This window comes from Cucumis sativus, chromosome 3 (genome assembly GCF_000004075.3).
Source record: "Cucumis sativus cultivar 9930 chromosome 3, Cucumber_9930_V3, whole genome shotgun sequence".
NCBI classification, from domain to species: Eukaryota; Viridiplantae; Streptophyta; class Magnoliopsida; order Cucurbitales; family Cucurbitaceae; genus Cucumis; species Cucumis sativus.
In genome coordinates this window covers 21362486-21417153 of record NC_026657.2, presented here as the reverse complement: position 1 = coordinate 21417153, position 54668 = coordinate 21362486, and the positions used below count along the sequence as shown (strand labels likewise).

Sequence of the window (54668 nt, the reverse complement as noted above, 5' to 3'; positions counted from 1 at the left end):
GGAGAATTGGAGTAGGACGAGCTATGTTTTTCTTTGATTATTTTGAGAACTTTGAAGACCAAAGAGTAAAAGGAAAAAAATAATAATAATAATTAATTAATTAATTAATTAAATAATAAATTCAAATACAATAAATCAACACAAAATATAAACTTGGCAAAAAAAAAATGATAATAACAATAATAATGAAATGCAATAACAACAACTTTGTTCATAATAGCAAAATAAGCAGCTTAATAAAAACGACCAAAATGTCCAAGTTCTCTACATATCATCTTTAAGAATCTATTAAGATCATCTGAATGTGGTCGTATTGAGAAAAAATTAATCCTTAAATCAGCCGCCCATTCCGCAAAACCATTTGCTCTTCTAGACACTATTCTGAGAAATCCAATTGTTTGATCTACACGTTCAACTAACGTTTGAAAATCTCTCCTTTGCAAGTCATAATCAACCTTCATTTGCATGTAATCTGTCTTCAATAATTTGTATTCTTGCACTATTCTCTCACTTGAATTTTGAAATGCAGTAAGTTGATGGTGTAAGGAATCAGCATAATTTTTCAGTATCTTATAATCTTCAGAGTGCTCGACCATATTTACATGTAGGCTATCGACAGTTTGGCGTAGAGAACAATTGTGTACTTCCAAATCTACTATTTGTGCTTCCCGTTTACCAATTGACGATTTCTAATCATTGACAAGCTCGAGAGAATATTCCTTCATGCTTTCTAAGTCTTTAATATATTCATCTTGTGATTCTACTATTGCCTATAATATTGTCTTTTCATTTTTCAAACTTCTATTCGACTTATTCATTCGCCTCATCTCTTCATCTAACACCTCAAGATTCTTTTCTAATTTATCTTGGTTTTTTAAGAAACTCTTGGTCTTTTCAAGCTCTTTCTGCAAAAAAAGTCGCATGATCTATCCATTGGCTCGTCTCTTTTTGAAGTTTCTCATTCTCTTGCTCTAACAGTCGATTTTTCTCCTCTAATTTAGTGATCTTCTCAACCCACTGGTCTGGTTGTTCAGAGCTTGTCTCCTCTACCCTTTCAACTACCTCCCTTAAGGTATATATTACATTCTTCCTTCTATTTGTCTGCCACGCCTCATATCCACTAGTAACCCCTTCATAGTGTCCTTTTTGTTGTTTGCTTAGGGTTAAAGAAATAAACAATTTCCCTTTCCTTTCCAGGCATGCTAAGCATAGCTTGATATTCTTCTATGGTTGGCAGTAAATCACATGACCCAAGTGTAAAACAATTATATGCTGGATCCCAAAAATTAATTATGGCTCTTAAAGCAAAATGATTCACCGGTATGTACATCAACTCTGCTATATGTCCATATTTCTTCGAAAAAATGAATCTCCGTTGAGGTGTCAATGCCTCCCAAATCATTTTTAGTTTTGCTAAATCATTTTGTGTAAAAGAGAGCTGACACTTGGATAGTACTGATATTTGAGAAGAATTATTTATGTTATCCCCAAATTTTTGTTGTGTCTTTTCAGCCCATTTAAGAACATCACTTGGCTCATTTTTAACAACTGTTTATTTTTTTACACAATTATAACAAAAAGATACAGTCAAATCACTTTGCACAATAAATAATAACAAAGTAACAAAACATGAGAAAGAAAGAAAAAAAAGAATAAAAAAAGTAAAATTAAAAATTTAAAAAAATTAAAAATTTAAAAAATATTAAAAAAAATAATTAATAATAGAAAATTAAAAAAATGTAAAAAAAATGTAGAATAATAATGAATAAATAATAATAAATAAATAAAAAATAATTAATAACAGAAATTAAAAAAATGTAAAAGATGTAAAAATAATAATAATAATTAAATAAGGTTTTCATGCACTTGTAAGCATTACTTTCCTTATGGTTGAAATCAAAGACCAAATTTAAAGAAAGAAAGAAAAAAAACAAAATCAAAAATTCGTTTTTTTTAATATACATACATTGTAGAAAGTACTATGATTAAACCCCATTTTAAAAATAAATAAATAAATAAAAAGGAAATATGTCAAATTTTATAAAAATGTGAAACTTTGTTTTCTTTTTTTAAAATAATAATAATAATAATAAGACTTTGGATAAAATAAGCTAGATAGAAAAATGACATGGTGTTGGTATCAAAACTCTTAAAAGAAAAAAGGCCCTCAAATTTATTATAATGTTATTTAACTAATAACAGAAGAATTAATCTGAGCGAGGATTTTTCATGTGCCTGCACGGGAGTCGAAACCCTCGAAAGTCAACACTACTTCGTCCTCAATTCTAGTCCTATAAGGTTGTAGCCCAGGTAGAGGGCTTGTGAGTGTGTGTAAATGCATGATGACATAAAAATAAAAAATAAAAAAAATAAAAAAATAATACCAATAACATAGTACAAAATATTACATCTGAATCAAATAAAAACAAATAATTAAGTGAACCAACATATTATAATATAATAATAATAAAAGATAAAATATATGGCTCGACTCTCCAAAATCCCCAGTGGAGTCACCAAGCTGTCGCGACGTGATCGCTACGCGGAGCGTCCGACCTCCCCGTTTATTTTATTTTAATAAATAATTTTGGAGTCGCTACCAATCATATTAAGGTGTGATTGGTCACCAAAAAAAAAAAAAGGTCTACGTAAATTCAGAGATTTAAATTCGGGAGTCAGTTGTGTGTAGGGAAGGTGTTAGCACCCTACAACACCCACAAAATGGTTACCCAATTTTATCTTTTAAATTAAATATAGGGGTTCACATAACAAAGTTTTTATTTAGGTTTTGTTTAAATGTCTCATGTTTATCAATTCATATCGAAGAAAGTAAAATCTAAGCATGAATTGATAATTATGGGTGGCACAGGAGCCATTAGAAAAATGAAGTTTACTTTTGTTTTAAAATATTTTTATTCACCTTAAGAATATTAAGATACCAAAACTTGATATTTTAATCTCTATTATAGGTGTTTAATGAAAAATTTCATATATCTAGAATTAATAAATTAATAGAAAATACTACTCAGTTTCATTTAAAATATGAAATGTGTTAATTTAAAAAACAATCTATTAATTAAATTTCAAGCGGAAAAATTTCATGTATTCATGGATTTTAAATTATAAAATCCATAAAAAAACAATACTTTTTCTCCAATTTACATTATTATATTTAAATAAAAAAATGAATAATAACAATGACAAAACATTATGAAATTTGAAAAATACTTAAGTGTAATATGCTGAGATAAAATAAATACATTGATAATATATGCAAAATGTAAAAGATATTAATGTAGGATGCAAGATAATTAATTAATACAACACATGCAAGATAATTAATTAATGCATAATTAAACGAGGGCCAAATGGATATCAAATAATAATTAACAGTTGAATGCCAAAGTAGGTTTGACCCGATATGCAAATAAATAGTATTGCAAATAAATAATCACACCAAAATGAATATCAAATAATTATAGTCAGATGCATCTGATTAATTAATACATCATGCAAATAATTAGAATGAGTGAGTGAAAATGTCACATACAAGTTGCTAATTAATTAATAGGCCAAATGAAAAATGGGTGTTGCCAAATATTAATTATATCATGGATAATTATTAACATGGATAATATATGGATAGCAGTAATTATTAACGCAGTAAAGTAATTAACAAAGACTGTAAAATGAATGTCAATGAAGAATGAGTATTACCAAATACAAGATGCTAATTGATTAATTATGCATAATTATTAAGGCATGTTGTCATATGGATATAAGTAATTAACTGTAAAATGGGTGCCAATGAAGAATGAGTATTACCAAATACAGGATGCTAAATTATGCATAATTATTAAGGCAGTTCATATGAATATAAGTAATTAACTGTAAAATGGGTGTCAATGAAGAATGAGTATCCAAATACAAATACATTATGCTAATTAATTAAAAAGAAATTAACACAGAATGGATGCCCAATAATAAAAGGAAATCAGCACAGAATGGATGCCCAATAAATAAAAGGAAATCACCACAGAATGGATGCCCAATAAATAAAAGGAAATTAACACAGAGTGGATGCCCAATAATAAAAGTAAATTAACAAAGAATGGATGCCCAATAATAAAAGGAAATTAACACAATGGATACTCAACAATTAAAAAGAAATTAACACAAAACAGAATGCTCAATATTTAAAAAAATAATAATAATAATAAAAAATTTAATATAGAATGGAAGGTAGAATGCTCAGTATTAAAAAAATACAAATAATTAAATTAACATGTCAAATGACGGTAAAATGATGAACACGATAGTTCATAATTAAAAGCAGTATCATCAAACAAGAATAAAAAGAGGAAAAAAAAAAAAAAAAACTTACCAGGAGGTCTGCCCTTAAATGCCAAAGGTTATTCCTTTTGATCTTCTTTCACTCTTCACCTCTTTCTAAATCCTCCAATAATTCCCCCCTATTTCTTTTTTCCTCTTTCCTTTTTATAGGGCAAGGTCCATTGTTTTTTTAGATCATGAGATGGAGTGCATACTACAGAGAAATAGGAAGAAAGTGGGAGAGTGATGACGAAGAAAAAGGGATGGTTGAGAAAAAATAGGAAAGAAACAAACCTTTTATTTTTATTTTTATTATTTATTTTTAAATGTATTTATTATTATTATTATTGTTTTTAAAATATAAATGTAAGATTCAAATTCAAATTCAAATTTAATTTCTTTTCCTTTTCCTTTTTCTTTTATAATAAATAAATATAGGACAAAATACGGTATCTACAACTCTGTTTCAATATTCTGTTTGTAATCATATTCTGTTTCAATAAAGTTGTTATTGAGAAATTAAATATTATAATCCTAAATCCAATAAATCAAGTTCCAAGGCTATTTTTTTGAATAAACTTGAACTTTATGTGTAAACATAAACGTGGATCAAGTTCGAGTATATATAGCCTAAATAGTCTATAGTATATGAATAAAGGTTGAGCGTCTTATTTAGAGAAACTATGGATGCGGCCCACTTTGTAGTACAAACGAGGTGATCCTGGATCGTTCATGTAGAGACATGAAAGTGGTGGCATCCTATGTAAAGTGTTTACATAAGACTGAACCATGAATTAGTCTTTTTTACGTTATAACACCGTTTACTGTTTAAAACTGACTATCTCGATTATTGATGACCTAGGTAACTTAATCTTAATCCTGAGTTAACTATAAACTCCTGTTCACACGAGATTATCCTTAGATCTGCATAGGTGAGGGCAGCTCATCAGCGTTGACCCAGTAAGTCTCCCATTTCAGGGGTAAGATCGGGTGGATAGCTGAGAACATAGGGTACAAGATGGAATTCGCTCCTACCCGCTTTAGGGTTAGTAGATAGGTTGTTCTCTTAAGCACTGAATCCAAGTCTTGAACAAGGGGCCCCACCCTCTCATTGGCCCGAGAGGGATTAAGTTTATAGGTTGAACCTTAAACCAATTGTTCAATAGTGGATTAGTGGAACTTAAGGAGCAAGATGTAATCTTGGGGGTAAAACGGTATTTTGACCCAGCCAAGGTTACGAGCAACCTGTGAAGGATTAACTTACTGATTATGGTTTTATCAAATGGACACAAATATATCTATAGTAAGGGGAGTGCAACTACGGGACTTTAGTGGAATGACCCGTTAGTTAACTATTGTTGATTAACTCGGTCTAAAAGAGTTTAGCTAGTTAATCTTGAATCGTTGGAGCCCATGATCTATAGGTCCATTAGGTTCCCCTGCTAGCTCATATGGATTAAACTTAGAACAGTGTGATGAAATAAGTCGAATTGTTCGAATTGGGAGAAGAAAGAGAAACCTACAAATATAGTGATATAGTCGTCGGTCTTCTAATTAGAAATAGAGTTTTGTTTTACATACTATAAGTATGAATGCGGATTCATACTAAAAAGCTCGGAATTGATGGAATTGGTCAAAAATAGTAAAAAGTCCAAAATGTTGACTTTTGACTTTGAAAAGTCAAACTTTGGCCAGCCTTATATTCAAATGTGATTTGAATTTTGGAAAAATGAATGCGGATTCATGCTCGGGAGGTTGGAATTAGTCAAGATGGACAAAATGGTAAAAAGTCAAAATATTGACTTTTGACTAAGAAAAGTCAAAGTTTGACTTTTGACTTGAAATATTTAATGACCATTTTACCCTTGGACTAAGTTAGTGGAAAAATCCAACGTTTTGTTGGATAATCCCACTAACTCTTAGTGGGATATGTGGCTATATGAGATATAGACACCTAGCCCACTAAGTTCCACTAATTGTTAGTGGAACATTAGGTGTTGAGATTTGACAAATTAATTACATGCATTTTTGTATGTAATTAGGTTATAAATAGGGGAGTTTTCAAATGATTGAAGACTTTTGCATTTTTTAATTATCCTCCAACATCTCGACAAAAGAAAAAATTTCTACCTTCCACTCCCATTTTATCTCCATTTCTTTCTACACCAAATTGGGTCCCACAGCCCGGTTCTTTGTCCAAGAGGATAGTAGTTGAGTACTAGTGGTGGCATCGGTTTGAATTGACAAGAAGGTATCAAAGTTTTTTGAAAGCTTCAAAGGTAATATTTCCTAAAACCCTAACTTGATTAGTTTAGGGTTACATGTTAATTGTAGCAATTAGGGTAGAAATTCGATTCTTTTTTCCATTGTGCATGTCTTAGTTCTATCATACACGACATATATCTTCTAAATCACAATCTGCCTGAATGAGTTGCATTTGTCTTCTTGTCTGCTATTCTTTTTATTCTTTTCACCAAAATTGTTTAGACAAAAATAAGCACAAATAAAAAAAAATCGCTTATATAAGAAAGAAAGGAAGACAGGAGAACTGTGTGCTATAAATTTGGTAGGACTAGAGTGTTTCTACTTCACACCTTGGCTTGTACAGCTTTTAAGCCCATCAAACATGCAGTAATATGTAATTTCCCACATTTTCCAAAATATTCCCAAAAAAGAATGAATAGTTAGTTATAAAGAAAGCTAAAATTTAGACAAAAGAAGTGTCGTGTTTTTAACATTTTTAATACATAACACATATATATACATATATTGATCTAACTTTTGAATTAGAAAAGTATACATATAACAAGATCAAAATAAATTAGGATTTGAAGTATCACACCCTATATGTACAAAATAATCAAACAACAACAATATTGTAATTATAATCATATATTATATTATGATCACTATCAACTCAAATGATTTAGCATCTAAATTTGTTTATAACATAAAATGAGTTTCACAATAGAGGGGAATTAACAATTATTTACTCACATGTGAAGAACAAATGACTGTTAAAAAGGTCAAAATGTCCAATTATACGTCCTTAAATCTTGTTCGATTAATCTAATTAAATTTAATTTACAAGCATATATACATATATATTAGGGAGAAATTCAAAGTTTGAAACATAAATTTAATTAATTAAAACAAGTTTTTCAAAAGAGTTTACAACAAACTTTACCTTTAAAAGGAGTTTGATAAAGGACTTCAAGCGTGAAAGTCCAAAATCACAAACCTAAGTAAAATACCACCAGATATGTACCACATTAATTGATCAAAGCAAACACACACACTAGAGAGAAGGAGTAGGGAAATGGGAAGGAACTGGCACCATCACTAAGAACATGATTTAAGTATCAACAAAAAGTCAATATTCTCCAAGCAAAAATATGATAACTAATCATAAAGAATTAGGATTATGTTTTAACTAATCAAAATTTTATTCAAATGGTCTTATCCCCTACCTCAAAAGAAAGTTAACTAATAAAATTAGAACTATTAAAATAAAATCTAGTTCACCAGGATTCCCCTATAATAACATTCTAAAATGATTTCCTCCTATGTACATTCAATAATCAAGATTTCCTCCTATGGGCATTTCATCAAACAATTGGTGGGCAACACAAAAGAAAGAATATTCATTTACTTAGTGGCAGCCAGAAATCTAGAAAAATTAAGAAATAAATACAAAAATTTGTGAAGAACATATCTTAGATGCAATGTTGAGAATTGAGTTTCAAGTTTAATTGAAAAAATCGACAGGAGCAAGAACTCGATTCTTCTTAAATTTCGACCATGGGATTTTGTATCCAGAAACCACTTTGCAATCTAGCAAATAGCCTAAAGCTTTATTCAAATGCTATAAAAGTATCTTTTTTAGGATGACTTACTCAAATAAAAGTACAGAGAGTAACGACTCAAAACCTTTCAACCCTTTCTCTTAGAGACCTAAACTAACATTCATCCTTAATTGGAAACTAAACAAAGAACAACAGGAGAGGTAAAAAAAAACAATAGTAATAATAAGGGATGAAGAAATTACAATTGCCTTTTGGAAATGAGGATAAGAGGTGGAACGAATCTGAGAAAGGCGAGATTTGGAGGCTTCAATGGTAGACTCCAAAGAGTGGTCGTAGCCCGTTCGTTGTGTAGTAGAAGAGGTACAGGCGGCGTTGGAGTGGGGAGATGGCCACGAGGGGGCAGTGCCGATGATGGACCTCGTTGTCATCTGGAGAAGAGAGTTCAAGGAGTTCGGAGATTGGGAGGCGAAAGGGGAGAAAGGTGAAAGGGGAGGCGAAAGGGGAGAAAGCTGAAAGGAGAGGCAAAATGAGAGAAAGACGAAAGAAATGGGAGAAGGGAATAGGTTAAAAATCCCTAAAACAGTTATTATTTTTCATATATTAAATATATTATTTTATTTCTATTTTATGACATCAAATAACTGTCGTGAAAAATATTTTTCGAAAATTTCCGTCTTTTTTCGCCAAAAACGCGTTTTTTTCCTTTTCGTGACATTTTTTTTTCCTCCCTCTATTTTGTGATATAAATAAATGTCATAGTAGAGGGTTTTTCTTGTAGTGATTTATTGATTAATCAGTCACCATTCATCTATGATGTGTTAGAAAAATCCATGTCATATTGATTTTTTAATATTGTAAGTTGAATAATAATATTTTATGTTTTGATGAGAGAAATCGTAGGAGGTGATATTTTATGTTTGTTTAAAATTCGATAGCAATATATATATGTATTACATATTATGAAAAATTAGGGACTAAAACTATTTTTAATCTATAACCTATAGCAAAGATTATGTGACATTATTAAAAAAACTAAGAGAAAAATATCATTTTGGTTCCTAGCTCAAAATCTAACACTTTGTTCCTATTAGTTTGCTCCATTTTATTCATAACAAAATCATTGATGACATAAAAAAATAATACTTAGATGATGAATAAACCGTTTTTATTTTTAACAATTTATTCTTTTGAACTTATTCTTTACTTTCATTCGATTGTGTGATTAACTCTCACATTAGCTTCTCTACTATTCTGGCTTCTTCCTATTTTCATTTATCTTTTATAAAATAGAACTTTTTGTCCTATCACATACCTAAAATAGTCACATTATTTTAAATTAGTTTGATCATCATCATTTCCAGTCCTCTATTTAATTCGAACTCACTAAGGTGTTATGTTTTTAAGAATTAAAATTGAGCGCATTCTTAGTAAGAATAAAGTTTTTAGATTTTGAAACATAGTAAGGAGGAAGAAAAAGTGAATGTGCAACCACACAATCCCCAAAGTAAGTATATATATATAATTTTAATTTGTTTGAGAAATGAACAAAATGTAGGCAAATAAGTCTAAGAAATTACAATAGTTAGCATACCTACTCGGAAAGAAATAGTCCAAACATATGAAGGGTGATTTATGAAGGGCGATTATTGGTGGTGTATGATGATGATGTGAAAAGAATATAATCAAAGTCAATATTGAGTTAGGTAATTTAATATACGTACATAAGAGATAAGAAGAAAAAAGAAAGTCTTAACATTGATTTTTAAAATAATGGGATAACAGAACTTTGAAATACGACCAAATTGAACACATATCTTAATATGTTGGACATAGGCATTATTAGGTTATTAAAAAGAACTAATGTCTAAACCTTTGGTTTTCACCTATTTCTAATTTGACCTCCTATACACAAACAATTAATTGGAAAAAGTATAATTATGCATTTTTTATTTGCTCTTTATTTTCTCCTTCTTTTACCTCTCATTCTTAACAAATCAACAACCTAACTTCCTGAAAAAGAAAAATAAAACGTTTTTTTTTTAATTTTATAAATTTCTCTTACTATAGGATAAATAAAATGCTAATCAAGTTTACATGGGTTAGGTTTAATTTGATCTACTCATGTTTGGAGAAAAAGAAAATTTTGGAGGAAAAAAACTAAGGAAAGTGGAATTATGAAAAGGAAAACATTATTAATAATCGTGGGATGGAATAAGTTAGTTAGAAAGATTACGAGAATTATTTATAATACTTGTTTGGAAGAGAAGTTATATATTTGGAAGAGAAGTTATATAGGAAGAGTTATGAGGTGATTCTAATAAAATGTGTTTCGGGAAAGGGTTATGTATTATGAAGGGTCATGTAGGTAGTGTTATGAAATTTATTGTTTCATATTTTTTTTTTCTAAAATTCGTATTCTAAATCCAACACAAATTTCATATATTTAATTTACCAAATTATCCTATTTTCGTAAAATAATTTTCAGTAATTTCTTTAAATGTGACGTCTATTTCCAACATTTTTTACGTAATTGTTACGGGTAAATAATTTATTAATTTTTTAAAGAAATTTGTATTCTAAATCAAATACACAAATTTCGTATAACTAATTTTTTGAAATGTGCTATTTTCGTAAAACATTTTTCAGTCATTTTTAAAATACAATGTCAATTTTTAACTTTTTGACGTAATTATTTCGTGCAAATAAATTATTAATTTTTTCCAAAAAAATTCATATTCTAACTTCAATTCACAATTTTTGTATATTTAATTTCTTTAAATACGACATGAAATTTTCAACATTTTTTTGAGTTTCCTTACGGTTGAATAAATCACTGTTTTTCCTTTTAAAGATAAAACAATCACATTTTTTTCTTACCTATACATTATATTTTTTTTTCTCTTTTTAAATGGCTCAATATTTAGTTTATTCATGGAGCAACAAAAATGATAAAAAAATATAATAAATCAACTAAAGATATAAAAATAAAGAAGAAGAAAGGAAAATAAAGTACATTTTGAAAAGTATGAGCATAATTTGATTAAATATTTAGATTCAAAGTTTAATTCAAACCAATCTTAAATCAAATTTGGACAATAAATTGTTTTTTTTTTAATTTCTTATATAATTAAAGTTTAAATACTTTTAAAAAAACAAAATTTTGTTATACATTTAGTAGGTTATTTAAAAATTTAAAAATTATTTAATTTAATATTAAATCGTACGATTTGATATTGTTTTGACTTTTTTTTATAAATTTAATAAAAATCATTTTTTTTAGAAATTGATCGGAAATAGCATAGATAAAATATTTGAAAAGTGAAAAACAAATCAAAGAAGAAAAATAAATAAAAAACATGAAATAATAAAATTAAAAAAGAGATTTAAATATGAGGGCTAAATACGTAAACTAATCATAATTAGTATTTAATTAAAATTAATTTTGTAAATAAAATAAAATTTAAAATTATATTATTTTAAAATTATTAAATTAATTAAAAAAATATTTCATAAATAAAATAGTAATTTTTTTAATAAAAATGAAATAATAAAACCGTGGAAAGTTGAAAATGGATTGAGAAAGAAGAGAGAGATTGGAGATGGGTTATGATAAACTTAAAACAAGGTTATGATAACCCTTTTCCAAACAAGGGTTGGGTTACCATAACTCTAATTTAATAGTGATAATCCTTAAACCAAACGATTTCTTGTCGTTGTTAATGAGTTTATTTGAAAGTCCAAGAACTGGGTTTTTATAAGAGAATAACCTTATAATTAATAGGCTTAAATTAAAACAGCCTAACAAGGTTCTGAAAATAACAAATTTCAAAATTAGTATGAACTAATTTTGGTCCATTCACCTAGGACTGGCTGGAAAGTGATATAGTTAAGATCACTTTTTTTAAATACAGGTTTTTTAATTTCTCAAAACTAATTTAATGATATGAAAATTGTATATAGAATGAGTAAACGTGATTGAAATTAAAGGCGTATTCAATAGCAAATGATTTTTTTAAAAAAATGATAAAAGAAAACACATCTTAAAAAACAAACCATTATTTTTGGGAGATCACTTTCCAATAGTAATTTAGTGGATCTAAAATATTTTTCTAAACCAAGCATTCATCAATTTTAAGTGGTGTAAATTACGATTACTTTTTCTAAACCTGGACTTTCAATTTAAGTACTTGAACACGATCCAAGTATTGTATTATATATATATATATAGTCCAAGTATTAATGAAAATATTGTAACTATGTAAATAACTTTTGATATTATTATTTTTAAAATCTATTTCATTTTATTTTTTAGAAAGATGTAAAAGTATTCCCTCCAAACTTTCAATTTCATTAAATTAGATATTGTATTTTGATCGAAAAACTAGTCCAACCTATATCATACATTTAAATAAGTATCATAATTTTACTCTATCATAAATTTTAGAAGATCAATTGTGTGCATGTTTTTCTTTTCTTTTTTTTTTTCTTTTTTTTGCATGTACATAAATTTGATGAATGTAAAACATATTTGTAAGAAACTAACAAACTTAAAAGAAAAAAAAGCACTAAAACTGGACTTTTGACTTTTGTTGAAATTTGTGAATTTTCAAATATTTATTTAATCCATTATTTGTGAATTAATCAAGCTTATGCTTAATGGATAAACAAAGTTAAAACTAACAATAAAATTACCATTTGTTAAAGGTAGTGATGTCAAAAATCGAGGTAAAAAGCTAAGTGCATGAAATTAATAATTTATAGTGAAAAAACTCATGCGAATTTTACCCCTTCCTTTCAATACGAATGTAATATTTATGAAAAAGAAATACTTCAATAACTATATATCAAAACATATTCAATCATCTAAAACAAGAAAAAAAATTTGGTGAAACTCTGTCTTTGTTTCAATTTATGAGTTAATTTAAGTACATACCTATCAGTAACATTATCGATTGGATATATATCCAATCAGATTGAAAAAAATTGATATTAGTGATATTTTTTACTAATAAACCATAAAATGATTTCCATATTTATTTATTTTTCTAAAAACAATAATGCACTCTGAGGTGTATTAATCTCAAATTTAATGTTTATATTAACTTAAATCCTAAACTGTTGAAGAAGTAAATTAATTTAAACACTTAAAATAGTTTATAACTTTCCATTGATTTCATTTAGAATCAACATGTAATCACTGGAAGAAAAAAAAAAACTATTAGTTTTAAGTTTTTAAGTGATATATGTTTGAAGTTTATAAATATAGATAGATATTATTAATTTTTAGAGGAATTTAAAAAAAAATAGAAAAAATTGATAAACTATTTACCTTTCTAAACCACAGAAATATAAAATTTAATTTGAAGGGTAAATATTTTATCAAATATTATATTTTTTTTATAAACTTTTAAAAAATAACAAACTATTTACACTCCATCAAAAATCACTAAAAAAGTAAATATTTTATCAAATTTATTTTGTTATGAATTAAGATATTTATTATGAGAAGAAAGAGGATAATTTGAAATTTAAAATGACTTTCAAATCAGGTTCAACAGATGGAACTTTAGAAGGAATAATTGTTTATTTATTCTTGTAGTGTTCTAATTTTCAATTAAAACTTGTAGTAATAAATTCTCTAACTTTCCTTTTTTTTCGTTACTGTTTTATTGATACACAAAACTTTATATACATTCAATTTAAATCTTCACCATTCTAAACAAAGTAAAAAAAAAAAAAAAATCATTCTCAAATTTCAAATAAAAAAGTTAAAAGGAAGAGTAGTGTATAGAAACTCTACCAAACTATAATAAATAAAAAAATAGAAAGCTTATTAATTAAATGAAGAAAGAAAAAACTTTGTTAAATGAAATAAAAAGCATTGAATTGGTACCTGTTGTAATGTGGAAACGAGGATGGAGAGAGGAGCATGGAATTGAGAGAAGAAGAGGAAGCAGTATTCCACATATGACATAACATGAAATTAAATGCACTTTGCATAATTGGGAATATAAAGACATTTATGTATATGAACAAAGTTTCAAATCCGAAAGTCATAACGAATCTTCCTACTTTTCCATTTGCATTCACTTGGTCAACGTTTATATATAAATATAAACAATCTTATTATCCAAAAAAACAAAACAAAAAAAAGTACTTCTTTAATTTGTTAATTTGTTAACTTAACCAACCTAAATCTCTATTAAATTTTAGGACCTCTAGAGAAGAAGAAACATTTTCACTATTAGAGTTGGTAGATGATGTCACATAATTAATGTTTAATTATCTAGGTTAACTTAATTAGTTAGATGACTAAATTAACTTTATTTAGACCTAATTTTTCTATAAATATTTAGAATAATGGTTTTAAGTGAAAAAAAAAACTATTAAACAAATATTTATAAGTGTAGCAAAATTTTATGGTTGGTCATAGATAATGGTATTTTATTATATTTATAAATATTTTGTAACATAATTTATTTTACCTATTTTAAAAAAATCTATATTAAAATTAGTGGAGGGTCATTCAAATTTGAAATTGAGTTAACTTGGATTGGACTCAGAATTTCCAATTACTTTGATCCCAATAATCCAAATTATTGTTAAAGTAGCACACTCCAATAGATTTGAAAGAAAACAAAAAGATTATTAAAGGGTTCCCAATTGCTCAATTAAAACAACAAAAAGAAAAGATGAATAATTTAAAAATGAAAATAGGACCCATTAAGAAAAGAAGAAGAGTCTACCTCAATTGACTGTCCATTCCATGCATTTCCCCCTATTATATTATTCTGTCTCCATTGGATGGCTTTGACCTTCACCAACCATTTTCTTTTTTTCTTTTTCTTTTTTTCTAATATGACGATTTTTAATAAATATGGAAAAGAAAAAGAAAAAATAAAGTAAAACGTGATACAAATCCCTACGTTTTCTTATTATTTATTAGTAGATTAAATTAGTACTTTTATTTGGATTGATTAGTTGGTTTAGCCGCCAATAATGCGTTTCATAATTGAGGGATTTTTTTTACTATTATCCATGATTAAAAATTATGTCCAATTTGACTAGTGGATCCAATAATTCCAAGAACAACCTATATTATACAAAATCCAAGAAAATGCTTTCTTTCTTTATGAACATTTATTATCTTAATGAACACAATTTGTTATCTTTTCGGATATTAATAAATGTGGTGGGGGGGCTATATCACTCTCATAAACATATATATATATATATATATAATATGATTACTAATTGTAAGTGTTTGAATGAAAAGCTAAAAATAAAATTTTCAATACTTTAAAAACAAAAATTCTACATAAACACATAAAAGCTTTTCGTAAGAAACATATAATTAATTTTTTCATCCCAAAAAAAAAAAAAATACATATATGAAAGGCATATTACTCTTAATTACTTTTATCAAATTTACACACACACACGCACACACACATATATATATATATTTTTTGTTTAGGGTTTTCTATAATCCATAAACCTTGTTATATATCTATGATATTGTCCTTATTTTTACTTATTTTAAAATATCACATTATAAATTATAAATGATGTTTTTTCAAAATCAATTTCAATTTTATAAAAAACCGTATTTAAAAGTTAAAACCAAACATGACAATTCTAATAAATCACCCATTAACATAAATCATTTTACTAAAAATCATTCTCTAAACTACAAATAAAAACCTATCTGTTAAATGTGCATATGAGATTTGATAAGTTTGTCCTTCCCCCAAGTAAGCCAGCCAAGTTTAATTAATATGAGACTTTTAGAAAGATATTTATTTATTTATTTATATACATAATATAATAGACATGATAATAATGAATAAATAAAGTGAACAGCAGCATCCATCCAAAATTTATGGAATCAAATGTACATCAAAGTCTCAACTACCAAAGACTTTGGTTTGAAATCTGTATGGTTCTGTAGCTTTTACTGTTCGAATTTCTAATATTTTTAACCATACATTTATCTGCACATATATTATAAAGACTTTTATTGACAAAATTAAATTCTATGGATTTTTTTTTTTTTTTGATTGCCTATATTTGGAGTGCATCTTCATGTGTAAAAAACTGTATATAGTGACAAAATTTTGAGATCAAAATATCATTTTAAGCCTTTAAAAAAAAAAAGTCTGATTCAAACCTACCATTTCGATTTATTAGCTTATTTATAAATAAGTTATAAACTTTTGTTAGATTATATTTTACATTTTCATTATAAATAGTTTTGTTATGGCCAGATTTATAGAATTAATTAATATATCTCACCACTCTATTATTATGATTAAATCAAATGATAACACATCCATGACATGCCATTTTTTTATTCCATGCATCAGTCTAAATTGATCAAAATCAGTTAAGTTAATAATCAATAAAATTTTAACACATACAAATCCATAATATTTGAAGTATAGAGACGTACAGAAGACAGTATATGAATTCTTTTTAATGGAAAATAATGTAACCAAAATTTCTCTGTTCTTACTACATTAACCATGGAATGGAGATTGGAATTATGACATCTAGAGATAGAAGCCATGTCAAAATTAGTGAGTCAAGCTAGATGACTTTAACCATTTTATCTAACAATTTGCAATAACTTTAAAACAAAATAAAATACGAACATGATCAAGTAATTAATCATATTCACGTACATTCATAGAACTTTCAAATTTTAGGTGTTATAAATGTTTACCCTTTTTCAATTAATTAAGAGAGTCTCTAACTTATTTACCCTTTTTCTTATTTAATCAAGAGAGTTAACTTTTTAAGTGTTTTAATTTTATGAATATGTGGTTTTAGAAAAACTTAATAGAAGTGTTTGAGGCAAGAAATTATATATTATAATAGATTATAATAGGGTTTTTTTGTTGTATAGATTCAATTTTTTTTTAGTTTTTGGTTATAAAAATATATACTTAAGGAGTAAAATCTTTTAGTTTGAGAAACAAAATAGTAAATCCAATGACAAAGAATAAAAGATGATTATGCATAATAATGTAAAAACATCGGTTGAACCCGTTGTTGCAATTGTTTGTAATGACTATTATTGATAAATATATGTTTAACATGAAAAAAAAAAGAAAGTATATAGCTGGTTTGGAGTATTGAATACCATATTTATATAAAAAGAATAATATAAGTGTTCTTTCACATTGACATATAGTTCAAAAAAGTTTGAAAATATCACAAAGGCAAGTCTTGCTTTAGGAAACCTTTAAGGTCCAGAAGAAAAGGAATTTGAATTAAGGACCAAAAGTTTCTTATTAATTTAACTTAATTAATCTTTGCATTAGAGAATGATTTGACAAAACTTTCTACACAAATTCAAACTATTTGAAATATATAAGTTGGAACAATATTATTCTATTTTATGTATATAGTTTCACATTTAATTCTCTTCTACCATAATATACCCAACAAAACCCTAATGACTTTGAGGATATTTGTTTTGAAACCATGCCCATATTCTAGATGAGTTTTCTTTTTAAAAAAACAACTTAACATAGAAAATCAAATTTATAATAAATTATTGGTTAACAACCAATGCTACATAAACTACAACTATTTTCATTTAATTTGTTGTACAACTTTATGACCTTTTTTTTAATCCAAGTGTTTTAAAAACCATTTTTTTCCAACACTAGATTCTATCACAACTCTTGGATTAAACATATTTGAATGAGAATAGTATCAAATTAGATGAACCATTGGAAAAATAATCCGTCCCCAATAAAAGTTTCCTTTTAACCTATTGATTTAAGTTTGAAAGCTTTTTTCACGAAAGAGAAATTAGATTGGACATTGATGTTTTTTAACTTTACAGTCGACATTCTTAATTGGCTAAAAAATTTCATATCCCCAAATATCTTACCCCATTCAATATATATTCTCATGTTATTTTCTACCTATTCATATTCTTTATATATATATATATAAATCAATCTTTAACATATGTATTTACTATGTAATTAAATTGTTTTAACTAACTAATTTTAGTCCCGATTGTAATTATGTCGTTGTTTTGTTTTTTAGTTTTGAAAATCAATTAAAAAATGTTTACTAACTAAAAACAAAAAATTCTGTATATATAAGTTTAATTTTGAGAAAACTAAAAATAAAAAATTAAACACTCTTTACTAACAACCTTAAATCCACTAATCAATTTAATTAAATCCTTATACATATTTTATTTAAATATATACTTTACCAAAGTTTAGGTTCTAAATTGATAAACTTATAATTAATTGATATTAGCAATCTTTTATAGCAATTTTTTTGGATTAAAAACTTGAGGGTAGATTTTTGTAATAATTAGGTAGGGTAATGTATTTGAAATTTAAATATATATGATTAAATATTCAAGATCATCCTTCAAAGTGGACCCCTTTTGCCTAATTTGGATGAGTTATTGGAGATTATTATTGTTGTTGTTGTTTTCAACAACTCTGCACTTTCTATATTGCATTTTTTTTTTTCATTTCATGTTAGGTTTGTGGGTGACTGGTCTTTCTAACTATATGTATTTTATATATAATTTAATTGAGTAGAGAATTGCTTTTCAATAATTTTCCACTCATCTCAATTGGTCACTTAGTGGTATAACTACTTAGTTTAGATTTTTCAAATCATCTTTCATTTTGTGTTAAAGTAATATTATTAATCACTATGTAGTTCATTTATACAAAACATAATCATTTTATTCATAACGTGGCAATAAAAAGAAAATTGTATACTATTATTCTTTTTTTTTTTCTCAAGCTATTATCATTTATGTATGTATAGTTACCATCTAAACTGAAATATTTAATGTAGCTTAGGATAATTAAAATAACTAGAATATGCATAATTAATTTTTTATTTTAAAATAGAATACTAATTTTGGTATGTTTGAGAGTGATTTTCACCAAAATCATTTTTTTTTCTCTTATCAAAATCACTTTCCCCTAAAATAATAGTGTTTTTGACATGAGCTTTTAAAATCATTTAGAATTGATTTTGGAAGAATCAGTTCATATAGGGGTGATCTTGTTTAAGTAATTAGTTGGGAATCAATCCCAAAAATGACATATCTAATTTAGTTTTTATTAAAACAATATTTGTTAGATTATCTGTGAAATTATTATTTTTTAATTCTCTTTACTTAAAACACTGATAGATAATATTTTTCATTAAACTGTTAATAAAATGAACTCTCTTCATTTTGAGATTTATTATAAAAATTGATCGATAGAATAAACAGAAATAGATATTTATCATAATAATCGATTAAATGATAATTTAGCAAATAAAAAAAAATATAATTTTTGAGTAATTAGGTAACTCTAAATGGATGTTTGAAATCCAACATTGTGATCCAAAATCAATCCAAAATATACGAAAATCACTTCTAATTAAGAGCTTGATATCAAACATTATGCGATAGTATCGGAATTAATTTCATAAGATCAATTATAGGTAGATATCTTTTTCTAAAATTATTACTTTAATCATCCATCTCAAACACATTCTTAATTGTTTTTCATATAGCACTTGAAATAATATGTACAAGCAAAATAGAAATAGAAAGAGTAGTTGTATTGTGGCTTATGCAAATTACTTGGACTAATTTTTTAGTTATTATATGTCTCTCAATGACATTAGGGGAGAAAGAAGACAAGTAGTATATAAATGCTGATTTATTTTACAATACAAAAGAAAAATGCAATTTATTTTGCTCACCAACCCCACATTCATATGAATCACTCACCAACCTTCTCTCTTGACTAACTTTAAATGAAAATCAATTTGTTCTTATAAAACATTTCCTCCTTTTGATTTTTTGGATTTTTGTTATATCTCCACACTTAGTCCTAAATTCATGTTGAATATAATTTCAAAAGCTTATGTATGAATTTTTTTAAAAAATAAAATTTAGCGATAAACGTGTATATATAGTTTATATATTTATTAAAATAATGTTAGTTTCGTAGTTCTTTTTCACAAATAATGGCCTAATATTTTTTTTTATTAAATACAATAATTATCTACGAGATACCAAAACATTGAGTTTTAACTTTTAACTAGGTTGTTTTATACGTAACACATGAATGTTTTTAAGTATTATGGCAGAGGTAAAAACAAACACGATGAAAGAAGCTTCTTTGTCGAATGTAGGTTGTTTGAGATGTATTCACATGATGAGACCAAATGTTTTACTTAATTCAAGTAGAAATCAAGAGTCAAAACTGTTTGGATATTTTGTCAAATAAATTATTCTTTTTATGAAGTAATATTTTTATACCAACATTTTCTAATATCTAGGAATCCTGGTATAAGTTTGTTTCCTTTTTGGATGGAAAAGGTGATCTGTATAACAGACTGTAGGAGAAGTTATATATGTGAATGTTGATGAATATATGATTTTTTGACAAAGAAATTAACCGTTAGTAGATTCGAACATGCTCGTCGAGAGAAGTCAGTCAAGGTGAACGTTTAATGAGTATATTATTTTGAGTTTAATATTGAAGACTTCTTGTTGTGTAATATTCTTAAGAAGATAAGAAATATAATTGAATTGAGGGATCAATTCACAGAGTACTCATGGGGGCCTAGACACATCCTAGAAGAGATTCTAATTATCTTTAGGGGGAGCTTGAGTTTATTTTAGTTATGGTGATAACTTGTTAATGTAACACTTGTAATAAGTTACAAGTGATGAATCTCAATAATATTTCTTATCTGAGCAAAGAAGCTCCCCAGATGTAGGCCGTTGTTACCGAACTGAGTTACCAAATTGCACTGTGTTCTGTCTTCCATGTACTCTAGTTATTCCTATAGTTAAATGCTTGTGATATAGCTAAAGGTCATTTAACCTTCGTCATATTAGCTATTTCTAAAGTTAATCACTTTAATCATAGTTGAAGAATATTGTTTATCATCTCACCTGTTTTTTCAATTGGTATCAGAGCGGGTTCGATATAAATGGAAACGCCAAGAGAAGTTGCTGTTGCTACAAGACCACCTATATTGGATGGAAAAAAGTATTCTTATTGAAAAACTCGTATGACGTCATATCTGAAGTCTCTGGATCAAAGGTTTGGAAAGCTGTTAAAATTGGGCAGAATCCACCTATGATTACTGTTGATGGTAAGTTTGTGCCAAAACCAGAGGATGATTGGACGAATGAAGAGGAGCAGGAATCCCTGAGAAATTCTCGAGCTCTCAATGTCATATTTAATGTAGTTGACCTGAACATGTTTAAATTAATTAACTCATGTGTCACAGCAAAAGACACATGGAAAAAGCTTGAAGTAGCCTTTGAGGGAACATCTAAAGTAAAAACATCTCACCTACTGCTGCTGACGTCTAAGTTTGAGGCATTAAGAATGATGGAAGAAGAGACCATAACTGAGTACAATGTATGAGTTCTTGAGATTGTCAATGATTCTTTCAATCTTGGTGAAGGAATTTCAGAAGCAAGGTTGGTTAGGAAAGTGCTACGATCACTTCCCATGAGATTTGATATGAAGGTCATTGCTATTGAAGAAGCACATGATGTCACTACTCTCTCTCTTGATGAGTTATTTGGTTCGTTACTCACATTTGAAATCTTGTTAGCAGATAAAGTAGAAAGTAAAGGCAAAGGTGTTGCTTTCCAATCCATTCAGAAAGATGATTCTCTTGAGAAAGGAAAAGCCCCTTGTGACCAAGTGAATGAATCAATTGCTATGCTAACAAAGCAATTTTGTAATCAAGAAAATCAACAGTTCCAACAGCTAAGGATCACATAATCGATTTGAAATAATTTTAGGAGAAGAGAGTCATATAGATCAAATGTCAGAGAGTCAGATCGACCAAATGTCAGAGAATCAGATCGACCAAATACCAGAGACAATATATCATTCAAATGCAGGGAATGTGAAGGTCATGATCATTATCAAGCCGAATGCCCAACCTATTTGAGAAGGCAAAAGAAAAGTTTTGGGGCTACCTTATATGATGAAGAATCTGATGACATAGCAGAAGAGGAAGAGTTTGTAAATGCGTTTATCAGTATTTCCTCAAATAATGAAGAAGGTTCAAGTTATCAGTCTAATGGAGAGTTAAATTGTCAGGCCAGTACTAACTTGTCTTATAGTAAAATGGTGCTACAATGGAAAGAAGAAACGACAACCCGTGCAATTCAGAAGGAGAAGATTCAAAGTTTAATGGAAGAAAAATCAAGTTTAATGGAAGAAAATCAAAGACTTCTAATGATCATTTCCTCTCTAAAACTCAATTTGAAAGAAGTTCAGATGGAACATGAGCAACTTGAGAAATCTGTAAAAATATTAAATTCAAGTACTGGATGTCTGGATTGAATTTTGTTCATGGGAAGATGTGGTAGTTCTAAGCAAGGTCTTTCTATCTTAATCTTAATTTTAGAATATCAATAGTACAATAATTGCAATATGAAATATAGTGGTTGTTGATCGAAGTAATTTAACTTTATTTGTGATTTTGTTTTTTTTTTACTTTTTTCGATGTGTATTTTGAGGTAAATCTGATTCCAAATGATTTTATTTTATTTTATTTTTTTACATTAAATTTGTTTTGGTTTTAATTTGTTTCAGTTTTGTATATCACAACACTAATATACTTATATTATTTGTATTAGTTGGTTAATATACTTACTACGTGATTTTTTCGATTTTTCAAATTTTATGCAGTTCATTAGAGTATTATTAAGTATATGAATGATGTAACTCAATGTATCATTATCAAGTATATAAACAATATATTGTTACAGCATATCAATAAAGTGAATCATTATCAAGTATATGAATCAAGTTTACAAATGTATATCAATAGTATATCAAGTGTATAAGTAGGATTTCAAGCATATCAAGTGCATTTAATCAATCAATTGTATAAGTGAAGAATACTAAATGTACAAGTAGTGCATCAGGTGTATCAAACGTATCATGTACATCAAACGTATCAAATTTGTTGAGTGTTCTAATGAAGCATAACAAGTTTATTAGTGATGTATCAAACTTATAAGTGAAGTCTTTAAGTGTATCAAACTATCAAGGCCTAAGGGGTATCAAGTGTATAAAAAAGAATCAAGTGTAATGAGGAGTATTATAATGCGTATCAAGATGTTTCAAGTATGTATCAAAATATATCGAGTGTATCAAAGAGTATTAGGTGCACCAAGTGTATCAATCACGAGTGTATCAAGAAGTATCAGATGTATCAAGGGGTATTGAGTGTATCAGACGTGTATAATGTGTATCAATCGTATATTAGTAATGAGAACATTTGTGACATTTTACCTTTTGATGTGTGAGTTGAGTTTCGTTTTTGCCATTTTTGCAAATAATAAAGTGTGTACGCTATAAATTTAATTATTATAACTTATTTTGCCATTTTTATAAGTGCCCCTTCCCAAAATTTGATTTTTTGTTAAAAAAATATATTCCATTAGTTTTTGTAAATACAATGTCAATTTTGAACTCAAGCTTTCTGTGCCAATAAATTTATTGATGCGTTACATGAAAAATTTTATTATATCTATTTTTTGTAAGTGCAGTATGAAAAATTGTGTATCGTTAACAATCAATTTAAACAAATGACGAAGAACATAATAGCATTGAAGCGAAATGAAATATGAAAAAAAAATCATTCGAAATGCAGTTAAATGGTGAACGTCAATTATATAGTACATCAGAATAACGCAAAATAATAATTCAAAAAACAATTAAAACCAAAACAAAGACGAGTCATGTTGATCAACCGGATAGACTATCAACCATGTTTGATTTAGAATTTATGATTTTATTAAATTATAATCAATTAAATGTTTGGGTTGAATATTTAATTAATTATTAGATTGAATTTTTAGTTCAATTAAATTAGATATTTTTAGGGGTTTATTTAATTAAATTGAAAAGTAAAATTTGGTTAGAAATTTGATAATTTATGTATATGTAGAAAATTTTCGTGAAAAATAAAAATATAATTATATTTGTTAAAATATAATTATTAAAAGTATATTTATAAATTAAAAAAAAAAATTGATGTGATTGGAAAAATATTTATGGAAGAAAGAAAGGATTGAGAGGAGAAAAGAGGGAAATTAGAGGAAGAAAGAGGATTAGGAAGGAATTTTGAAATATACTTAATCATTTTTCCACTTAATCTTTACCACAAACGTGAAAATAACTATCTTACTCATTTTTTCTCCCTCCCCAAACAACCTTATTAAAAGAGTTGGTTAATCAAATAATAAAAAATGAACTGCAAAATTAAAAATTTAAAAATAGGTAACTACTTATACTATACAATATAATGTTCCCTATTATTTAATTGTATAATTAAACAAACAACATATAAATCGAAACTAACACTATATATATATTTTAATTAAGATATACTTTTATGTCAAATAATCAAAACAAGTTTGATCACATTAGTAATATGCAATTTATTCACATAGATAAACACATAAGTACAGATTTTGAAATAGTACTTCTTACTATGTTTAACCACCATAACATGTACTAAAACAATTTATCGAGTATGTATAAAATCAATCAATGATTTTATTTATGTAAAATAAAAATACATTTTAAATCCAATTGTCATTAGAAACTCCAAACATTTCAAAGATTAGAAATTTTAACATAAAATGTAAATTAAAATGAAAAATGGAATATGGAATCTTTCCCTTTCTCACTAATCATGTGGAATAAAGAGAGAAAACAAAAATATAAGTCCACACCTTTCCCCCCTTGGACATGCGCGCGAACGTTATAAGTCTCTTCTTAACTTATCCACTACATTACTCAATATCATATTAACTCTAAAATAAAATCAAAATCAAAATTAAAAATACTTTAAATACTATTTTATTTTAGATTATATATTCTCTAAACTTTCATGTTTTTGTTAAACTTTTTAAAGTATTCAATACACTTTTTAAGTTTTTTAATTGTGACGTTACTCATAAATTTTAAATGTATAAAAACTACTAAATTAGAAAGTAGAAACTACATTTGTATATTATTTTAGGTAATTTTGGTTTCTTTTTTAAATTGCGTCTATACTTCCAAAAAAGAATGTCTACCCTTTCTACTGTTATATATATTTGAAACTTAATACTTATACTTTTGGTGTAGGTTTAGGTCCTTGTATCTCTTAAGAATAGTGATTTTAGTGAATTGACTTTCATTTTCAAGAACATCAACTAACACTATATTCAACAAAACTTTTCAAATATAGTCATAACTATATTTTAAAATTTTAAATATATAATTTATTCTAGAATTTTGTAACATAAGATTGTAGGAGTATAAAAGAAATTACACTGAATTCAAACATATTGAAATAAATAAAGTGAATTCAAAACGTATTGAAATGATTCCTTTTAAAACAAACAGTTTTATAAGTAGAAAAGATAAGAGTTGAAACAACTGAAGCAAAAACAAAGACCCACATCAAAAATAGGTTTAGGCAAATCAGTAAAGCATGCAAAAACCATCACACAATTAATGAACCAAACTTTCCAAACTCAAATGAAGGAGCAGGACAGTGGATAGCACCATTTAGCTGACCGCGGACACCGAACAACTCACCCAACACAGGAGAAGGACCAAAAGAGTTAAAATAAAGAAAAAGGTCAAACAACAATACCAATTAATATTAAACAGTAAATATCACCAAAAAATTGGACTGACTCCTCAACTCCATAATAATAATAATAAAAATATTGGGGGAGGGAGGGGAAGGTGGGTATCAGCTGCCCATGTTTGAATAATTTTCAACCCAAATACCAAATCTATTTTTATTTTTATTTTTATTTTTTAAAATAATAATAATAATTCTTCAAATTTGACATTTCTTTATTTTTCTAAAAATTTGGATGCCTCTTTCCCCTTCCCTTCCCTTCCCCCTTCCACTTTCCTCTTTATAAAATCCCTCCTTCCTTTTCTCTCCCAAAATTAACCACTCTCTCTTTTTCTTCTCTTTCACAAGAGACTGGGAAACACAGAGAGGGAGAGAGGTGTGACTAAATTTCACCTAACCCAAAAAGATCCCATTTCCCTTTCCCTTTCCCTCTTCCTCATTCATTCTTTATTATTTCCATTCATTATTTCCCCTCCATAATCCACCAAGTATCTCCAATTTCATCTGTTAGGATTAATTTTTTTAAAAAATGGAGCGGCGGACTAGCCGGAATTTCAGCCGGAGTATTAGCCGGAGTTTCAGTCGGGCAAGCTGGAGCATGGAAGATGTGTTCGCTAATGGGAACCCTTCTCGCAGAAGTAGTCGAGTCGATGAAGATGAAGAGGCTCTGCGTTGGGCCGCCATTGAAAAACTTCCCACTTACGACCGTCTTAGAACTAGCATCTTGCAGTCCGTTAATGAACCCGACCCTCGCATCGCTGGAAACTTGCCACTTCATAAGGAAGTTGACGTTCGGAAACTCGGCGTTAGTGATCGCCAGGATTTTATTGATCGGATTTTTAAAGTTGCAGAGGAAGATAATGAGAAGTTCTTGAGGAAACAGAAGAACAGAATTGACCGGTAACTTCTGCCCCCACTTGTTTGTTTCGTATAAGTTTCCATTTTACCCTCAACTCCAACCAATCAAAACCGAAACGGAAATATATCGATACTTTTGGAACGAAGAGAGAGTAATAAATATATGAGTATTACTTAAGTGCAGTAAGTGCAGGTTTGGATTGACATACCATGGATTTAGAAAAATGTTTATAAGTGAAAAAAAAAGGTTCATAAATACTTGAAAAAAAAATCCGTCGAAACGTATCCTAAGTTGGACGATGTTAAACCATAAAAGAAATACAATTCCTTCAGCATTCTATTGTTTTTCTAAATGTTGAACTAACTTGATTATATTGTCATAACTTTACAGAGTTGGAATCAGACTTCCAACGGTAGAAGTGAGATTCGAACATCTAACCATCGAAGCAGATTGTCATGTCGGGAACAGAGCTTTACCAACGCTGCCGAACGTGGCGAGGAACATGGCGGAATCTGCCATTAGTTTGGTTGGAGTAAAATTGGCTAAGCAAACTAAACTCACCATTCTTAAAGACGCGTCTGGCATTGTCAAACCATCAAGGTAAAAAAGAAGGTTTAGTAATGACAACCCCTTGTCTACAATAATTGAAAATGTAAAATTAACTTCTTTTATTTATTTATATTTTTTCCAATTTGGTGTATACTATTTCAGGATGACACTTCTGCTGGGGCCCCCATCTTCAGGCAAAACAACTCTATTGCTTGCTTTGGCAGGAAAATTAGACCCAAGTTTAAAGGTAAAACAAACCTACCATATCCTCTTATTAAAAATATTTTTAATTATTTTATTTTATTTTAAACTTAATTTAATTATTTGGTTGAATAGGTGAAGGGAGAAGTGAGCTACAATGGGCACAAATTGAAAGAATTTGTTCCACAAAAAACGTCTGCTTATATTAGCCAAAATGATGTTCACATGGGAATTATGACGGTCAAAGAAACCCTTGATTTCTCTGCTCGATGTCAAGGAGTTGGGACTCGTTATGGTAATTTCTTTTTTATTTAACTAAATAAATAACCATTAATGACCCAAATTTTCATTTAAATTAAAATAATTTGCTTTTGCTTTCTTGTAAAGAACTCTTGAGTGAGTTAGCAAGAAGAGAAAAGGATGCAGGGATAAAACCAGAGGCAGAAGTGGACCTTTTCATGAAGGTTAATTAACTTCAATCATTTACATAATTACCCAGACTTGTTTATTTTTAAATATATATATTAAAGAAAATTGGGAATTACAGGCAACCGCCATGGAAGGAGTGGAGAGCAGCCTGATTACTGACTACACTCTCAAAGTAAGTTTACCGGTTCTCCATGTAAAAAGGTCAAATACCATATATTATTTATTAACAAATCAATCAATTTGACCAATTGACATAATAATTAAGTTAGAGATATATAATTTATTATTAGAATCAACCCAAATGGTATGGTTGGTGAATGAAGTTTTTGTTTTTTGTTTTTTTCATGACTTTTTTAGCACAAATTCCTATCTTTAACAACTCAACCAAAGCACACAGCCTCCTTTTCTGATTTCTTCCATCTCACCTACTCTTTCTTCTTATCTAATTTATCAACCTTCAATTTATCTCATTTTATGCTTTGTTATTATTATATAAATTTAAAAACTAAAATTTGTTGGGTCTGGAAATATTTTGAACAGATTCTTGGGCTTGACATATGCAAAGACACTATTGTGGGAGATGAAATGATAAGGGGTATATCGGGTGGACAAAGGAAAAGAGTCACAACAGGTTATTATTGTTAATATTTTCTTTACCCATCACAAGCAGTTGCAAATATAATAACAACCAACAGTCAATAGAATGTTAAAATTTTGCAAATGTATAATAGAATTTGAATCCAAGTGTGTAGAATTTATACGTAAGGGATAAATTTCTTTTAAAAAAACAATTTGGTGTTCACAAACTTTTCAGGAGAGATGATTGTCGGGCCCACAAAAACGTTATTTATGGATGAAATATCAACGGGTCTTGATAGTTCAACAACATATCAAATAGTGAAATGCCTACAACAAATTGTACACTTAACGGAGGGTACTATCTTAATGTCCCTACTCCAACCTGCTCCTGAGACGTTCGATCTTTTTGATGACATCATCCTAGTATCCGAAGGTCAGATAGTTTATCAGGGCCCACGTGATCACGTCGTTGAATTCTTCGAATCATGCGGCTTCAAATGCCCTGAAAGAAAAGGAACTGCTGATTTCTTACAAGAGGTAAAAGAACATCAACAACCATCTATCTTCACCCTATTTCTTTTTACTCTACTTGCGTCACACATTATTCTTATTAATATACTATATTATTCAGGTTACTTCACGAAAAGACCAAGAGCAATATTGGGCTGATCGAAGAAAACCGTACCGGTACGTTCCGGTTTCGGAATTCGCCAGCCGATTCAAGCGCTTCCATGTTGGATTAAGGTTAGAGAACGAGCTCTCTATCTCTTACGATAAGTCTCGTGGTCATAAAGCTGCTTTGGTTTTCTCTGAGAATGTCGTCCCCAAAATGGAGCTTCTCAAAGCTTGTTTCGATAAAGAATGGTTGTTGATGAAGCGAAACTCCTTTGTTTACATCTTCAAAACTGTTCAAATCATTATCGTCGCCATTATTGCTTCCACCGTGTTCTTAAGGACCAGAATGCACACCAGAGATCAATCGGATGGGGCTGTCTTTATTGGAGCTCTTCTCTTTTCTCTCATTAGTAATATGTTTAATGGTTTCTCTGAGCTTGCAATGACTATTTCAAGACTTCCTGTCTTTTACAAGCAAAGGGATCTTAAGTTTCACCCTCCATGGACTTACACTATCCCTACTGTTATTCTTGGAATACCCACTTCCCTTCTTGAATCTGTTGTTTGGTTGGTGGTTACATATTACACAATTGGATTTGCTCCTGAGGCTAGCAGGTTAGAGATTGTTGTGGAGTTATGTACTTGAAAATTAGCTTTGTTGTTTGTGTTTGTGTTTAGTGTATTAACTTGTATTCATTTGGGTTTTTCAGGTTCTTTAAGCAACTGTTGTTGATATTTCTTGTGCAACAAATGGCAGCTGGAGTGTTTAGACTCATTGCTGGAATTTGTAGGAGTATGATCATTGCTAACACTGGAGGATCATTGATTCTTCTCCTTATATTCTTGTTGGGTGGTTTTATCATTCCTAGAGGTAACTTACCAATTCACATGTATAGACACATAATTACAAGTGTTCAATGTTGATTTATTCAATAATATTTTCAACTAATAGTATGTGAGTAAAGAAGAATTTCTTATTTTGTTATTATATCAGGTGAAATTCCAAAATGGTGGATATGGGGTTACTGGATATCACCCCTGACTTATGGTTTCAATGCTATTGCTGTTAATGAAATGTTTGCCCCTAGGTGGAATAAGCTGGTATGGATTTAGTTTCTTTTAAAATTTTCCTTTCTCAAGTAAGAAAAAAAAAAACACATGGAAAAATGTTGTTTATGGATGTCTTCGGTTGACCCTATTGCAGATTCCAAATACTACTGTTACCTTGGGTGTGAAGGTGCTAGAAAATTTTGACGTCTTTCCCAATAAGAATTGGTATTGGATTGGCATTGCAGCTATTCTTGGATTTGCAATTCTCTTCAATATTCTGTTCACCATTGCACTTACCTATCTTAATCGTAAGAATCCCCTTTCTTCTCCACCTGTATGGCATATCATTTGTGTTAGAAACTCTTCTAATTAAACTTACTCTATCTTTAATGTATTAGCACTCACAAAGCATCAAGCAATAATGTCTGAAGAAACTGCATCGGAGATGGAAGCTAACCAAGAAGATTCACAAGAACCTAGACTAAGAAGACCTATGTCGAAAAAAGATTCGTTCCCTCGATCATTATCAGCTTCAGATGGAAACAATACACGTGAGTAACATATATTAAACCATTGTAACTGTGTACAAAAATGGTTAGGTATCATCATGTTGCTCACATGACCTTTGTTTGAAATTTTTACCAGGAGAAGTGAACATGCAAAGAATGAGTAGCAAATCTGAGGCCAATGGTGTTGCTGCCAAGAAAGGAATGATCCTTCCTTTTAGTCCTCTTGCAATGTCCTTTGACACTGTGAATTACTACGTGGACATGCCTCCTGTAAGAAAGAAATTCTTTTCCTTACTTATTCTTTCATGATTTAGCATTGATTTTGTCCTTAATTGATTGCTTATGTTCTAATCATAACAGGAAATGAAAGAGCAAGGAGTCACAGAGGATAGGCTCCAACTTCTACGTGGAGTTACGGGTGCTTTTCGTCCTGGAATTCTCACTGCATTAATGGGTGTTAGTGGTGCTGGAAAGACAACTTTGATGGATGTTTTAGCAGGAAGAAAAACAGGAGGTTATATTGAAGGGGATGTCAGAATTTCAGGGTTTCCTAAAAAACAAGAAACTTTTGCAAGAATTTCTGGATATTGTGAGCAAAATGATATCCACTCTCCTCAAGTCACAATTCGAGAGTCCTTAATTTACTCTGCTTTCCTTAGGCTCCCAAAAGAAGTTAGCAAAGAGGAAAAGATGGTAAAAACAATAACATTTTCTTATCTTTTAAACGAGCCTTCAATCCTTTGGAACATATTACTAAGTTGGTTTGTGTCGGTTATGTCTGTCGCAGGTTTTTGTGGATGAGGTGATGGACTTGGTGGAGTTAGACAACCTTAAGGATGCTATAGTAGGGCTACCAGGAGTAACAGGGTTGTCAACAGAACAAAGAAAAAGATTGACAATTGCAGTGGAACTTGTTGCTAACCCCTCAATCATTTTCATGGATGAACCAACTTCCGGTCTTGATGCTCGGGCAGCTGCCATTGTCATGAGAGCTGTTAGAAACACTGTGGATACTGGAAGAACAGTGGTTTGCACTATTCACCAACCTAGCATTGATATATTTGAAGCCTTTGATGAGGTAAACATATTTCTCCTTTCTCTGTATGTCTTTCTGCATTGATCCCTTGTGACATGTCTGATACTGACTCGATATCGTGTATCTCAGTTACTATTAATGAAAAGGGGAGGCCAAGTGATCTACTTTGGACCTTTGGGTCGCAATTCGCAAAAGATCATCGAGTATTTTGAGGTACTTAATTTTCTTTTATTTCATCTATTTCATTTTTAATTGAAAATAGTTCTCTCAATTTAGATTAACTGGTCTGTAGTCAATTCCTGGAGTCCCCAAAATCAAAGAGAAGTATAATCCAGCTACTTGGATGTTGGAAGTAAGCTCTGTAGCAGCTGAAGTTCGTCTTGGCATGGACTTCGCTGAACATTACAAATCATCATCCTTGTCTAAGTAAGTATAACATTAATGAATAAAGAAAGTATCACGTTCTAAGTTTTTGTTTTATTCTAAATGAATTTTATTGAAATAGGCGAAACAAGGAACTAGTAACAGACTTAAGCACACCTCCACCTGGAGCCAAGGACCTGTATTTTGAGAGTCAATACTCACAATCGACATGGGGACAGTTGAAATGTTGTCTTTGGAAACAATGGTGGACTTACTGGAGAAGTCCTGATTATAACCTTGTTAGATACTTTTTCACTTTGGCTGCTGCTCTCATGATTGGGACAGTTTTCTGGAAAGTTGGCACCAAAAGGTACGTTCTTATTTCCTCCTAACAATTATTCAAATAATTATGGAAGGAGATGTCTATTTATTCAGCATCAATTGTTTGAAATCTCGTTTTGAAATTGCTATTTGCGTGTCATTCAGGGATAGTTCGACCGATCTCACCATGATTATCGGCGCCATGTATGCTGCTGTATTATTTGTTGGAATCAATAATTGCCAAACTGTACAACCCATAGTGTCAGTGGAGAGAACTGTATTCTACAGAGAAAGAGCTGCTGGAATGTATTCTGCATTTCCTTATGCCCTTGCACAGGTGAGTTACTTAACCAATTTATTAGTATTTTCAATAATTAGTTTTGCTCTTCTGCTGCCCCATGAATCTTTAGATATTTTGATGCTATTTTGATATAAAGAACCAATTATTGAAATTGAATCATGTGAATAATGCAGGTGTTGGTAGAGATCCCATTCATTCTTGTTCAAACAACATACTATACTCTTATTGTGTACTCCATGGTCAGCTTTCAATGGACAGCTCCAAAGTTCTTCTGGTTTTACTTCATCAACTTCTTCTCCTTCCTTTACTTCACATACTATGGAATGATGACTGTGTCCATCACACCAAACCACCATGTAGCAGCCATATTTGCAGCAGCTTTCTATGCACTCTTCAACCTCTTCTCTGGGTTCTTTGTCCCAAGACCGGTAAGGACGCGTTTCAAGTTCAAATATTAAGAGAATCAATTTAAACTACATACATATAAAGCTAATGAAACTTTTTTTTTGTTGGAACTTCAGAGAATTCCCAAATGGTGGGTGTGGTATTATTGGATCTGCCCCATAGCGTGGACCGTGTATGGGTTGATCATATCGCAATATGGTGATGTTGAGAAGAAGATATCGGTGCCTGGATTGTCTGATCCAATTTCTATAAAATCTTACATTGAAAGCCACTTTGGTTACGATCCTAACTTCATGGGGCCAGTTGCAGGAGTTTTGGTGGGTTTTGCAGCCTTCTTTGCCTTCATGTTTGCGTATTGCATAAAGACATTGAACTTCCAATTGAGGTAGAAAATTAAAAGAAGCTAGTGAAAGACAGCCTCTTCATAATGCAATATTCTATATAGTTATATATATATAGGCAATTCTTGTAAATAATATATATAGTAAAAGTGTAATGACGATCATTTTGTATCATTCTAAAAGATTTGATATTAGTTTTATGCTTAAAATGTAAAGGGTATTAGATTGCCTTAAATTAAAGGAAACATATGCTTCAACTATGTTTCTCCAAGCCCATGTGAGATAACATTTTTTTTAATACATAATATAAATTCAATTCATGCATGAAATGAAGTTCAATTAATCTCTTAATAAATCTCTCATAATCAACAAACTGCAACAGCATAACCAGTATATTCAACACTTACAATGTTTTAAGTTAATGAAAGACTTCTTGTTATAATATATATTAACCATACCGTTTTGAGACAAATTGGCCACCCACGATCTCTTTTCCAATTGAGGTTTAGGGGACTCATGGTTTCAAGACCCATTTGAACCTTAGGCCAAGTATTTCAATCATGATCTTGTAATTTCATCTCACTCAAGCCCAAATGACATTATCTATAGACATCCAACCCAACTTTAAACCAAAACAACTCCTGATGTTCTATTCTAATCTTGCAAATCTAAATCTTGAGTTAGAGAAAAACAATATCTATAAGTATAAAGGTTTATATACTTTTTATTATTTTATAGGGAATTAAATATCATCCATTATTGACGCAGTGTATAATTTAATCAACTTCTTCCAGATTTTGGCCAAATAAGTTCTTATAAATAGACTTATAGCTTGTACTTATTACTTTTGCATAATTAACTTAAAAAACAAATCGAATCTAATCAAATATTAAAAAGTGCGGGTATATTTGATATACTACTAATATACATTTGATACACTATCGATATACATTCAATACACTAAAAAGTATCATATTTGCAAAATGGAAGAAGTGTATGACACACTTTATCTATATATATATACACGCACGTACACATGTACATCTATACATACATACATACACATATATACATACATATATATCTACATACATACATATCTACAAATACATATATATATATATATATAATAACTATTGAAGGGGACTTCTTAATAATCACAATTTATAAATTTATGTTACTTTTTGAAATCTATCACTTATAACCGTCAAACATTATTTCTCGTGAGACAAATTATAGCGAATGAAAAATTTCTAACTTGACCATAACTTTACGAAAACGGGTATAGTTGAAAATTTATAGAAGCCTTTCTTCAATTTTTAGATGTCTTTTGCTAGTTTATCCTATATCTCACCAAGTGGTATGCACAACAATTGTGAAGAAGTTGAAGATGACATCAAAATAGAAGTTAATTAACAAGAGCAACAGAATTATTTATTTACAAATCTAACTAAAAAGTTGTACAATGGATTCTGGATCCACGTGGCACATGCAATCCATTAATTTGATGTCCAATAAAACTATCCAAACACTACAGCCCAACAACAACAGAACTAATTAAGTTTGAAGTGTACAATTAATCTAAAATTTTGTCAAATCTAACTTTTTTTTTTTAAGAATAAATGGTTGGATATTTCTAAATTATAATGGAGTGAAAGAAAGTTAAACTTTTTTTTTATATTGAAACTATTGGAATTTATTAGGATTTATGTCCTAAAACTTGTAGATTGTAAATATAATTCATTGATCGTCGTTAATAAAGTGTTACTATTGTAATAATTATTATTGATTAAATTATTAGTTTTGTCTTAATAACTCAAATCAAATAAACTAACATCCAAATTTATTTTGTGAGTCTTGAACAATATGTAGAAAGATACAAGGATCAATGTTTGAGATCAACTTAAAAGATCTATAATATAGAGATAAGGTTGGGTAACTTATCTAGGTAACACTATGGATACGACTTACTTTGTATTTAATACAAACACATTGATGTGTTTGTGTAGTTGACATGCAAGTGAGGGGATCATGTGCAATAAGTTTGCATAAGACCGGATTGCGAAATAGTAACTACTAGATGTAATTTCGTTAACTAGTTAGGTTTATATTTCATTAGGATGACCTAGGTAACTTAGTTTTAATCCTGAGTGTATTATAAACTTCTGTTCATGAGGGATCGTCATTTGATTTGTATAGGTGAAAGTGGCCAAATCGCTGACTCAATAAGCTTATCATTTTGGGGACAAGACCAAGCAGGGAGCTGGAAACATAATTACACAAGATGAAATTCACTCATTCCCTACTTTAGGGTAAGTAAATGAGGGTTCCCTTAAATGGTGTCTCCGAGTCTTGAACAAAGTGTCCTACCATTTCTATAGCACGAGAGGGGTTTCTGTTTATTGGTAGGACCATAAACAAGTTGTTCATTAGTGGAGCACAATATTTAAGGATTAAAGGTAATTTAGGGGTGAAATGGTAATTTAACCCAGCTGATGTTACGAACACTCATGAAGGACTAACTTATTGTTATTGGTCTATATCCGTGGACACAGAAATATATCTACATTGAGAAGAGTTCAGCTATGAGTCTTTAGTAGAGTGTACACATAGTTAACAAATATTGATTAATGAGGTTAATGAGTTTAGTCAGTTAATCTCATATCGTTGTAGCTTCTGATATGTAGATTCATTAGTTTTTTTTTCTAGCTCGTAAAGAGTAATGAGATTTATTTATATTGGTTGTAATTTGAAATGTTCAAAACTACTTTGAGAATTAGTTTAATGTATAGTGATACATTATAATATAAAGTTTATCAATCTTTATTATATAAATTTAATTTTTGATATGATTCAAATTTAAATTATGAGAGATAAAATATTTGAATGAGTTCAAATACTAAATTAATCTGAATTGGATTCATGTTAAAATTATTGGTTAAGAGAAAAACCTATATTTGAATATGATTCAAATTTAATTTAAGTTAAATATAAAATATTTAATTTAATTATTAATTAATTAGAGCATTAATTAATAATTTAGGTGACGTTTGGGGGAAAGATTATCACTATTGGGTTAGGGATATAGTAACCCAACCCTTGTTTGGGGGAACGGTTATCATAACCCATAACACATCTTCCCTCTCTCTCTTCCTTCTCAATTCCTCTTCAACCCTCTCCATAATCTCATTTTTTCAATTCTCCATAATCCTACCTTTTCAATTCTCGATAGTTTTACCATTTCATTTTTTTAAAAAAAACTACTCTTTTATTTATCTAATGTCATTTGTTTTTTAATTAATTTAATAATCTTAAAAGAATTTTGTTTATTTACAAAATAAATTTTAAATAAATATTAATTGTGATTAGCTTATGCATTTAGTACTCGTATTTAATTTAATTTTTTTATTTTTATTTTATGTCCTTTATTTGTTTTTCTTCTTTGGTTTGTTTTTTACCCTTTCAAATATTTTATTTTAAAACTAATCTACATGTATCTAAACTATTTTGGAAAAATTTGAGTTAAATAAATTTCTAAAAAATGGATTTTATTAAACTTATAGAAAAATCAAAACAAAATCAAATAAGACGATTTAATATTAAATTAACTAACTTTTGAATTCTTAAACAACCTAAAAAATGTATAACAAATATTTTTTTTTTTTGAAGTATTTAAACTTTAAATGTATAAGAATTTTCTTTTTTTAAAAAAAATTAATGGTGAGATTTGATTTAAGATTTATTTGAATTAAATTTTGAATCTAATTTTTTACCAAATTATGCTATATTTTTTCAAAATGTTCTTCCTTATTATTATATCTTTCATTCACTTATTATAAATTTTTTTATCATTTTTGTTGCTCCTGGAACAACAATCCTTTAATTTAAAAAGAGGAGAAAAAAAACATAATATTGAGGTAAGAAGAAAACTGAGAATGTTTTATCCTTAAAAGAAAAAATAGTAATTTATTCAACCGAAACGATTACTTAAAAAAAAGTTCATATTGGATTTAAATAAATTAAGGAAAATTGTGTTAATAAAACTAGAATGACTTGGTAAATTAAATATACAAAATTTGTGTATTGGAGTTAGAATATGAATTTTTTTTTTAAATTAATAATTTATTTGCACGTAACAATTACGTCAAAGAAATATGTGTATTAGAGTTAGAATACAAATTTCTTTAAAAAAATCAATAAATTATTTGCACATGACGACAACGTAAAAAATGTTGAAAATAGACGTTATATTTAAAGAAATTATTGAAAATTGTTTTACGAAAATAGAATAATTTAGTAAATTAAATATACAAAATTTTGGTTGGATTTAGAATATGAATTTTAAAAAGAATGTATAAAAAAATAAATTTCATAACACTACATACATAATCATTCCCTCAAACACATCTTATCACAACCCTTCATATATAAGCCTTATCTCAAACAAATTTTATCATAATCATCTCATAACTCCTTCTACATAACCTTTCCCCCAAACACATATTATCATAATACTTAGCTTTATCATAACACTAACCCTCCATAACTTAACCCTTCCCCCAAACACACCCTTAGTTTTATTTGATTTAATTAATTAATATAAATCTATAAGATATTGGAGAGATATTCATTAAATAAGATTTGAATGAAATATTAATTAAATATGATTTATGGGCATTTTTAAAAATAGAAAAATAAATTAAAATAGGGGTATTTTAAAAATAGCAAAATAAATTAAAATATTTACAAATTCTACCACTAATATTCTTTTAGGAATATAGCATATCAATGACTATCAATGATAGAATTTGTTATAGGTTGTAAATATTTTGTAAAATTTGTTATTTTTTAGAATTTCCTTATGATTTAATTAATTATTAACTAATTAATTAATGGTTAATTAATTAGTAGATTTGAAATTTCTATTAATTTAATAGTTTTTAAACTAATAGAATCTCATGATTCTCTCCTACTCCTTTTCCTACACCAAGAAGGAAAGAAAATTATAAATATCTAGAAGAAAACAACTTTCTTTAATCAATTAATCAAGAAAAAAAAGTAAATGTTTTTGTTCTTTGTAAAAAGAAAATAGTTTGTCTCTAAACTTTTTTTCCATCCCAATTGATTGCCACAAACAAATCTATCCTAGATGATAGGAAGGTCTCCGACATGTGGTGTCTGAATTTGGAGATTTACATTGTAGATTCAGAGACATAAACAAGTTTTAATTTCTCTAATTTGTAATTAGAAAACATGTTTAGCCTTTAAGTCTTAATAAGAAAACTAGTTTCTTAATTATTTTTGTCAACGTACTGGTATTTTGAGATTCCCAAATTGAATTGAAGAATGGTTGTACAAAATCTTCCACTGGCATATGACTTTTATCCCTTCAAAATATATGTCCTAAAACTCGTATTTTGTAATCATATTCTTTTTAATAAAGCCGTTATTGATACTACAATCTTAAAGCTAATAAACTAAGGATCTGATGCTATTATTGAGTAAACTTAAACTTTATGTAGAGACATAAACGTGGATTAAGTTCGAGTATATAGCCTAAATAGTCTATATAGTATACGAATATACGAATACGGTTAAACACCTTATTCTGGAGATACTATGGATGCGGTCTGCTTTGTAGTTAGTACAAACGATATGATCCTGAATTTTTCATGTAGAGACATGGAAGTAGAGTTTACCTAAGATTGGAACCACGAAATAGTCGCTTTTAGGTTATAATATTGTTGACTGTAATAAAATTGACTATTTTGTTTATAGATATCTAATGTAACTTAATCTTAATCCTGAGCTAGCTATGAACTTCTGTTCACACGAAATTATCATTAGATTTGCATAGGTGAGGGTAGCTTAATAGTGCTGGCCCAGTAAGTCTCTCATTTAGGAGTAAGGTTGGGTGGATTGCTATAGACATAAGGTGCAAAATGGAATTCATTCCTACCCTTTTTAGTGATAGTAGATAGGTTCTTCCCTTAAGGACGGAATCCAAATCTTGAACAAAGGGCCCACCCTCTCATTGGCCAGAGATGGATTCGGTTTATTGGTTGGACCTTTAATCAATTGTTCAATAATGGATCAGTGGGACTTAAGGAGCAAGATTTAGTCTTGGGGGTAAGATGATATTTTGACCCAGCCGAGATTATGAACAACCTGTGAAGAATTAACTTACTTATCAAGGTTATATCACATGGACACAAATATATCTATAGTGAAGGAAGTGCAACTACAAGACTTCAGTGGAATAATCCGTTAGTTAACAAAGATTGATTAACTCTGTCTAAAGAGTTTAGGCAGCTAATCTTGGATCGTTGGAGCTCATGATCTATAGGTCCATTAGGTTTTCCTACTAGCTCAAAAGGAATTAGTGTAGAACAGTATGATAGAATAATTCGAATTGTTTGAATTAGGTAAAAGAGAGAAACCGATGAATATATTTGATATAGTCATCGGTTATAACTTTAAGATAGAGCTTTATGTTTAAATTTGATTTAAATATTACAAATATGAATACATATTCACATTCAGAAGTTCGGAATTGATGGAAGTGGTCAAAGATGTGAAAAGTCAAAATGTTAACTTTTAACTTTGAGAAGTCAAACTTTGACCAACTTTATATTAAAATATGATTTGAATTTTTTAGAAATAAATGCGGATTCATGCTTGGGAGATTGAAATTAGTCAAGACAGATAAACTAGATTGGCTTATTCAGTGATTGTAGTTTCTAAATGAATATGTTTATCTTTCAGTATGAATAGCTCTATAGTTCAACTTTTAGCTTTTGAGAAACTTAACAGCGACAATTATGCAGCATGAAAATCTCAATTGAATACAATACTTGTAATTGATGATTTAAGATTTGTCTTAATTGAGAAATATCCTCAAATCCGACTCCAAATGCTAACTGAACTGTTCGGAAAGCATATGATCAATGCGTCAAAGTTAATAAAAAGGCTCGTGTCTACATTCTTGCCAGCATGACTGATATCATGGACTCGTTGAGGGAAATGTTTAGGCAACCATCATACTTCCTAAGGCATGAGGCAATTAAACATATTTACACCAAGTGAATGAAGGAAGGGGTCTGTTAGAGAACATGTCTTAGACATGGTGATGCACTTCAATATCGCTGAAGTAAATGGCAGTCTCATTGATGAGGCAAATCACATGAGCTTTATTTTAAAATCTCTACTGAAGAGTTTTGTACCATTTCAGATGAACACATCTCTGAATAAGATAGAGTTCACTGTGGCCACTCTTCTAAATGAGCTTCAACGATTCCAAAACCTTATCATGGGTAAAGGGAAGAAAATTGAAGCAAATGTTGCTACCATAAAGAAAGAGTTGGTGGGAGGATCATCCTCTAAGACTAGATTTGAACCTTCACAAATGAAGAAGAAGGGAACAAGGAAGATTTCCAAGAACAGTAAGGGAAAGAAAGTTGCTAAAGGTAAATGTTACCACTGCAACCAGAACAGACATTGGCTGAGAAATTGCCAAAAGTACCTTGCTCGGAAAGAAGCACAAAGTAAATATGATTTACTAGTTGTTGTAATGTGCTTAGTAGAATATGATACTTCAACCTAAATACTAAATTTAGGATCCTCTAATCATATTTACTTCTCATTTTAGGAAACTGGTTCTTAAGAAAACTTGCAGAAGGCAAGAACATCCTCAAAGTTTGGAAAAGAGGTCGTATCGGCTGAAGCAGTGGGAGATCTAAATTTTTTTTTATAGATATATGATACTAGCTTAAGGATGTTTTGTATGCTTCTCAAACTGTTGAGAAATTTAATATCTATCTCTTGTATTTTGGAACAAATGTATTGAATATATTTTGAAATTATGAAGTGTTCATCTTTCTAGATAATATATTCAGTTTTGTTTTACTTATGAACAACTTATATAAGTTAAGACTAAGTAAAACAAAACTTGTCTTTAATACTTAATTGTTTAGTGTAAAAGACAAAAGGTTTCTTCTAACGCTCATATATGGTATTAAGATTTGGTCACATAAGTCTCAATGTGATTGGGAGATTAGTTAAGAGTGGACTTCTAAACCAGTTAGAAGATAACTCTCTCCATCTGAATTTTGTCTTGAAGGGAAAATGACCAAGAGAGCTTTTACTAGAAAAGGTCTCAAAGAAAAAGTACCCTTAGAGCTCGAACATTCGAAACTATGTGGACTGATGAATGTCAAAGCTCGGGGAGGGTATGAATATTTCATCAGTTTCATTGATGATTATTCAAGATTTGGTCAAGTTTAGCTAATACATGACAAGTCTGATTCTCTTGAAAAGTTCAGAGAATATAAGACTAAGTTGAGAATCAATTAGGTAAAACTATAAAGACACTTTGATTAGATCGAGGTGGAGAGTATGTGAACTTAAGATTCCAAGACTATTTGATAGAACACAGAATCAAGTCACAACTCTCTGCATCAAGTACGCTTAAGTAGAACGGTGTATCAGAAAGAAAAAAAAATGAGCCTTGTTGGACATGGTTCGCTTTATGATGAGCTTCACACTATGATCCTCAATGAATAATGAATTTGTATTGAAAAATATCACATTTTTCAAGAAAACCTCATAAAAAATCATCAAACCACGTAGTAAATTAGTATTTAATAGAACTTTCAAAGATGTTACAGACATGCCTAGTTCACCAACTAAAGTAGTTAATGAAACTAAAGAATCTAGTTAGTCACATCCTTCTCAAGAGTTGGGAGTGTCTCGAAGTAGTAAGAGGGTTGTTCATCAGCCTAAATATTACCTGGTTTTATCAAAAACCAAATCTTCATTGTCGCGACGTGATCGCTACGCGGAGCGGCCGACCTCCCCGTTTATTTTATTTTTAATATATAATTTTGGAGTCGCCACCAATCATATTAAGGTGTGATTGGTCACCAAAAAAAAAGAATGGTCTACGTAAATTCAGAGATTTAAGTTCGGGAGTCAGTTGTGTGTAGGGAAGGTGTTAGCACCCTACAACGCATACAAAATGGTTACCCAATTTTATCTTTTAAATTAAATATAGGGGTTCACATAACAAAGTTTTTATTTAGGTTTTGTTTAAATGTCTCATGTTTATCAATTCATATCGAAGAAAGTAAAACCTAAGCATGAATTGATAATTATGGGTGACACATGAGCCATTAAAAAAATGAAGTTTACTTTTGTTTTAAAATATTTTTATTCACCTTAAGAATATTAAGATACCAAAACTTGATATTTTAATCTCTATCATAGGTGTTTAATGAAAAATTTCATATATCTAGAATTAATAAATTCATAGAAAATACTACTCAGTCTCATTTAAAATATGAAATGTGTTAATTTCATGTATTCATGGATTTTAAACTATAAAATCCATAAAAAAACAATACTTTTTCTCCAATTTACATTATTATATTTAAATAAAAAAAATGAATAATAACAATGACAAAACATTATAAAATTTGAAAAATACTTAAGTGTAATATGCTGAGACAAAATAAATACATTGATAATATATGCAAAATGTAAAAGATATCAATGTAGGGTGCAAATAATTAATTAATACAACACATGCAAAATAATTAATTAATTCAAAATGATGCAAAATAATTGATTAATTCATGATACAAAATAATTGATTAATGCATAATTAAACGATGGCCAAATGGATATCAAATAATAATTAACAGTTGAATGCCAAAGTAGGTTTGATCCGATATGCAAATAAATAATATTGCAAATAAATAATCACACCAAGATGAATATCAAATAATTATAGCCAGATGCATACTGATTAATTAATACATCATGCAAATAATTAGAATGAGTGAGTGAAAATGTCACATACAAGTTGCTAATTAATTAATAGGCCAAATGAAAAATGGGTGTTGCCAAATATTAATTATATCATGGATAATTATTAACATGGATAATATATGGATAGCAGTAATTATTAACGCAGTACTGCCATATGGATATATGTATAAAGTAATTAACAAAGACTGTAAAATGGATGCCAATGAAGAATGAGTATTACCAAATACAGGATGTTAATTGATTAATTATGCATAATTATTAAGGCATGTTGTCATATGAATATAAGTAATTAACTGTAAAATGGGTGCCAATGAAGAATGAGTATTACCAAATACAGGATGCTAAATTATGCATAATTATTAAGGCAGGTCATATGGATATAAGTAATTAACTGTAAAATGGGTGTCAATGAAGAATGAGTATCCAAATACAAATACATGATGCTAGTTAATTAAAAAGAAATTAACACAGAATGGATGCCCAATAATAAAAGGAAATCACCACAGAATGGATGTCCAATAAATAAAAGAAAATTAACACAGAGAGTGGATGCCCAATAATAAAAGTAAATTAACACAGAATGGATGCCCAATAATAAAAGGAAATTAACACAATGGATACCCAACAAAAAAAAAAAGAAATTAACACAGAACAGAATGCTCAATATTTAAAAAAAAATAAAAAATTTAATATAGAATGGAAGGTAGAATGCTCAGTATTAAAAAAAATACAAATAATTAAATTAACATGTCAAATGACGGTAAAATGATGAACAATGATGAACACGATAGTTCATAATTAAAAGCAGTATCATCAAACAAGAATAAAAAAAGGAAAAAAAAAAAACTTACCAACAGGTCTGCATTATTTTTTTATGTCATCATGCATTTACACACACTCACAAGCCCTCTACCCGGGCTACAACCTTATAGGACTAGAATTGAGGACGAAGTAGTGTTGACTTTCGAGGGGTTTCGACTCCCGTGCAGGCACTTGAAAAATCCTCGCTCAGATTAATTCTTGTGTTATTAGTTAAATAACATTAGAATAAATTTGAGGGCCTTTTTTTCTTTTAAGAGTTTTGATACCAACACCATGTCATTTTTCTATCTAGCTTATTTTATCCAAAGTCTTATTATTATTATTATTATTTTAAAAAAAGAAAACAAAGTTTCACATTTTTATAAAATTTGACATATTTCATTTTTATTTATTTATTTATTTTAAAATGGGGTTTAATCGTAGTACTTTCTACAATGTATGTATATTAAAAAAAATGAATTTTTGATTTTTTTTTTCTTTCTTTAAATTTGGTCTTTGATTTCAACCATAACGAAAGTAATGCTTACAAGTGCATGAAAACCATATTTAATTATTATTATTATTATTATTATTATTATTATTATTTTTACATCTTTTACATTTTTTTAATTTTCTGTTATTAATTATTTATCATTTATTATTTATTTATTCATTATTATTATTATTCTACATTTTTTTAATTTTGTATTATTAATTATTATTTTTTTAATTTTTTATTGTTTTTTAAATTTATTTTATTCTATTTTATTTTATTATTTTATTTTTTTTCTCTTTCTCATGTTTTGTTACTTTGTTATTATTTATTGTGCAAAGTGATTGACTGTATCTTTTTGTTATAATTGTGCAAAAAAAATAAACAGTTGTGAAAATACCAGGATGTCCAATATGTCAATGCATTCATCTTATGAATCCAAGTTTGATGAGCCAAGTGATGTTCTTAAATGGGCTGAAGAGACACAACAAAAATTTGGGGATAGCATAAATAATTCTTCTCAAATATCAGTACTATCCAAGTGTCAGCTCTCTTTTACACAAAATGATTTAGCAAAACTAAAAATGATTTGGGAGGCATTGACACCTCAACGGAGATTCATTTTTTCGAAGAAATATGGACATATAGCAGACTTGTTTTACACTTGGGTCATGTGATTTACTGCCAACCATAGAAGAATATCAAGCTATGCTTAGCATGCCTGGAAAGGAAAGGGAAATTGTTTATTTCTTTAACCCTAAGCAAACAACAAAAAGGACTTTGTCAAAATTTTTAGAAACCGTCCATGCCACTGAAATTCAGAAACATATAAAAGTTAAGGGTGGAGAAGAGAATGTGTCATTTGACTATCTATTAATGATGACACAAACTTACATTGATGAAGACAAAGGTCTTGCTCTCTTGGCATTATGCATTTATGGAGCGGTGATTCTTCCTAAAGCAGAAGGTTATGTTGGGAAAGTGATCAGATTATTCTTTGAAATAGAACGAGGAGTCGATCCTATTATACCTATATTGGCTGAAACTTTTCGATCCCTTAACTTCTGTAGAAATAAAGGTGTAGGAAAATTGAATTGTTGTGTTCCTTTATTATATATTTGGATACACAACCATATCAAATTTCCGGCAGAGTTTAGGTGTCCAAAGTTAGAATTCAGTAGCCCATGGAATTTAATGCGAAACACAATTAGTGAGTTTGGTATGGCAGTTTGGAACCCAACATATCCAAAGAAGGAGACTTGGGTGTCTTTCTTTTCAACGTTGAGTTCTGAAGATGTCATATGGAAAGCCCAATGGATGCCTTTGAAAGCAGTAATTTATAGATGTGGAGATTTCCATAGTGTGCCTTTATTGGGACCGTGGGGAGGTGTTAACTATACACCATTGTTAGTTTTGCGTCAAGTTTGGCTCAAACAGTTTATACCACCAACTCATAATTTACAAGACTCTGATTTTGCATACGATCATGAAGATTGTCAAAGGAAAAAACATCGAGCAGTATGTGCGAAGTCTGTGAGGAAGATAAAAGACAAAGGACACTATGAAGGGGTTACTAGTGGATATGAGGCGTGGCAGACAAATAGAAGGAAGAATGTAATATATAACTTAAGGGAGGTAGTTGAAAGGGTAGAGGAGACAAGCTCTGAACAACCAGACCAGTGGGTTGAGAAGATCACTAAATTAGAGGAGAAAAATCGATTGTTAGAGCAAGAGAATGAGAAACTTCAAAAGGAGACGAGTCAATGGATAGATCATGCGACTTTTTTGCAGAAAGAGCTTGAAAAGACCAAGAGTTTCTTAAAAAACCAAGATAAATTAGAAAAGAATCTTGAGATGTTAGATGAAGAGATGAGGCAAATGAATAAGTCGAATAGAAGTTTGAAAAATGAAAAGACAATATTACAGGCAACAGTAGAATCACAAGATGAATATATTAAAGACTTAGAAAGCATGAAGGAATATTCTCTCGAGCTTGTCAATGATTTGAAATCGTCAATTGGTAAACGGGAAGCACAAATAGTAGATTTGGAAGTACACAATTGTTCTCTACGCCAAACTGTCGATAGCCTACATGTGAAGATGGTCGAGCACTCTGAAGATTATAAGACACTGAAAAATTATGCTGATTCCTTACACCATCAACTTACTGCATTTCAAAATTCAAGTGAGAGAATAGTGCAAGAATACAAATTATTGAAGACAGATTACATGCAAATGAAGGTTGATTATGACTTGCAAAGGAGAGATTTTCAAACGTTAGTTGAACGTGTAGATCAAACAATTGGATTTCTCAGAATAGTGTCTAGAAGAGCAAATGGTTTTGCGGAATGGGTAGCTGATTTAAGGATTAATTTTTTCTCAATACGACCACATTCAGATGATCTTAATAGATTCTTAAAGATGATATGCAGAGAACTTGGACATTTTGGTCGTTTTTATTAAGCTGTTTATTTTGCTATTATGAACAAAGTTGTTGTTATTGCATTTCATTATTATTGTTATTATCATTTTTTTTTTTTGCCAAGTTTATATTTTGTGTTGATTTATTGTATTTGAATTTATTATTTAATTAATTAATTATTTTTTTTTTCTTTCCTTTTACTCTTTGGTCTTCCAAGTTCTCAAAATAATCAAAGAAAAACATAGCTCGTCCTACTCCAATTCTCCATACTTACAATACGCGGTATAAAAGTCGAATCATGGAAGAACAAGATAAAGACATGGATAAAATGAGACAAGATATTAATAATCTTGGGGAACAAGTTTCAAAAATACTGGAATTGCTTTCAGCAAGAAAAGGAAAAGTCGTCGTAGAAATAGCACAATCAAGCAATCCAGTTCAAGACACCGATGATCCCATTTATCCCCCAGGTTTTACGCCACGCCACATGAACGTTACACAGTCTCAAACCGCTCAACACTATGTTGCTATGAATCCACTTTTTGATGTTCCACCTCCTATCCCAGATATAGAACAATTGGAAGCTCATGCTAAAATTCAAGACATGGGGCAAAATGAAAACACTCTGGCTAAGCAAAAACTAGATGTTTTGGAAGAAAGATTGCGAGCAATCGAAGGGACTGATGTTTATGGAAATATAGATGCAACACAGTTGTGCTTAGTACCGGGTTTGATCATTCCAACAAAGTTTAAAGTTCTCGAATTTGACAAATATGATGGATCATCATGTCCAATGAGTCATCTTATAATGTATTGTAGAAAGATGGCATCGCATATTGGTAATGATAAATTGTTGATCCATTGCTTTCAGGACAGTTTGACTGGTCTAGCTACTCGATGGTATATTCAATTAGATAATGCACACATTCATGTTTGGAAGGATTTAGCTGATGCATTTCTAAAGCAATACAAACATAATATTGATATGGCTCCAGATCGTTTAGACTTACAACGGATGGAGAAGAAAAGTTCAGAAAGCTTTAAAGAATATGCTCAACGATGGAGAGATATAGCCGCAGAGGTTCAACCACCATTAACAGACAAAGAAATGACATTTATGTTTATGAATACTTTGCGGGCGTCGTTCTATGATCGAATGATTGGTAATGCTACAACCAATTTTTCTGACATTATTGTTATTGGTGAAAGAATTGAATATGTGATAAAACATGGGAGGTTAATAGAGACTTCAGCTGAGTATGGTGGATTAAAGAAAGGAGCAACACCTAAGAAGAAAGAAGGTGAGGTTCATGCAATTGGTTTTCCTAATTTAGGGAACCACAAATCAACTTTTGGCCAAAGAAAACATGACCAAAGTTTTCCTTCATATATAAGCAATGTTACTCATATCCCTTATAACAACTATGTACCAACACACTCTCTCTTTGGAGCCCCAAAACTTGTTAATTCAAACTTTTCTCGACCGTTTGTACAAGGTCAGGGTAGCAAGACCAACTCAGATACATTTCGATTTGACCCAATTCCTATGACATATACAGAGCTTTTACCTCAGCTAGTTCAGAATCGACAGTTAGCTCCTATCCCAATAAATCCTATACAACCTCCTTATCCAAAATGGTATGATCCAAATGCTCGATGTGATTATCATGCCGGAGGAGTGGGACACTCAACTGAAAATTGTTTAGTTTTGAAAAGGAAGGTGCAATCTTTAATTAATGCTGGATGGTTGAGCTTCAAAAAAGCTGGTGAGAAGCCGGATGTCAACAACAATCCACTTCCTAATCATGAAAATTCAAAAGTGAATGCGATAGATTGTTTTGTTGGAAAGTGTAAAAATGAAGTTCATGAGATAAGGATGCCTATAGAAACACTTTTTGAAGGTCTTTTTGAAGCAGGATATGTTAGTTTGGAATATTTAGACCCCAATATAAGATACGAAAGATACGATGAAGGCAAACGTTGTATATTCCATCAAGGAGTTGCAGGCCACGCTATCCAACAATGTTGTACATTTAGATCTAAAGTACAACAATTTATGGATTCGAAGATACTCATAGTATACGAAGGACAAGGAAAAGATGAGATGAAAGACAATAAAATATGTACATGAATGGGTGAAGTTGCAAAAAAGGAAAATCCCTTTTTACCAAGGCCTTTGACAGTCCTTTATCAAGAAAATCGTAATAAATCAAGTTCCTGCAATCCTAAACAACTTATTGTCCAAGTACCGAGTCCTTTCAAATTTAAGGATTTGAAAGCGGTGCCATGGCGGTATGATTGCCAAGTCATTACAGGTCCTTCAGTTGATAATATTACAGGAATCAGTGGGATAACTCGAAGTGGAAGATGTTATAAACCAGATAATTTAACAGCTCCTTCAAGTAGTTTAACATTGGGGCAAGGGAGGAAAAGTGAGAAAAGAAATGTGAATGAACATGACAAAGAGCAGGATATAGAGATGTCTGTCATAGCAAAAGATATAGAATGCAAAAAACCTGTTACAGATGAGGAAGCAAACGAATTCTTGAAAATAGTAAAACAAAGTGAGTATAAGATCATAGAGAAAATGCATAATACTCCAGCTCGAATTTCTTTATTATCTTTGTTTTTAAATTCAGAGCCTCATCACAAAGTGCTATTAGATATTTTGAATAAGGCACATGTTGGACATGACATTTTAGTGGAAAAGTTCAGCAGAATTATTGGAAGCATTACGTCTTCAAATTCTATAGTCTTCACGGATGTTAAAATTCCTCCTGAAGGTTTAGGCCATATAAAAGCACTGCATATTCAAGTGAAGTACAAGGACTATGTTATAGCAAAAGTTTTAGTGGATAACGATTCAGCTCTTAATATAATGCCTAAATCTACACTATTAAAGCTTCCAGTGGACATGTCATACATCAAATCAAGTATTATGGTAGTGAGAGCTTTTGATGGATCACGAAGAGAAGTAATTGGTGACATTGAATTACCAATCAAAATTGGCCCATGTACTTTCAATATAGTCTTTCAAGTAATGGAGATAACACCTACTTACAGCTTTTTGTTAGGTCGTCCTTGGATTCACTCTGTAGGAGTGGTGCCATCTACATTGCATCAAAAATTGAAATTTATTGTTGGGAGTAAGAAGATTTGTTTAATGGGAGAGGAATATTTTCTGATAACAAAACCGATATCAGCCCCATATGTGGAGGCAACAGAAGAAGCTTTAGAGTATTCTTTTCGCTCTTTTGAAATTGCTCATGCAACTATGATGGAAGCAGCTGCAGGTGAAGTAATAAAGTCACACATGCCTAAAGTTACGACAAATAGGATGATGAGAAGTGGAGGATATTGTTTGAATCAAAGCTTGGAAACACTTCTAAATACACCAAGCAATGAAGGGAGATTTGGTTTGGGTTATATGTCAAACGTATATGATAAAATTAGGCTTCAAAAAGAAAAGAAGAAAAAGTGTTTGGAAAAGCAAGGGATGATGGTGTTTGATCCAAGTCTAAAATTTATACCAGCATTATATGATACTTTCAAGAGTGCTGGTATAAGTTACTCATCACGTGACTCTGATTCAAAACATTGTTTGTTAACAAAGATGGAGAGTTTATCAATTGCAGCAGTCGCACAAGAAGCATCATTTGAAGATGAAACAGTTTATGCATGTCCACCTAATTTTGAGCTTAACAATTGGGATGTTGTAGATCTACCTACATTTTCTGGAGATTTTCAAGAGTAATGATTAAACTTTTATTTGTTTTAATTTTCTAGTTGGTTCTACTCAAGACCACAGTATTTTGTTTGCTTTACAAAATTGAATGTACTTTTTTTTTTTTTCTTGTTATTGAATGAAATTTTTGCATTTTCCTTTCATTCTTTCTAATTTCTTCTTCTCTCTGCTTTCTTTCTTGCATCTTGCAAATTAAACACAAAAGTCCAAACTTTTTCATAGACAACATTCATAAGAACGAAGATGTTAGTAATTCCAGTTCTACCCTTGATACCTTAATATACACTATGGAATCTGACAAAGAGAGTGACGATGAAAATGTCGGGAGAATATCCTCAGAACTGTTAAGATTAGTAGAAGAAGAAGATAAGGTCTTAGGTCCTCACCAAGAGCTAGTTGAAGTAATCAATTTGGGTTCTCAGGAGGAATCAAAAGAGGTAAAAATTGGCACATCAATGACCAGTGAAACTCGAAAAAAAATAATCAATTTGTTACGTGAGTACTCAGATATTTTTGCTTGGAGTTATCAGGATATGCCGGGGTTAAATACGGATATTGTAGTACATCGTGTTCCTTTGAAGCCAGAATGCAATCCAGTAAGACAAAAGCTACGTAAAATGAAGCCTGATATATTGATTAAAATAAAAGACGAAGTACAAAAACAAATTGAAGCAGAATTTCTCATAGTCTCCAAATATCCTAAATGAGTGGCAAACATTGTTCCAGTACCTAAAAAAGACGGAAAAGTGAGAATGTGTGTGGACTATAGAGATTTAAATCAAGCTAGTCCAAAGGATAACTTCCCTTTACCTCACATCGACATGTTGGTGGATAACACGGCAGGATATTCAACTTTCTCCTTCATGGATGGTTTCTCAGGATATAATCAAATCAAAATGGCTGAAGAAGATAGAGAAAAAACAACATTCACTATCCTTTGGGGAACATTTTGCTACAAAGTAATGCCTTTTGGTTTGAAAAATGTCGAGGCAACATATCAGCGAGCAATGGTTACACTTTTTCATGATATGATGCATAAGGAAATAGAGGTGTATGTTGATGATATGATTGCAAAATCCAAGGCAAATGAAGATCATACAACTATACTTCAAAAATTATTCGATCGGTTGAGAAAGTATCAATTGAAATTAAATCCATCCAAATGTACATTTGGGGCAACCTCGGGAAAACTGTTGGGATTCATTGTCAGTGAAGAAGGGATCAAAGTAGACCCAGATAAAGTGAAGGCTATCATGGACATGCCATCCCCTGAAACGGAAAAAGAAGTTCGAGCTTTTCTTGGAAGACTAAATTACATATCCAGCTTTATCTCACATTTGACCTCAACTTGCGAACCAATCTTCAAGCTTTTACGTAAAAATAATCCAGGAAAATGGAATGAGGATTGTGAAGAAGCTTTCAACAAAATTAAGCAATATCTACAGAGCCCACCTGTATTAATACCTCCAACTCCAGGACGGCCGTTAATCCTATACTTGATGGTTTTAGAAGGTTCTATGGGTGGTGTTCTAGGACAACATGACTTATCAGGGAAGAAAGAGCATGTTATTTATTATTTAAGCAAAAAATTCACCGATTATGAGTCGAAATACTCAATGTTAGAGCGAACTTGTTGTGCTTTGGTATGGACCGCTCACCGTTTGAGGCAATATATGTTATATCATACGACATGACTTATTTCAAAAATGGATCCAATAAAATACATTTTTGAGAAACCGTCATTATCTGGTAGAATTGCGAAGTGGCAAGTTTTGTTGTCAGACTATGATATTGTTTATGTTACTAAAAAAGCAATAAAGGGAAGTGCGCTTGCTGATCATTTAGCTGCCCAACCAGTAGCAGATTACGAGCCAATGAGCGTTGATTTTCCTGATGAAAACATATTTCTAGTTGAAAATGATGCTACGGATCATGAGACTTGGATTATGCTTTTTGATGGTGCCTCAAATGAGTTGGGACATGGGATTGGAGTTGTACTAATTTCCCCAAAAGGAAAGGTATTTCCCCTAACAGCTAAGTTATGTTTTGAATGCACTCACAATATCGCTGAATATGAAGCTTGTATTATGGGACTTCAAGCAGCAATCGACATGAGTGTTAAAAAGTTGAAAGTTTTGGGTGACTCAATGCTACTAATACATCAAGTCAAGGAAGAATGGGAAACAAGAGATGCTAAATTGGTGCCTTATAGCCAATACATTGCAAAATTATCTCAAAATTTTGAGAAAATTTCATTTGACCATGTTCATAGGGAAGACAATCGAATGGCAGATGCATTAGCTACCCTGGCAGTCATGTTTAATCTTAATCTTGAGTATGAGCTTTATCCAATCCAAATTATGAAAAGAGATGCGCCGGCATATTGCATGAATATTGAAAATGACAACAAGCCATGGTATTTTGATATCAAGCAATACATAAAGTGTAGAGAATATCCATATGGAGCTTCAAAGAATGACAAGCGCACAATAAGAAGGTTGGCCATGAACTTTTTCTTAAGTGGTGAAGTTCTTTATAAAAGAAACCATGATATGGTACTCCTTCGGTGTGTTGATGTGGAAGAAGCAAAACAAATTATGACAGAAATTCATGAAGGAATATGTGGAACACATGCTAACAGACATACTATGGCCAGACAAATACTTAGATCTGGTTATTATTGGACAACGATGGAATCAGACTGCATGAAATATGCAAGAGAATGTAAAAAGTGTCAAATTTATATGGATAGGATTCATGCAGCAGCATCTCCATTGCATGTCTTGTCAGCACCATGGCCATTTCTTTGTGGGGAATTGATGTTATTGGACCCATTGATCCTAAAGCCTCAAATGGTCATCGTTTTATTCTTGTAGCCATTGATTACTTCACTAAATGGATAGAGGCGGCATCTTACTGCAATGTTACAAGAGGAGTGGTGCTCAAGTTTATCAAAAAAGAGTTGATTTGTCGTTATGGTCTACCAGAGGGTATTATTACAGATAATGCCAAGAACCTTAATAACAAAATGATGGACGAACTTTGTGAGAAATTCAAGATCAATCACAGAAATTCGACTCGGCCATATCGCCCCAAGATGAATGGAGTAGTTGAGGCAGCCAACAAAAATATTAAAAGAATCATTGAGAAGATGACAACAACATACAAAGATTGGCATGAAATACTACCGTTTGCATTGCATGGATATCGCACATCAGTTCGTACTTCAACAGGGACAACACCATTTTCTTTGGTTTATGGTATGGAAGTTGTCCTACCTTTAGAAGTTGAGATACCTTCATTGAGAGTTCTCATGGAAGTTAAGTTAGATGAAGCTGAATGGATACGAGGTCGTTATGAGCAGTTGAATTTCATTGAAGAAAAACGTTTGACAGCATTAAGTCATGGACAACTTTATCAAAAAAGACTAATGCGAGCATACAATAAAAAGGTACAACCTCGAAGTTTTCGAGAAGGAGATTTAGTGTTAAAAAGGATGCTTCAATTTCTAAAGGACCATCGAGGAAAATGGATTCCTAATTATGAAGGTCCGTTCGTGGTAAAAAAGGCATTTTCAGGAGGATTAAGGTAAAAAAGGTAAAAAAGGTAAAAAAGGTAAAAAATGCATTTTCAGGTAAAAAAAGGCTTTATTTTTAACCAATATGGATGGTGTTGAGTTAAAAAATCCGGTGAATTCAGATTATGTTCGAAGATACTATGTGTGAGGCCTTTTCATAGAAAAAGGCCTTTTCATAGAAAACTTCGTAGTGTTGAAAGAAATCGGGGGTATTTCTAGGAAACTTACATTTAGTTCCTAGAATGTTATTTCCATTTGTATAAACTTCCCCTTATCTCCTCTCTTTGTACTCCTATTCCAAGAATCATTGTTATCTTTTCATTTCTTATCATATATATCAAACACTACTTTATTTGTCAATCCTTTCTTTCATCCTTTTTAAATGCCATCAAATTAGAGTAAACATCCATTATTCATTAGCCCA

The 54668-nt window shown here is 30.0% G+C and overlaps 1 protein-coding gene, 1 long non-coding RNA gene and 1 pseudogene across 2 annotated transcripts; 2 read left to right on the top strand and 1 right to left on the bottom strand.

Moving 5' to 3' along the window:
- Window positions 1–8099: 8099 nt before the first annotated feature.
- LOC116402579 lies at window positions 8100–14116 on the bottom strand. The gene is made up of 2 exons (XR_004215025.1): window positions 14032–14116; window positions 8100–10148 (listed from the first exon to the last, which is right to left on the bottom strand). It is a non-coding gene; the product is annotated as an uncharacterized LOC116402579 (long non-coding RNA).
- Window positions 14117–26349: 12233 nt separating this feature from the next.
- PDR8 (ABC transporter G family member 35) lies at window positions 26350–33426 on the top strand. Its single transcript, NM_001305760.1, is given in 22 exon segments — window positions 26350–26720; window positions 27070–27279; window positions 27391–27475; window positions 27565–27724; window positions 27817–27893; window positions 27977–28030; window positions 28399–28489; window positions 28673–28974; window positions 29069–29667; window positions 29763–29923; window positions 30047–30153; window positions 30257–30410; window positions 30501–30653; window positions 30748–30881; window positions 30972–31304; window positions 31399–31689; window positions 31777–31860; window positions 31940–32073; window positions 32153–32380; window positions 32497–32668; window positions 32806–33060; window positions 33154–33426. Coding segments are annotated over 22 exon segments (4428 nt in total).
- Window positions 33427–47220: 13794 nt separating this feature from the next.
- Window positions 47221–54392, top strand: LOC116401684 (annotated as a pseudogene).
- Window positions 54393–54668: the final 276 nt, after the last annotated feature.